Consider the following 72,089-nt stretch of genomic DNA (forward strand, 5'->3'; position numbering starts at 1 on the left):
GGGCTGGGGATTCGGAGGCTGATCCATCCATCACCCAAGCCGAAGTCACTGAGGTAGTTCGGCAGCTCCTCGGTGGCAAAGCACCGGGGGTGGATGAGATCCGTCCCGAGTACCTCAAGTCTCTGGATGTTGTTGGGCTGTCATGGCTGACACGCCTGTGCAACATCGCGTGGCGTTGAAGGACAGTACCCCTGGATTGGCAGACCGGGGTGGTGGTTCCTCTTTTTAAGAAGGGGGACCGGAGGGTGTGTTCCAACTACAGAGGGATCACACTCCTCAGCCTCCCGGGGAAGGTCTATGCCAGGGTGCTGGAGAGGAGGATCCGGCCGGTGGTCGAACCTCGGATCCAGGAGGAACAATGCGGTTTTTGTCCTGGGCATGGGACACTGGACCAGCTCTACACACTCTCGAGGGTGCTCGAGGGTTCATGGGAGTTTGCCCAACCAGTCCACATGTGTTTTGTGGACTTGGAGAAGGTATTCGACCGGGTCCCTCGTGACATCCTGTGGGAGGTGCTCCAGGAGTATGGGGTCCGGGAACCTTTGTTGGGGGCTATCCGGTCTCTGTACAAACGGAGCAGGAGCTTGGTTCGCATTGCTGGTAGTAAGTCAGACCTGTTCCCAGTACATGTTGGACTCCGGCAGGGCTGCCCTTTGTAACCGGTTCTGTTCATTACTTTTATGGACAGAATTTCTAGGCGCAGCCAGGGGCCGGAGGGAGTCCAGTTCGGGGACCACAGGATTTCATCTCTGCTTTTTGCAGATGATGTTGTCCTGTTGGCTCCATCGAGCCAGGATCTACAGCGTGCGCTGGGGCGGTTTGCAACTGAGTGTGAAGCGGCTGAGATGAGAATCAGCACCTCCAAGTCCGAGGCCATGGTACTCAACTGCAAAAAGGTGGTTTGCCATCTCCAGGCCAGGGGAGAGATCCTGCCTCAAGTGGAGGAGTTTAAGTATCTCGGGGTCTTGTTCACGAGTGAGGGAAGGATGGAACGTGAGATTGACAGACGGATCAGGGCATCGGCAGCAGTAATGCGGTCGGTGTACCGGTCCGTTGTGGTGAAGAAGGAGCTGAGCCGGAAGGCGAAGCTCTCGATTTACCGGTCAATCTACGTTCCTACTCTCACCTATGGTCATGAGCTCTGGGTCATGACCGAGAGAACGAGATCGCGGATACAAGCGGCTGAAATGAGCTTCCTCCGCAGGGTGGCCAGGCGCTCCCTTAGAGATAGGGTGAGGAGCTCGGTCACCCGGGAGGAGCTCGGAGTAGAGCCGCTGCTCCTCCACATCGAGAGGAGTCAGTTGAGGTGGCTAGATGCCCGAGTCAGTTGAGGTGGCTCGGGCATCTGTTTCAGATGCCTCCTGGGCGCCTTCCTCGGGAGGTGTTCCGGGCATGTCCCACCAGGAGGAGGCCCCGGGGAAGACCCAGGACATGCTAAAGGGACTATGTCTGCCGGCTGGCCTGGGAACACCTCGGTGTCCCCCCGGTAGAGCTGGAGGAAGTGTCCAGGGAAAAGGAAGTCTGGGTATCCCTGATTCGGCTACTGCCCCCGCGACACGGCCCCGGATAAGCGGTAGAAGATGGATGGATGAATTGAACTGGTTGAGGCAGATGGCCGCCCAAACTGAGCCTGGTTCTGTTTTTTTTCTTCCGCTAAAGGGAGTTTTTTCTCTCCACTGTCACCAAGTGCTTGCTCATAAGGGATTTGTTGGGTTTTTTTGGTTTTGTTTTGTTTTTTTGTAAAGTACTTTGAGATATTGTGATTTGGCATAATACAAATAAATCAAATTGAAATTAATTGAACTGTTTCTCCACTTGTGTTAGAGTGTATACTGCTGTGAAACATTAGGCAACAGATAAAACAACTTTTTTTCAGCTTTATTAAATGAGTTATACTTTAAGATGTAAAGAGAAAAAAAAATATTAGGATAAAAGCACAAGTGAAAGAAACCACATTATATTTATGTGCCAATGCTAACAACTATCAAATAAGTTATCTAGATATTTTAAATTTAAATTTTACACTTAAAGTCAAATTCAAATCAGAATCAACAAAAACAGGAATGACTTTGTTGTGTATGTGCAAGCTGCAGAGTGAACACAAAGCTAGAAGAGCACACACAAAATACTACTATAATACCTACACAGTACTGCTCATGCCTGGGAATGGAACCTGCTAAACTACGAGTTGCTCTCTTCATGTCACAGTCCTGCTCATACACAACAGCACAATCAGCACTTTCTCATTTTCAATGTAGCAAAGTTTACATATGTAATACTACAGACCATAAGGGTTATCCTGGTAAATATTTCACATACAGCTACATCACATGTTCATGCAGCTCTGTCTTTACAGAAATAAAACCAAAACATCCACAAGGAACACACATGATATAGTTACAATGGCAACAACAAGGAGAATACTACAACAGGCTGCTGAGGATTCACAATGACAACACACACCAGATAAGACTGGGTTGCAGTCAGAGCTGGGACAGGACACACAAACATTCTCACTGGGTTTCTAGTCATCACCCTTGCTGAGAGGAAGTTGCAATGGCCTGTACAGACTAGCCACCAATTTAAACAGTCCTGAAACATTCCAGCCAGTCTGAGTGCAGCCCCAGCTCTAACTGATGCAGGGTAAGTCAGCTACAGTTTTACTGACTTTGCTGAAATAAAACACAGGTGAGATGGAGGATAAATGTGTGTATGAGCAGTGGAACAGCACAGGTTTCAGTCAAAGTCTCTGTTAACCAGAACAAGTGGTGCCACTAGTGTCCACACGTAGAGGGTAATGCAGATCCAGCTGGAGGAGATCTTCACCCACACTGAAGGCCACTTGCTGGTCATGACCTCGTAACTGGAGTCAGGGCTGTACAGAAAACAAGTAACATGGAAACACATCAGCTGATTTATACTAAAATATAAAATGCAGCTCCTCTGCAGTGTGAAGCCTACCTGTACCAGTTGGTGAGAGTCATCATGATGTAGAGTGATGCCAGGAACAGCATGAAGTGGAAGAAAGAGTATGAGTAGGTGACGCCATCCTTCTCATTGTCCACAGCTCTGTTGAGACCGCTGCCCTCGTCAAAACTGTCAGTCTGAGGCCCATCCTCAATTAGAGCTGACTCGTCGGAGGTAAGAGTCAGCTTGTTCACTTGGGCGTTAGATGAATTACGAATACTAAGGAAAAGAGAGAGAGCATAATTTTCACACACTAAATATTTGCCAGCAGGTAATTCAACTGTTTACTAAACTCTGAGTTTCTTCACAAAACAGATAGATAAATGCATTCATATATACAGTGGTGTTAAAAAGTGTCGGCCCCCTTCCTGATTTCTTATTTTTTTGCATGTTTGTCACACTTTAATGTTTCAGATCATCAAACAAATTGAAATATTAGTCAAAGATCACACAAGTAAACACATCATGCAGTTTTTGAATGGTTTTTATTATTAAGGGAAAACAAAATCCAAAACTACATGGCCCTGTGTGAAAAAGTGTTTGCCCTCCCTGTTAAAACATAACTGTGGTTTATCACACCTGAGTTCAATTCCTCTAGCCACACCCAGGCCTGATTACTGCCACACCTGATCACAATCAAGAAATCACTTAAATAGTACCTGCCTGACAAAGTGAAATAGACCAAGAGATCCTCAAAAGCTAGACATCATGCTGAGATCCAAAGAAATTCAAAAACAAATGAGAAAGAAAGTAATTGAGATCTATCAGTCTGGAAAAGGTTATAAAGCCATTTCTAAAGCTTTGGGACTGCAGCGAACCACAGTGAGAGCCATTACCTAACAAATGGCGAAAACATGGAAGACTGGAGAACCTTCCCAGGAGTGGTTGGCCGACCAAAATTACCCCAAGAGCGCAGCGACGACTCATCCAAGAGGTCACAAAAGACCCCACAACTACATCCAAAGAACTGCAGGCCTCACTTGCCTCAGTTAAGGGCACTGTTCATAACTCCACCATAATAAAGAGACTGGGAAAAAATGGTGTGCATGGCAGAGTTCTAAAACGAAAACTGCTGCTGAGCAAAAACAAAGGCTTGTCTCAGTTTTGCCAGAAAACATCTTGATGATCCCCAAGACTTTTTGGAAAATACTCTGTGGACTGACGGGACAAAAGTTGAACTTTTTGGAAGGTGTGTGTCCCATTACGTCCAGCATAAAAGTAACACCGCATTTCAGAAAAAAAAATCGTACCAACAGTAAAATATGGTGGGGGTAGTGTGACGGTCTGGGGCTGTTTTGCTGCTTCATGACCTGAAAGACTTGCTGTGATAAATGGAACCATGAATTCTGCTGTCTACCAAAAAATTCTGAAGGAGAATGTCCTGCCATCTGTTCGTGACCTCAAGCTGAAGCAAACTTGGGTTCTGCAGCAGGACAATCCAAAACACAGCAAGTCCACCTCTGAATGGCTGAAGAAAAACAAAATGAAGACTTGGGAGTGGTCTAGTCAAAGTCCTGACCTGAATCCAATTAAGATGCTGTGGCATGACCTTGAAAAAGCCGGTTCATGCTCAAAAACCCTCCAATGTGGCTGAATTACAACTCTGCAAAGACAAGTGGGCCAAAATTCCTCCACAGCACTGTAACAGACTCATTACAAGTAATCGCAAACGCTTGATTGCACTTGTTGCTGCTAAGGGTGGCCTAACCAGTTATTAGGTTTAGGGGGCAAACACTTTTTCACACAGGGCCATGTAGTTTTGGATTTTGTTTTCCCTTAATAATAAAAGCCTTCATTTAAAAACTGCATGATGTGTTATCTTTGACTAATATTTAAATTTGTTTGATGATCTGAAACAAAGTGTGACAAACATGCAAAAAAATAAGAAATCAGGAAGGGGGCCAAGACTATTTCACACCACTGTACATACATACACACCCCACCCTCCAAGTTTGTTTGAATATGCCTCAAAATGTAGCTTTGATTTCATTCAAATTTTTATTGAGCTATAATACTATTTGAAATGCCTCAACTTAGGCTAACAATACTGCCAATCACTTCACTTCCTGTTTTGTTTGTAATGAAGTTATTCCTATTTTCCATTATTTTGGAAAAATGTCAAAAACGAATACAATGTTTTAACATTTTATGACAGGCTTAGATTTGTTAACCCCCTGGGGTCTGAGGGTGTTTTGGGGCACTGCACAAGTTTTGACATGCCCTGACGTTTGTGCTTTTTTCAGTTGCTTTTAAACATATTAATGGCTTAAGTCTGATAACACTAATCAGCACAAACTGGGCTACAATAATATGTGAGCAGCATGTTTATACATGATTATGTTTTTGAGAAAACAGTGTTTATTGTTAGTGAAAAACAAAAAATTTTAAGTCACTGAAATAAGACCATAAACAGGGTATCTGCAGGTTTCTAAGAGCTAGATTTAAGACTTTTTAAGACATTTTTAATACCACGCTGAATGAAATTTAAGACCAATTTTGTAGAAATAAAATAAAACCAATTACCAATTACCATAACACACTGTTTATTGATATAAACTGTTTGATACACACTGTTTGATTTAATGAGTAAAACAGAAATAAAATGCCAGGTGTTTTCCGACAGGTTTCCGCAGCCGCTTTGTCTTATTCACACCGCATGTGGGTCTCCAAAGCTTTCATACCCATTGTTCCGAGTTTTAAATTTTTTTGCACAGCCTGCACCGGACCTCAAACACGTTGCCACTAACTGCACTTAACCACGGCGCAAAATTAGGGTTTTGTAACCAATTGTCATTAAATTTACATTTACCCATGGCAAAAGACTAATGCTGAAACTTTCCCGCAGTTCACACAGCTGCTGGAAAGCATGTGTTAAATAAACTCCCCTCAAACGTGTATTTTAGTCGGTTCCGCCTATTTCGTTCTGCGTAACAAATACGCGAAAGGCTTTCAAATTGATTTCAAGATGAAACTAAAATCTTCTTTATGGGGTCGGTTAGATTTCATTTTAAGACTTTTGAAACGCTAATTTAAGACATTTTAATGCTAATTAAGGCCTTAGTTTTATAATATGGAATTTAAGACTTTTTAAGGATCCGCGGACACCCTGATAAAACACATACAGAACATTGGTTCACAAGACTTTTAAGAAATGCATCTTGTAGCCTGGTGTTTTCTTCAAAATGATGTGAAAGTCATCTTGTTCAGTCATTCACAGAAAACAATACACTGATTTAAATTTTCTAAGATACTTTTTGTTTAGAAAAGACATATGCAGGAAAGTGTCTGATGATGAACTTACCTTGACTTACCTGAAAAGACAAAGACCCGTACAAAGACCCGCAGAGGGAATTAGTGCAATACAATGCGGATCAAAAGGTTTGTCATTTGAGTCATGTTTTTACTCTGAAGACAAAGTTAACCCTTCATCGCTGACAGAAACATATGAAGCGCTACTTGCCCCATGTAGCGTGTCGTCATCCACAGAAAAAGTGAGTAGATTCTATAATGAAGTTTGACTTTTATGTCATTTCTCAGGGGCGTGCACATAATTGCCTGGCTCACCTCAGATTATTTCCATATGAACAGTGTGCTCAGTACGAGGCGGGATCACATTAGTTATAATGAGGTGAGACAGGAGAAAACGTACCGCTCCTTACTTTCATATACATCAAATAAAAAGTGATGATTTGTTTTTGCTTTGAATTGTTTCATTTAAAAGAAAACATTTCAAGCTTTCTAGCCATATATTTCTTATTTTTATGCGGCAAGTATTCGCTGGTTGTTTTATTTATGTGTCTGTGAAGAGAGATGACCGAGACAGAGAATACAGAGAGCGCACCCTGTCTACTTTCATTACTTTACAAAAAGCACATTGTTTTGTTGTTATTATGAGTATACAACTAAAACTAGACCCTGTACAGATTCGAATGATATATTGCTTTGATCTGTATGATCAAAACTGACAGAGTAATTTAAGTTTGTTTCGGCGTTATCAGGAAAAGATGCCACAAAACGCGCAGGTGCATTTATCAACCCGAGGGTTAAGTCACTTTTTGGATGAGAACAGAAATGTTAAACTTTAAAACAGCTCCATTTTGAAGGGGAATTCAAACAGTCCTGTACCAAAAGTAATAAGTACTATGTGACAGGTGACAGCTGCTCAGATTATTAAACAACTTCCTCACCTGGAATAAAGGACACACATGAGGAAAAGGATCAATCCCACAATTCCCTGGGCATCCCACCACTGAATCAAGTGATCCTGACTGGCAGAACTGGTGCTGTTCAGCCCGATAATACCCAGAAGGCTTGGGTTACATTTCCTGTCTGAGAAACACAAGAACAGAGTTGAACTTTCTGTGGATCATTTCATGATCATTAGTGATTACTCACCAGCTAGAAATGGCTTTGTAACCCTTTGCAGACTAATAACTAATAGTAGAAGCAATTACTTTTTAACACAGGGACAGCCAGAATTGGACAGCTTTTTTCCTTTAATAAATGAAATCAACATCTAAAAACTGCATTTTGTATTTTCCCAGGTTATCTTAGTGTAATATTAAAATCTGTGGGGGCAAATACTTTGCTTTAAGCATGAGTTTCCTGTCAGCTTTCTGCAGTAATATGACTTCTTAAACATTACATAAGAGTAATCAATCTAGGGGAGAAACCATCTTTCCCCAGATAGGTTCTCCTGAAGATGAAACCACTTCTTAGCCATGTATGCAGGATTTCTCATCAGCTTTTAAATACACATTTTCATCTTTGATGAGGCACACAGTTGACACAAAATAAAATAAACAAAAGGAGGCGTGAGCTGTGGCTCAGTACAGCAGGTCGATTGTGACCCAGACAGTTGGTGGTTCAATCTTTGGCTTCATTAGTCCACATGACAGTGTCCTTGGGCAAGACACTGAACCCCAAGTGGATGTTCCACCAGTGTATGAGTAGGTGAGTGATTGTGTGTGTGTGTGTGTGAATAGGTGAATGGATAAATAGTGTAAAAGTGCTTTGAGTGTAGAAAAGCACTATACAAGTATAAGACCATTTATCACTTTACCATAAAAGCAATGATGACATCTCTTAATCGCAATCTTTCTACTCAAAGTCTAAGTAAAACTTGAAGTAATACAGAAAAGTAAAAAAACAAAACAAAACAAAAAAAAACACCAGCATGTTTTTCACTGTTCAATATTTGATAATGGGTATATATAAAGGCTTGATCTATATATGATAAATGTTGTCTTACCAGGCTCATTGGTCATGGCTGACCATGTCAGGTACATAGTGTACAGGGTAACCAGGGAGGACTGTAGCAAGCCAGACCTGGGCTGGGACTCCTTGCCAAAGAAAAGTAGCCATTAGTCGTAAAATAAACCTAAGACCAACTTGAACAACCAACATCATTTCTTTCTCTACAGCTTCTTTATTATGCAGCACTTCTCCAGAATCAGTGATGAGCCCGTATCTCTCTATCTCTCTGTAATCAATTGCTTTCTACAGCAGTGTTGCACATCATTTCTCAATTGCTTTGTTGGGCCATGAAAAATAGTCTCACAGTGCCTGTCCTAAGCCTATTTACAGATGCCCTTGCTAAAACATGAAATCGAAGTAGAACTGGTGTGAACCTGGATCTGAGGCAGAACAGACATGACAGAGGCAGCGATGCAGAGGAGCATGTTGATGCTGATGAAGACCTTGTTTTCAGTGCAGCCATCAAAGTGGGTGTAGTAGACGTAAAACATGACCAGAGCCACCAGAGACAACAAGTAGTTCACTGTGGTGATCGACAGCAGAGCTGTGAACACACAACACAAGTTCATTACATACAGTATCTCACAGAAGTGAGTACACCCCTCACATTTTTGTAAATAATTTATTATATCTTTTCATGTGACAACACTGAAGAAATGACACTTTGCTGCTACAATGTAAAGTAGTGAGTGTACAGCTTGTATAACAGTATAAATTTGCTGTCCCCTCAAAATAACTCAACACACAGCCATTAATGTCTAAACCGCTAGCAACAAAAGTGAGTACACCCCTAAGTGAAAATGTCCAAACTGGGCCCAAAGTGTCAATATTTTGTGTGACCACCATTATTTTCCAGCACTGCCATAACCCTCTTGGGCATGGAGTTCACCAGAGCTTTACAGGTTGCCACTGGAATCCTATTCCCCTCCTCCATGATGACATCACAGAGCTGGTGGATGTTACAGACCTTGCACTCCTGCACCTTCAGTTTCAGGATGCCCCACAGATGCTCAATAGGGTTTAGGTCTGGAGACATGCTTGGCCAGCCCATCACCTTTACCCTCAGCTTCTTTAGCAAAGCAGTGGTCATCTTGAAGGTGTGTTTGGGGTGTCGTGATCATGCTGGAAGCCCTGTGGCCCAGTCTCCGAAGGGTGGGGATCATGCTCTGCTTCAGTATGTCACAGTACATGTTGGCATTCATGGTTCCCTCAATGAACTGTAGCTCCCCAGTGCCGGCAGCACTCATGCAGCCCCAGACCATGACACTCCCACCACCATGCTTGACTGTAGGCAAGACACACTTTTCTTTGTACTCCTCACCTGGTTTCCGCCAGACACGCTTGACACCATCTGAACCAAATAAGTTTATCTTGGTCTCATCAGACCACAGGACACGGTTCCAGTAATCCATGTCCTTAGTCTGCATGTCTTCAGCAAACTGTTTGCGGGCTTTCTTGTGCATCACTTTTAGAAGAGGCTTTCTTCTGGGATGACAGTCATGCAGACCAATTTGATGCAGTGTGCGGCGTATGGTCTGAGCACTGACAGGCTGACCCCCCACCCCTTGAGCCTCTGCAGCAATGCTGGCACCACTCATACGTCTATTTCCCAAAGACAACCTCTGGATATGACGCTGAGCACGTGCACTCAACTTCTTTGGTCGACCATGGCGAGGCCTGTTCTGAGTGGAACCTGTCCTGTTAAACCACTGTATGGTCTTGGCCACCGTGCTGCAGCTCAGTTTCTGGGTCTTGGCAATCTTCTTATAGCCTAGGCCATCTTTGTGTAAGGCAACAATTCTTTTTTTCACATCCTCAGGGTTCTCTGCCATGAGGTGCCATGTTGAACTTCTAGTGAGCAGTAGGAGAGACAGAGCAATAACACCAAATTTAACACACCTGCTCCCCATTCACACCTGAGACCTTGTAACATTAATGTGTCACATGACACCGGGCAGGGAAAATGGCTTATTGGGCCCAATTTGGACATTTTCACTCAGGGGTGTACTCACTTTTGTTGCCAGCGGTTTAGACATTAATGGCTGTGTGTTGAGTTATTTTGAGGGGACAGCAAATTTACACTGTTATACAAGCTGTACACTCACTACATCACATTGTAGCAAAGTGTCATTTCTTCAGTGTTGTCACATGAAAAGATATAAATTATTTACAAAAATTTGAGGGGTGTACTCACTTCTGTGAGATAATGTATATGCTGAGAAATACACCAGGGTAGGCTTACTGATAATATAACATAATTTTTACTGATCAGGCTGTTTTCTACCATTTATCTATTTTCGATACTCTTACTCTGGAACATCCAGGGTTACACTGGGCTGGAGCCAGTGACTAGTTAACCTAACGCCAAACTGCTTGTGTTTGAACAGTGGGAAGAAGCCAGAGTATCCAGAGAAAACCTACACTGGCATGTAGAGAACATGTAAACAGAAGGAACCCAGGTCAAATCGGATTCAAACCCAGAATTTACTTGCTGAGAGGTGACAGTGCTGACTACTGCACTGCCAAGCTGCTTTCCTAATCATGCCAATTGTTGTCTCCATGAGGGGTGTTGTTTCCATCCATTATACTACACAACTGATAAACTGTAAATAATTCAGAGCTCTTTTACATTTATTAAGTTTTATCTGAATGTTCAGCTTCATAATACCACTGTCACCATACCTGCATACCAGCAGCGAGAGTTACCCTCCTCCATCTTCTCCACCCAAGACTCATTCCAGGAATGGGCAAAATCGATAAGTAAAACCAGCTGGATGAGGATGAAGCAGAATGCTCCAGTCATGCCAACATAGAACCACACTGGGGAACACAGAAGCACAAAAACAAAGCTTTACTACTAAGTTTGTGCAAATATAAATAAATAAAAGTAAATGTAATATTTAGCGATATATTGCTATTTTTTTTTTAGAACAATACAATATCGATTTGTCAGCCCCTAATATTGATACTCCTTCTGGCCATATGAGGTTGCTGTAGTTTCCCTGGCCAATGCAGTAGACGGGGTCAGTCCTTGTACAACACACATCTTAGTCTTTTCAGACGAGAAATTAAGCGAGTGAATAAGTGAAATGTTGGAAGATTTTAGCAGCACCTTCATCCTTAAAAGATGACCTTTTGCTGTATTTGGACTTCAAAGTTGAAGACATGTACAAAACAAAAGTTGTTTGCATGCACTGCCATGTTCCAATACAGCATTCAGGCACCATGACCAACTTGCGGGTTCACCTACAAAGACACCAAGCTAAAAAGTTAGCAACGATGCCTCCACAGAATCTGTGGAGCCGAGGCGAACACCACTTAGTAGCTAACATCTGCCTCAGCTCATGCACAGGAGATTACAGATTCCAGGGTACTTCTTTTTTAAATTTCAAGATCTGTTTATAGTGTTGTTGAATACTTGTTATGCTTGTTACGCTGAGATCTGCCTGCCTGCGACAATCTGCATGCACCATGCAGGAGTGCGCATGGCTAAAGCGAAACCCCCAAATTAACGATTTCTAAGGCAATTGGGTGTTTACTTTAGCTGTGCGCACTCTCACGTGGTGCATGCAGATCGAGGTATAACAACACGATCATGGGAGATAAAAAAAAAAAAAATTAAAAAAAAATGCACCACCATATCTGTCATCTTCTGTGCACGAGCTGAGGCTTATGGCACTTTTTTCATGTTTATAGTGATTATGAATGCAAGAATAATCCATACAGGCACGTCATTATTATGTTATTCAGTGTTCAATGTAGTGAGAAATTTTGTTTTTCTCCTGAGATGCTATGGTTTAATTTGCTGAACTTTCCAAATTGTAAGCTGCGAGTCAGCGACTGCTTAGTCGAGCAGTAAGGCACCCTGGACACCCCCTTCAGCTGTTTCCAGTAAGCACCAAACTATACATTTTAGTTCAGTAAGAAAAGACACAAATGACTGCAATTTCCTGTGCATGAGTGGGCCTTAAGGCAGTTTTATGTTAGACTGAATTTGAATGTAAGAAAAGTTACATGAAACTTATTGTCATGTTTACAGAACATTTTCAAGCACTTCAGTTCTTTATTGAGCATATGTGAATGTAAGAACACAGATAAAAGCACATGATTTTCATGCTCATACTGTATAAGAATTATGCCATTTTTATTGCCACTTCAAACAGAATAAATCTATTCTGTGTCTGGGACATTCTAAATAAATGGTTACGTCATGGGGCAGCTGTAGCTCAGGAGGTAGAGCAGGTTGACCATGAATGTCGTTGGTGGTTCGATCCTTGGCTTTGCTGGTCCACAGGTCAAAGTGTTCTTGGGCAAGACACTGAACCCCAAGTTGCCCCTGATGTGAGTGTGTGAGCTTATGGGTGAATGGACAAATAGTGTAAAAAGTGCTTTGAGTACACTTGACTGTAAACAAGCACTACACAAGTATAAGACCATTTACTAATCTCTGGCAGTCCACAGTTGTAAATTACATCATATTGGTAGACACTTGCCAGTTAAGGTGGATTTCATTTCAGAAGCAAAATACATCAATGGTCAAGAATAGTTACCAGTAGTGAAGGGACCTTCTGAGATGAAAAATGACCCAATTGTGATGGCAGCAGCAGCAGCAAACTTAAAGAACCAAAAACTGAAAGAGAAAAAAAGATATTCACCATCACTCTAACAGGAAAAAAAAAATCAGGATTAAACTTCTGCAGGTGCAGAAAGGTTTAGTTAATTATCAGAATATAGTAAGTGGCAGGTCCGGAAAAGTGTCACCAAATCTTGAATGCATTTCAAAGCAAATGGGAGGATCTAGGATTTACCCATTGTGCAGTGCAGCTCGGGGGTCCTGGCTACTCTTAACTTTGATCATGAGCAGAGAAAGGAGCAGGAAGAACATCGCCATCCCAAAGCAAACACGGTACACAGCCTTGTAGCCAACCAGCACATCACAGTTCACATGACCCTCTATTCCAGGAATAGATGAACCAATCCCTCCTTCACAGAAACCTGGAATCTACAGCAGCACACAGAACAGAGGCTACAATGTTGCACCAGAGGGACTGCTGCATGCAAAATCACAGACTTTAGAAAGGGGGCATGCACCATAAGACAACAATGTTGAAAGCCTACTAATAGAGCTACTATACAACACTTTACCACACAAAGTGAGACAATGCCAATGGGGTATATATATATATATATATATATATGAAAGCATGGGTATGTGTATGTGTGTGTGTGTGTGTGTGTATATTATATATATATACACACACACACATACAGTGGGGCAAAAAAAGTATTTAGTCAGCTAACAATTGTGCAAGTTCTCCCACTTAAAAAGATGAGAGAGGCCTGTAATTTTCATCATAGGTATACCTCAACTATAAGAGACAAAATGAGAAAAAAATCCAGAAAAATCACATTGTCTGATTTTTAAAGAATTGATTTGCAAATTATGGTGGGATACCAAATTATGGTGGACCAAATACTTACCTCAATAACGTGAGGAACTACAGCGGAAATAAAGACTGCACCGTTCATAAATTGGTACTTTCTGTGTTGTCACATTTTAACTACGCTTAGCATAGCGCCTGTATTTGAAGTAACTAAAGAATCCTGTATACCTTCTTAAGCTGCCCCTCCATGCCAGGCATCAGCATGACACAGGCAACAGCCACTCCAAGCAGGAGGAAGAAGGCATAGATGAGGCGAGTCACCGTCGAGTTATTTCCACTGGGGCAACATCGGCACAGGAGGCAGGGGGCGCTGCCGCACAGGCAGGGAATCTGCACACACAGAAACTCCTGTTAACGACTTGGTATTCTTACAACTGGACAGCAAACTAGTCTATCAGTCACTCCATGAAAGTTATTTATGAAGCTGGTTGGATACCAGGGCCAACCTGAGTCTAAACGTAACAACCTGCGGACTGCATCTCGTCCTCTGCTTACATCATGGCTGCAGTGTTGCAACACACATCCCACCTGCTCTGCTGACAGCCACGACAGCTGCTGCTACAGTGTTCAAAACATGAAACCACAAACACAGCCAGACCTCGGCTTTAGTTACCATACGGGAGAAACAGGGCAGTTCCAGGCTTGACGTGTTTTTGTATAAAAAAAACACAGGAAGACGTCACGACACTGCCCTGCCCAGTAATTAGCTATAGCACACTATTAAATTAACTGTGCTGACATATCAGCAAGAAGACAGTGCTAACTAGCTAACGTTATATCGTGTTTATTGTGTGCTTGGCCACGGCCTGCCGCTTTGTTATTGCGCAGTCATGCCTGCGTCTGTCGGTCAGCTAATAACTGACCAAATCCACGAGCTAACTGTGCGTAAAGCTCAAAGACGTGGGTTACCTACCCAGCTCGCCATGGAGCACAACCCCAGAACGGCTCCCATGTTGTCTGCTCCTTTCTTGTCTAAGGTGAGATGAGACCAGAACAACGACCGTAACACTTTCCCACAAGATGGATGACAACTCCGCCCTTGCGTCCTAACGTTACGTCTTTCAACACAGGGTTCGGGTTTGGAGGCGGGAAGGAGTTTGCTGCCCTCCACTGGCAGCCCGGGGTCATTACCGACATGTACTATTTCTGCTCCTCACATCTTTTCACTTAAATTCATGTTTTTAAACCCGTCCTGTCCAGCTCCCTGACACACAGAACTGAGGATCTAGATGCCTTGTTGATCCAACAGTTGTTTTTCCAAGAGGTGTTGAACCAGCTCCTCTTGTTGAATAGATCTTGTTTCTTTTTTATGATGCCAGCTACAGGACAAGTCAGGAGGTGGGGGAGGGAAGGGACAATGATAGAGACAGAGAGTAGACAGAAAGTATAGAAAACAACACATATTTAGGATCATAAATAGAAACAGTTTATTATTAATACATGTATGTTTATGTGAATGCTCTTTTAGTTTCTGTATTTAGGTGACATCACATGCAGCTGTGACCCCTGTTTAATGACAGCTAAGAGAAGCGAGAGCATATAGTTTTTCTACCTTATTGGATGTATTTGGATTTTTTTTTCCTCAAGTAAACTTTTGAAACTGATTTACAATTCGCTTTTTTCTTACACGTACAGAAATCTTCAGATCCTGAATCTACCTTTTGGCTTTCAGGCCAGTGGCGGAAGCCAGACTTTTTTACATGGGGTGGCCAAAGGGTGGCCAGGGATATTGAAGAGGTGGCCATGCTGTGACCAACTAAGGCGGGGGGTCTAGGGAAAATTTGATTTGATTTCCTGTATTTTGGTGTATTTGGTGGCATATTTGGTACCATGTAGTAGTCATTCAATTAGGCCTAACTCATGAACAAAATCCATGTGAGTCAAGAGGCTAGAACTTAATGTATTCATTTATTTATGTAACATAAAGCATCTGCAAACACATTCACCTGGTAATGAGTCATCAAAGTGACTATGAAACTGGTAAATTAACCTAAAAACACAGCACACCCTCACCACTGTCCCTTCTGTCTTCACTGCATGTCTGTTTACTAGTACTACACTGGCTGAAGTAGTGTGTAATTTTTCTTTTCATTTTGTCTGACAGGTAAAGAGAACACCAAAACACATCAACCGCATTACTGCATGAGCGTTTAGCAAAAGGGGAATATACTGCTGCTCATGAGAAATCAATTTAAATCAATAATCATATTTGTATTATTAGGTTACTACGTATGCTATATACAATACATCGGACACAGTATTATAAGGGTCTCTACACATGAACTAGAACATTATTGGTGTACATTGGAGTTCAGTAAATCATATGTTTCTGAAGATAGCACATGCACATAGCTGTGATCTTGCATGAAGTCAGTTAAAATGTTTTGAATGCGTAGGCCCGAGTACCCGGGACTCACTCACTGAAAGCCTTTGGGCTGAAATTGAAACACGAAGAACGATCAAACTCTAGTAGGCAGTTACCAACATAACTTTCTTTTTGCATGAATGTTTAACCCTCTGGAGTCTAAGGGGGTTTTGGGGCCCTGGACAAATTTTGACATGCCCCTACATTTGTGCTTTTTTCAGTTGCTTTTAATTAAACATATTAATGGCTAAAGTCTGATAATACTGTAATCAGCACAAACTGGGCTACAATAATATGTGAGCAGCATGTTCATACATGATTGTGTTTTTGAGAAAACAGCGTTTATGCATGGTTAGTGAAAAACTACAATTTTTAAGTCACTGAAATAAGACCATAAAACACAAACAGAACATTGGTTCACAAGACTTTGGAGACCTGCATGTTGTAGCCTAAAGTGTGTACTTCACAATGATGTGAAAGTCATCTTTTTTCACTCATTCACAGTAAACAAACTGATTTAAATTTTCTAAGACACTTTTTGTTCAGAAAAGACATATGCAAGAAGGTGGGTCTCAGGATGAATAGTCATGTGATTTACCTGAGAAGACAAAAGACGCACTGAACGACCAAACAAAGACGCGCATAATGAGCCTTTCAGTCAATGCGGCTGAGAGGGGATTAATTCAATTAAATTCAATTCAATTTTATTTGTATAGCGCCAAATCACAATACAAATCATCTCAAGGCACTTTACAAAAACTAAAACTAAAAACCCAACAATTCCCTTATGAGCAAGCACTTGGTGACAGTGGAGAGGAAAAACTCCCTTTAACGGAAGAAAAAACCTCCAGCAGAACCGGGCTCAGTTTGGGCGGCCATCTGCCTCGACCGGTTGGGGTGAGTGGATAGAGCAGAGAGAAAAGAACAGCAACAATGAACAACAGATAGACACTGCAGGTTGGTGGGACCAGTAACTGCACATCAGCGATATACAGCTCCAGGACCAGGGACACCTGCAGAAGGTACAGAGAGAACAGAGAGAGAGGGAGAGAGCACAAACTAGGGGAGAGAGAGAGCACAAGGTTAGTGACATTCAATGGTGGAATATATATGAGGTGGGAGGAGAGGAAGAGAGGGGAGGGGAAGGGAAAGGGGGGGGGGGGGGGGGTATATTTTTTACAGTAGTGCTGGAGGCCAGGGCTATGCCATCTAGAGTAGCTATAATTTGAGAAAAGTTATTTCTGAGATTTTTTGGCCCAAATATAATGACTTCTGTTTTCTCTGAGTTTAAAAGTAAAAAGTTACTGGTCATCCAGGCCTTTATGTCAGTTAGACAGGCTTGAAGTCTGGTTAACTGGTTTGTGTTAACAGGTTTAATAGATAGATACAACTGAGTGTCATCTGCATAGCAGTGGTAATTAATAGAGTGCTTCCTAATGACATATCCTAAAGGAAGCATGTACAGGGTGAACAGAATCGGTCCTAGCACGGAGCCTTGTGGAACTCCATAACTAACTTTTGTTCGTGTGGAAGGTTCATCATGGACATGAACAAACTGGAATCTGTCTGATAAATAGTATTGGAACCACTTTAACGCTGTTCCTCTGATACCAATCATATGCTCCAGTCTCTGTAATAAGATGTTGTGGTCAATGGTGTCGAATGTTGCACTAAGGTCTAGGAGGACAAGTATTGAAACAAGTCCATTATCTGAGGCTAAGAGAAGATCGTTGGTAACATTCAACAGTGCTGTTTCTGTACTATGATGTGCTCTAAATCCTTCTTCTTCAAATAGTTCATTCCTATGTAAGTGGTCTGATAGCTGCTTAGCAACAGCTTTTTCTAGGATTTTAGAAATAAATGGCAGGTTGGATATTGGTCTATAATTAGCCAAGACTGTCACGGGGAGTGGGTGGTGTGGTGTGAAGGAGGAGAGGTGAGGACCCAAATGCAGGACAACAGAGGCGTTTATTCTCTCCTGGGACATCCAGGACTCAAGACAATGCAAAAACTAGAGAACTGGATCAAACGGTAAAAAACTAAGAGAGACCGGCTGAGACGGTCATCACAAAACGCACTTCTACTAGCGAACACCAACTGAAGGCAACTAATGCTTCTGCCACTAAACAAAGGAACAAGGGAGGTATAAATAGGGAGAACACAAAAGGTGATAGAACACAGGTGAACATAACGGGGACAGGTGAAGCTCATAAACACAAATTACCAACATAAAGCTGCCAGAGACCAGAACAGGGGAAACAGGAAAGCCACACAAAATAAGAGTCCTCTGGCAGGAAGTCCCCAGAGGGACTCATGACAAGTCTAGTCGGGATGGGGTCTAAGAGACACGTTGATGATTTCGATGAAGCAACTACTGATGTAAATTCAAAGAGATCTATGGGAGAGAAGCAGTCTAAACATAACTGAGGTCCTACAGATGATTCAAGAGCTACTGTAGTAGAAGATTCATTTATTGCAGGTATAGGAAGCATCTGCTGAATTTTATCTCTAATAGTTGTGTTTTTATTTGTAAAGAAACTCATAAATTCATCACTGCTGAGAGCTAAGGGAACACTGGGCTCAACAGAGCTGTGACTTTTTGTCAGTCTGGCTACAGTGCTGAAAAGAAACCTGGGATTGTTCTTATTTTCCTCTATTAGTGATGAATAGTATGCAGTTCTGGCTTTACGGAGAGCTTTTTTATATGTTAGTAGACTGTTTTTCCAGGCTAGAAAAATTTCCTATTCCTAAAAACTATTAGATGTTCAATTTCAATACCATAAGTCAGAACAAGATCAAGGGTGTGATTGAAACAGTGGGTGGGTTTATTAACATTTTGAATGAAACCAATTGAATCTAATATAGAATTAAATGCAATGCTGAGGCTGTTATTTTCAACATATACATGAATGTTAAAATCTCCCACTATAATGACTCTATCTGATCTAAGCACTAAATCAGACAGGAAGTCAGAGAATTCAGTTAAAAACTCTAAGTAAGGGACAGGTGGACGGTACACAATGACAAGTAGAACTGGTCTTTGTGTTTTCCAGTTTGGATGCGAGAGACTAAGAGTGAGGCTCTCAAATGAGTTATAACTGTTCTGAGGATGAAAGTTTAATAATAAGTTTGAGTGGAAGATTGCAGCTACTCCTCCACCTCGACCTGTGCTTCGAGGAACATGATAATTTTTATGACTGAGGGGGGTTGATTCATTCAGACTGACATATTCATCCTGCTGTAACCAGGTTTCAGTAAGATAAAGTAGGTCAATTTGGTGATCAGTTATCAAATCATTTACTAACAGAGATTTAGATGAAAGAGACCTGATATTTCATAATCCACATTTGACAGTTCTGTTTTTCTGTTCAATAGAGGAGGAGTGGTCTTAATTTCTATTAAGTTTTTATGAATAACTCCTCTTCTGTTAACTTCTGATTTATTTGATTTATATGTTCAAGGGGCAGACACAGTCTCTATGTGGTTTGAGGGGGGCGGGGGCTCAAAGGAAACTGCAGAGAGGCGTTTTAGACTGAGTCTCTGCATCCCGGTCCCCACCCTGGATTGTCAGGCTTTAGGTCGGCTAATAAACTCGGCCAAATTTCTAGAGATGAGAGCTGCACCATTCAAAGTGGGATGGATGCCGTCTCTCGCTACCAGACCGGGTTTTCCGCAGAAAGTGGCCCAATTGTCTATGAAGCCCACATCGTTTGCTGGACACCACCTAGACAGCCAGCGACGGAACGATGACATGCGGCTAAACATGTCATCGCTGGTCAGATTTGGGAGGGGTCCAGAGAAAACTACGGAGTCCGACATTAATTTAGCAAAGTTACACACCGACTCAACATTAATTTTAGTGACCTCCGATTGGCGCAATCGGGTGTCATTGCTGCCGACGTGAATAACAATTTTCCCATATTTACGATTAGCCTTAGCCAGCAGCTTCAGATTTGACTCGATGTCGCCCGCTCTGGCCCCAGCCAAGAATACATTTGACTATGGTCTCTGGTGTCTTTATTTTCACGTTCCTGACTATGGAATCGCCAATTATCAGAGTCGGTTTGTCGGTGGGTGTGTCGCTGAGCGGGGAAAATCTATTAGAAACGTGAACAGACAGGTGATGAGCCGTGGGCTTCTGCTTAGGAGTATGTTTCCGTCGGACCGTCGCCCAGGCTAATTCTCCGGGCTGCTCCGGAGCTGCCCTTGGACCGCTAACAGACCCTGAGTTCGTTGGCTCCACACCAGCTAACGGGGCTAGGCTAGCTGGGTTTTGTTCGAAGGTGCGGAGCCGCGCTTCCAAATCAGTGATCCTGATCACTGTGATATCCATCAGTGATATGAGGCAGGTATTCGCTGAGATTCTGGTTGTTTTATTTACGTGTCTGTGAAGAGAAATGACAGGGACAGAAAAGACAGAGCGCACCCTGTCGGCTTTCTTTATTTAACAAAAGCAAAGCGTTTTGTTGTTATTATGATGGTTGTTGTGGAATCCAGATGCACCCATGGGGACTTCATATAAGATAATGAAAGTAACTGGCCTTAGCTTGCTCAGTGACCACCGCCCAGAACACATAAAAGACAAAAGGGAATAACAACTCCATATATGGTAATAAACTAAATTCCTTTTGGTGGAAAAGTACTGGTATGGTTGTCACCAGCTTTATACAGGTTATAGGTTACACCTATAGGTCAGATCTGTCTGCCTACTTGTGTGAGCTGATCTCCTCTTTTATCCCTCCATTAATGAACTCAGGTGAAGGTCTCAAGGTCTGACTTTTCAACATGATATACAACTAAAGGTAGCCCCTTTACAGATTTGAATGATATATTTCTTTTATCTGTACAATCAAAATTGACGGAGTAATTTAGGTTTGTTTCGGCATTATCAGGAGAAGATGCGTCAAAACGCGACGGCGCGTTTATCGACCCCAGAGGGTCCAAGTCATGCCCATGCAGAAATACAGCCTACTATCGAAAACCGCCGCCGTTTTGCTTTAATTTCCTAAGGAATAATCTATATGTGCACAGCACAAATCCCGCGAATTTGTGAGTAGCTACTTACCTAGACTAACGTTACTAGCCATATGTCTTCATCTGACTTTCCGCTGGTTTTTTATTGTATGGTGTCGACATGAATTACTACAAAGAGGGACAATAAGAGCATCAAGCTGAAGCTCCATTATTGAGGAAACTTTAATATATTTTTGGTACTTTTGTTTGTTTACTTTAAATAGTTTTTCAATATAATGCCTGACCTGAAGGAATCTGTAAAAGTTATTATTTAAGTCATGCTCCTTTTTCAGAATCTAAAACTTCTTTATAGTTCCTTGATGTAGAAATGTGCAGTATGCTGTTAGTCCCTGAGAAGTCCACTCTTTAAACCTCTTGTCTAGTTTATTAGGTATAAATCCTGGTCATGAGCACACCATCTCAAAATGCCAACAGCTTCTTTTAAATTGTTCTGTACTTGTCAAAACCACGAGGTTTTAATTTTAAAAGGACCAATGATGCTCCACAGAACTGGTACTCAGTGCAGACAGGGTTTATTAAAGGAATCAAACAATACAGGAACAAAGGCTTGGGTGAAAGAAGAACAACAGGGCTAACAACAGACGAGACAAAGCAAGGAACTGGGGACTCTGACACTAGACTAGGACACCAGACTAGAACAAACACAAACTCAGGGGAACACAGAATACAGCCTAGTCACACACTCATGGGGACACAGACTCACACGGGAAATCAGGAATGGTCTGGTCACGCACGCTCACAAGGGACACAGACTCACACGGGAAATCAGGAACGGTCTGGTCGCACACACTCACGGGGACACAGACTCAAACAGGGAACACTTAACAACACGCAAACTCGGAACTGCCTGGGTAACGCACACACTGGGGACACCACAGGCAGACAGACAAACACAGGACTCGACATACAGCCAGTTTGTGTCACGCACACAAACGGGGACACATCAGGCTAACACCGACACAGACAGCGGACTTGGAGAGACAACACAACACACAGAAAGATAAACTCAAAAGACACATGAAAAGGGCTACTTAACAACAGAGGGTCCAAAAGAACTAAATCCAAACAGGCAGGGCTGGAACAAGACTGTAGGGTAAACCACACAGACAATGACTAGGACAAAACAACCTGACGAGGAGTGAGGGAAACAGAGGGGCATTTAAGTAAGGGAGAAAATAAGACACAGGTGAAAATAATAAAAATCAAGACAAGGTAAAACGAATAGAGACAAACTAAATCCTGCACAGTCCCACACAGGAAGTCCACGGCAGGATCCTGACAGTACTATTACCTTACACCACATCTTAAGAGACAGACAGATCAGTGGGTTTCCTGTCATTCAGTTTTCCCTGTTGAATCTTTTCCCATATCAGCTCTTAAAGTGGATATTCCTTATTTGATTTGATTAATAATTATAATAATAATTGATCCCTTATTATTAGTAATTGATATGTTATTGATATGTCATTTATGCTATTTATGTTATATGTTATTGATTATTTTTCATATTTTATATTTTATAGTGTTAAAAGTTACGTTACAGAGCTACAGGACAATCTGAATTTCTCCTATCTATCTATCTATCTATCTATCTATCTATCTATCTATCTATCTATCTATCTATCTATCTATCTATCTATCTATCTATCTGTTCCTGTTGTCACCTCCTCAATTTCCTTCCACCTAGCAAAGTATTCTGAATCGCACATTCTACAGCATTTTCAGAAACAATGTTGAAACAAGTTAGTGTAAATGTATGTTAAAAACTGTGAGAGATGTGCCTGTTTTAGTTGTACTGAGAAAAAGGGATGACTTCATCATAATCATCGGTACCAATGTGATTAAGTTCCTCATGCACTGAATGAAGATCAGTGATGATTACTGGAGGATTCTGTCTAACAATGCTTCAGTGCCATCCTCATCATGTGAACAATTCTTGGATGTCATAGCGAATACTTGCCGCTGGAGAGGTGGGGATCCTCCAGACGATGTTGAGGTTGTTAGACTCCAGCAGTCAGTTAGTCAAATGGCCAGACAAGAACACCTTTTCTGGGGAAGGTTACCAAGTTCTACTCCCATGTCACCAGGGAGCACTATAATTGTGGAGGCCACTTCTTCCAGAACCATGCCACAAGACATTACCATAGGCCGTGTTGTTACACCTCTGTGGGGAGATTGTTGGGTACCTCTAAAAGTTACCAATCTTTCAGACAAGCCGGTCACCCTCAAAAGGAACCGTAAGTTAGCTGATATGTTCCCGTGCCTTGCTGTGAAAGATTTTAATTTGTAGCAAGGCTTCAGTTCCACTCAGGGGCCCACATCCAAAAACGTTCCCCGACCTGACATTGAAGGAGGTCTTAAACAAAGACATAAGGCTGTGAACCTCAGTGACATTGACATCAACTCCAGCTCTGTTAGTGCTATAGCAAAGGAGGGCTTGTCCAGTTGCTTGAGAGCTATAATGATGTATTTTCCAAACATGCCTTGGATTGCGGTGAGGTCAGAGGGTTTGTTCATCGCATTCGACTAACTAATGAGCATCCCTTCTGACTTCCGTACCATTGGGTACCACCCACTCACTATCAGAAGTTACGCCAAGTTCTCTCAGAAATCGAAGAGCAAGGAATAGTCCATAAGTCAGTGAGTGAGTATGCTTCACCTTTAGTCTTAGTATGGAAGAAAGATGGCAGGCTTAAGGATTTTTTTAAATTTATTTGTATAGCGCCAAATCACAATACAAATCATCTCAAGGCACTTTACAAAAACTAAAACTAAAAACCCAACAATTCCCTTATGAGCAAGCACTTGGTGACAGTGGAGAGGAAAAACTCACTTTAACGGAAGAAAAAACCTCCAGCAGAACCGGGCTCAGTTTGGCCCATCTGCCTCGACCGGTTGGGGTGAGTGGATAGAGCAGAGAGAAAAGAACAGCAACAATAAACAATAATTCTCTTCATTGGCTCCCTGTAAAATATAGAATAGAATTTAAAATCCTTCTTCTCACATACAAATCCCTTCATAATCAAGCTCCTTCATACCTTAAAGACCTCATAGTACCATATTATCCCAATAGACCACTTCACTCTCAGAGTGCAGGTCTACTTGTGGTTCCCAGAGTTTCCAGAAGCAGACTGGGAGGCAGAGCCTTTAACTATCAAGCTCCTCTCCTGTGGAACCAGTCTGGGTTCAGGAGGCAGACACACTCTGTACTTTTAAGGCTAGACTTAAAACTCTTTAAGAAAGCATATAGTTGGGGCTGGCTTCAGGTAACCCTGAACCTGATTAACTGAACTTATAGAAGAAATTACTAGTTTAATGGAGCCCAAGAAATCTCAAAAATGTCACATGTAAATTTGTTAAATAAAAGAGCTGAACTTAAAGTCCATAGAAATAGGAAAAGAAAATATAGCCAAAAGCAATGATGAAGAGCCCTCGCCATGAGCAAACCGCATCCCTGAGCGGTCAAACTGCATTGCCAGTCACTTCCCTGGGAGCCCTTTAAATGAGGATTTGGAGCTGGAAAGCTGAGGCGGGGGATTCCTTAAATGCCTGTAGAGGGCACATATGTGAGGCCACGGTGATACTGACACATAGAGACGCACACACAGACACATAAAAATGCAACACAGCAGCAGCAGGCATGTCTTGTAGTAGTATAAAGTTCCCATTGAAATACAATGGTAGGTTTCAGTCATCGCCATATGAACAGCATGGAAAATAGGGCATGGTTCCAATTGGCTTTTTGGATTTTTGCGCCAAATTTGGTACACTTCTGACAAAGTAAATGTTTGGTTCTCCATGGAAATTTTCAAATCGTTATACAGTTGTGCCTATTGTTATATTGTGCCTATTCTGACAGCACGGCATGGACCTCAAATCATTGAAAGAGACCAGACAGACCACAGCCACAGACCAAAGAGGCCACATTGCTGCCACACAGGCCAGTGGTCCGTGCCACTCAGACCACAGAACAGTGCTCCTAGAGTCGGTCCCTGTAATGGTCCGTGCCACCGACAGGATAGACCACACTTTTGGCTACAACCCCTGCTGAATTGACGGGCACTTCAATGTGAGAGATCAGGGGTGTGGTGTGAGAGCGGGTGAAGGTAATCAAATGGTGAATGCGTGAGAGTTGGCAGCCTTATTTTGTACAGGCACAGACAATGAAGAGAAAGGGAGATTTTTAAAAAAAAAAAAAAAAAAAAAAAAAAAAAGCATACATCAGGTGCAAATCAGCCTCGGACAGACCCTAGCCCTTATATCAGGAGAACTTGGCAGCTCCCAACATGGAGCCAGCCAGGCAAGTGTGGTCAGACATAAGGACCCAATCTGATACCAACAGCTCAGAGGCAGTAAATTGCTTGCCCAGTTCAGACACTGAAAAGTGTAGCCTTACACTGAACCAAAAGGTGATTTTGACAGAATGAGACTAATTTTGAATGTTGATTCAGCTTGTAACAACATATGATTTTGTGTGTGATGTTTTTTTTGTTGTTTTATTTATTTTGACTATCTGTTTTTTACAATTCAGTTTCATCATGGGATGAAAGTGACACTGCCCAGACAGCCTCTGCCTCTGAGGAGGAAGGCAGTGAGCCAGAGCTGCTAGGAAGAGATGACACCGAACTCTCCATTAAGCACCGCATATTGTGGACCAAAAGGACCAAGTAGTAGGCCTATCTACCTATCTATGTATGAACTGTTTTAATAGCAGCTATTCTGACATTAATGGCATAAATTAGCTTAAGATCCAGATTCTGCCTCATTTTAAATGAACAGAAGCTTTTCATGTCATCTGTATGATTGAGTTTTGCTTGCTGAAAATATTTCCACTTTTTGATCCATATTGTTAATATAAAAAGGGGGACCCATGTCTTGTTGATGACTATAAGGATCACAATAGTGTGTGTGCATGTGCGAGAGATGCATGTGGGGTATGAAAATTGTCAAGAGGGCATGTTTTTTAGATACCAGGTTAGAGAAACAGAACATTTTCCTTTATTATTATATGGACCCCTTGATAAAGCCTAGCCTCACCCTGGCCACCCCTTGTATTAAAGTCTAGTTCTGCCAATGACAGAGACAGACTTGCTGGGAACTGCAGCTGAATTTATACTGGCATGCTAGGCAGTGAGAGTCATCCAGTGTAACCACACTGCTGTCTGCAGTTACATTTTCCATATCCGTAATGACATCACTCTTAATCAAATGTGTATTCATTTGTATAATTTGTATAATCACGTCACATGTTCCTGCCTATCTGAGCCCTCCCCTCCACACCAAATCAGTGAGTGAAGTGAAACTGAAAAAAACATCTTTGGCATTAAAAACAGACAACTGAAAATCAGGATTAGTGCTGAAAAAAATGGCATTGAAAAAAACATACATTAACAAAAATTGTGAAGTTCAGTTTTAACTTTTTCAGTGCCAAAGTTTTCTCTTTCATTACAAATGTTTTAATGCCAGTGTTTCATTTTTCAGTTCTGATTTTTTCAGTGTTACTTTTCACTTCCAAAGTTCCACTGTTACGTTTCTAGCGCCATATAAAAACAGGTAAAAAGACAAGAGCAAAGTTTCTTAACTAATTATCAAGCTAAAAATGCAGGGAGTGTATGTGCATGTGTATGCATTGTTTGTGTGCATTATGTGTGTGCATTGTCTGCAGTCAGTGCTGCTGTTGTGCCGTCACAGTCTGCAAAACAAATTTGGTTTTAGGATATGCTGCTCTGGCAGTTAGCCAATCACAGGCAGGATAGCGGTGGGTTGTAGCAGATTCAGGTATGAACCCACCATGAGGAGTGATTGAGTTTGCATTTCAGATCAAATTATGACACATAAGAGCATGGTGACAATGAAATGAAAATGCAGTCAATAAGGGGTGCTGTTTCACTGGCACATTTGAATAAAGAGACCAAAATGCCATGACAATATGACATGCAATTGATTTAGTTTTCATTAAAAATTTTAACCAAAGCAATTTAAAGCAAATTGCGTATTAAATTGCCACAAATTGAACAGTAAAACTACCACACACCAAGAGCAAAACTTGTAGAAACAAACAAAATCGACAAACTGCAACAAAGAAAAGTTTTTTGTGTGTGTTAAAATTGTTCATATTTTACATTCAGAACTTTTTTGATTATCAATAAATTCATTTTGATTCTGGTATCAAAGTGTTACTCTCACTGCAAATAATACAGAATGACTATAAACAACTTTGGCCCACGGTGGTAGCGGAGGCACGCTCACAGCTGTTGTGTACATGTGGTCTGGTGACATTTGAACAATCAGTACATTTTCTTTAAGCATTTGGAGGCATTTAATGACTGGTCATTACAAATATTACGTCGCATGTAAAGGCTCCACAGAAACAAAAGCTCACTAGTTCCATCAGGAATTCCACCACAGTTTAGTTCAGTGTTCACTTACTGAATAGAAGATGTACAGATTTAAGAAACAACAAAACTTGAACTGCTGCTTGGTTTTCTTTTTCATTGCTTTATATTCTTTTTACTGTAGTAGGTTGATAAAAGTAATTCAGCCTTTGCAGCTTTTCAAATAAACATGAACAAGATGTCTCAAAATCTCAATACCACCTCCACAGTTTGACAGAAGCATCCACTGCTAATACAGCAGTCAAGTAAGTGATATTTTTTAAATATGAATTGTTGAGAGTTGTTGTTTGTGGTGTTCCGTATAAGGTCACACATAATCCACCTACTGTTTTCAAAGTGAAGGACAATGGATCACATTGGACCATTGACCTATATTATACTGTTACATCACTAATTAAGCTGAGCAGATTCAGATCAGACCTAATGTGGTTTTGTGTTCTCAGATACATTCAACGACAGATCCTCACCAGAGTAACATCTGTATTTAAACTTACAGCACATACATTGATAGATTCAGATGACTCAGCCATAAGAATACTCATCTCTCTCTTCTCCGGGACAAGATACTAGTGGAAAATGAATTGACATTATTATTTTTTCCTTGTTTAACAGGTTAACATACAGAAATTTAAGGTAAGGTCACTTTTTGTCACAGTAACCATATTCACAAGTGTGAAACTTAAACAGAAGTAATCCTTACCAAACATAACACTGTCTGAAAGAATGTAGCTTTATGAATGGTCTCAGCTCTGTGAACAATCATGTAGCAAAAGATAAAAACTCAGAATAAATACATTTTCAGAAGTATATACAAAGGTTCATATGATGCACTGCTTTACTGACAGAAGATAATGAAGAGCAAGTGAAAATAAAGGCTGAAGTCGTTTTCATAGACGATGTTCACAAGTGAGGGAAGGACAGAACGCAAGATTGACAGACGGATCAGGGCATCAGCAGCAGTAATGCAGTCGGTGTACCGGTCCGTCGTGGTGTAGAAGGAGCTGAGCCGAAACGTGAAGCTCTCGATTTACCGGTCAATCTACGTTCCTACTCTCACCTATGGTCATGAGCTTCCTTCGCAGGGTGGCCGGGCGCTCCCTTAGAGATAGGGTGAAGAGCTCGGTCACCCGGGAGGAGTTCGGAGTAGAGCCGCTACTCCTCTGCCATCAGCTGGGCGCCTCCCTGGGCATGGGTGTTCTGGGCATGTCCCACCGGGAGGCCCCGGGGAAGACCCAGGACATGCTGGAGGGACTATGTCTCTCGGCTGGCCTGGGAACGCCTCGGCGTCCCCCCGGAAGAGCTGGAGGAAGTCTGGGTATCCCTGCTTAGGGGCCCCGGATAAGCGGAAGAAGATGGATGGATGAGGATGGGAACCCAGCTGCTGGTGTGCTTACACAGCCACCGTTTGTCTCCCTATCATGTTTTTATTACATCTGAGACCTTTGCATTGCATTGAAATAGAAAGTCTTATCAAAAAGAAGTGTCACTTTAAACTGAACCCTAACTTGTTTCTGCATTTTTACTCTATTTAAAGGCTTATTTCAGTCACTGTCTTAGCTGGCCATGTCTTATTTTTACTCTCCGAATAAGATGGTCTACTCAAAAATGTGAATTAAATTTATATAAATATATACAATAATGTCAGTGCTTCTATAAATGATGCAGGACAGTTTTAAAAAAGCATTTAAGCAAATGACATTTTGTCTGCGGGTCCATCGGTTTTCCAGGTATACAAGAACCACACTGAGGAGTCATTCTAAGCCTTAGCAGTTTTAAATGTTTTCATGGGTTTCACAACTCTGTGGTTCTCATTTTTTTAATTTCCATTTAGGGTTAGAAAGGTTTAAATATGTTTGGGCATTACAGGATCCATTATGCCTTAGATGATATAAACATGGATGTAGAAGGAAAGTTTCTAAAAGGTGGACCCTTGCATAAAGACACTGTGCATACATGTGCATGTGTATTATGTGTGTGTAATTTAAATCCATTTATGGAGTTATGGCTGAGAAATAGTTTTCAAATACTTTTGCATCTATCAGGTTCCAAGTGTCAATAACATGCCAGAGACTATTAAGAGATTATACTAAGAGATTATTTTATTACACTGAAATGTGGCTTAATTCTTCTCAATGCAAAAGTCTTAAATGTAAAAATGTGTACATGGTATAATTTACAGCCATTTTATCTTCAGTTCTGTTCCTAATTCTCAACTAACAAAGACACCAGGGCAGACAAGGGAGGAAGATTAACAATGTTAATGTCAGTAGTAACTGGAGAATGGAGGGATGTGGTTGCTAATGAAGCAACAGTGGCATTGCTGTGACACAAGTTGCTTTCTTGCTCACACTCTGTCCTGCTGGATGGACTCAGACTCTGGTCCAGCGGGACTCAGTTCACACAGATGGAAGAGTGTCTCCTCACTGGCCTCTGCCTCAGTCAGAGGTTCTAGGCGGATCAGGTAACTCCGGGCCAGCTGGTTTGACTCTAGGCTGGTGTCCAGAAACTCTGAGGGTGGCTCAGCCTCCAGAGACACAGTGGAGCTGGAGGAAGGTTGGAGGGAGGTGTGTGAGGAGCTGGTACTGCTACTGCTGTTGGTGCCCAGGTCCAGTTCTTGAGGAGTACAGCCATCAAGGAAGGCCAGCAGAGGGCAGGATGTGTACTGGATCAACTGCTTATCTGGATGTAAGAATCAAGAGAGAAAAAAAATCACCCATGTACAATCTAAGGCAGAAAACCACAATAATCTTTGTAAATATGACTTATTGTATGCTGTAAACAACTGCAAAGTCTCTCACTAGTAATAACACGAAACAGTGTCAAACACATAATGTGAATCATATGTGACATTAATCGTCTCATTTTGTGGGCCTCAACTGTCACCAAATATCAACCCAAACAAACACCTATGAGAGCGCTTTGCAGTGTTACACCACCATCACTGAAACATCCTATGAAGAAATGTTTCTCCAGGAGAGTTCTACATATCTTAACATTATTTAACAACACATAATGCATGTGGCAAAAAAGGCTTTTGTAGAGTTCAGTTAAGTCAAGAAAGGAGTGTGAGTATCCTCCATTCACCTGTGTTATCTTCCTGTGTCCTTTCTCTGTTGAGCTGTGCAGTGTTGTGTCTGGAGGACACACTCTCCTGAAAACACAGAAACACATAAAGGTCCCAAGATAGTCCCAAAATCATGATTGTTTTTAAGTTTAAAACCTTTCAGTTGCACTCTGGAAGATTTTGAAAAAGAGTTGGAACTTCATAAAAGTATAGAATATTCCAGAATAGGGCCAACCTAACAATTTCGCTGAATTCAGCCCTTGAGAAAACCTACACAATGGATATTAGTCAAGCAGAAAAAAAAAAACAATAGGGATTATACATGTGTCTGCAACCACCCACTCTCCTCATAAGGACAATACGAAAACTGTTGAGAAACACTGAAATGTTCTTTAGGTAGATCCTAAGTGGAAAATCACTGCACTACAGTGAGGAAAACGAGTAAGGACAGGTTTAATAAATGTCAAAGCCATAATCTGCATATGAAGATGCATGACATGAAAACATCAGGATTTAGAGCACCTCATAGTACAGAAACAGCACTGTTAAAAGTCACCATTGTGGTACCTCACCGAACTCCTCCTATACCAGAGTTTTTGTCGCCATCACCGCCTGGGCTGCAGCACGCTTGGCCCAGCGGTACCCGTCAGCTGCCTCGGGAGTCCCAGAAGCCAACCAAGCTCGGTAGGACTTATTCTTCAGCTTGACGGCATCCCTAACCTCCGGTGTCCACCACCGGGTTCAGGGATTGCCGCCACAACAGGCACCCAAGACCTTACGGCCACAGCTCCTAGCCACTGCATTGACAATGGAGGTGGAAAACATGGTCCATTCGGACTCAATGTCCCCAGCCTCCCTCGAGATCTGGTTGAAGCTCTCTCGGAGGTGGGAGACCCCTCTGACAGGGGATTTGGCCAAACATTCCCAACAGACACTCATCGTACGTTTGGGCCTGCCAAGTTTGTCACGGTCCTTGCTGTTTTCTTCATAGGGGGGCCTGTGACCATCTTCCCTGGTCCTCTTCCCTGGCCCCAAAACACCCTTAGACCCTAGAGGGCTAATCTCAGTTGGTCTTAAAAAGACATCTGTGACTGCCATCATTAATGTTATTTCACACAGTAAATGTGTCACTGAATCGGGGAACTCTTGCTCATATTGTAAACTGATATGTAGACCGTATTACTCATTAATTGACTGGTTGATCTGCTGTTTAAAGAACCTGGTGCCCCAAATTATTACGATGGTTTATGATATTCATAATTCACAAAAAAGGCATAGATCTTTCATGTTCAATACATATATATATTTAAAATTGCTACACCATCATCTCATCTCAGGATTTAGAGCACATCATAGTACAGAAACAGCACTGTTGAAAGTTACCAACGATCTTCTCTTAGCCTCAGATAATGGACTTGTTTCAATACTTGTCCTCCTAGACCTTAGTGCAACATTCGACACCATTGACCACAACATCTTATTACAGAGACTGGAGCATGTGATTGGTATCAGAGGAACAGCAAAGTGGTTCCAATCCTATTTATCGGACAGATTCCAGTTTGTTCATGTCCATGATGAACCTTCCACACGAACAAAAGTTAGTTATGGAGTTCCACAAGGCTCCGTGCTAGGACCAATTCTGTTCACCCTGTACATGCTTCCTTTAGGATATGGCATTAGGAAGCACTCTATTAATTACCACTGCTATGCAGATGACACTCAGTTATATCTATCTATTAAACCTGTTAACACAAACCAGTTAACCAGACTTCAAGTCTGTCTAACTGACATAAAGGCCTGGATGACCAGTAACTTTTCACTTTTAAACTCGGAGAAAACAGAAGTCATTATATTTGGGCCAAAAAATCTCAGAAATAACTTTTCTCAAATTATAGCTACTCTAGATTGCATAACCCTGGCCTCTAGCACTACTGTAAAAAACCTTGGAGTTATTTTTGACCAGGACATGTCCTTTAACTCACACATAAAACAAATCTCTAGAACTGCATTCTTTCACCTGCGCAACATTTCCAAAATTAGGAACATCCTGTCTCAAAATGATGCAGAAAAACTAGTCCATGCATTTGTTACCTCAAGGCTAGATTACTGTAACTCATTACTATCTGGATGTCCCAATATCTCCATAAAAAGCCTCCAATTAATCCAGAATGCCGCAGCCAGAGTCCTGACAGGAAGGACAGGAATTTAAAATCCTTCTTCTCACATACAAATCCCTTCATAATCAAGCTCCTTCATACCTTAAAGACCTCATAGTACCATATTATCCCAATAGACCACTTCGCTCTCAGAGTGCAGGTCTACTTGTGGTTCCCAGAGTTTCCAAAAGCAGAATGGGAGGCAGAGCCTTTAGTTATCAAGCTCCTCTCCTATGGAACCAGCTCCCAGCCTGGGTTCAGGAGGCAGACACTCTCTATACTTTTAAGGCTAGACTTAAAACCTTCCTCTTTGACAAAGCATATAGTTAGGGCTGGCCTCAAGCAACCCTGAACCATCCCTTAGTTATGCTGCTATAGGCCTAGACTGCCCGAGGACAATCGGTGCACTGAGCTCCCCTACCCTAACCCCCCCCTTCTCTCCTCCCACCTCATGTATATTCCACCGTTGAATGTTACTAACCTTGTGCTCTCTCTCTCCCCTAGTTTGTGCTCTCTCCCTCTCTCTCTGTACCTTCTGCAGGTGTCCCTGGTCCTGGAGCTGTATATCGCTGATGTGCAGTTACTGGTCCCACCAACCTGCAGCGTCTATTTGTTGTTTATTGTTGCTGTTCTTTTCTCTCTGCTCTATCCACTCACCCCAACCGGTCGAGGCAGATGGCCGCCCAAACTGAGCCCGGTTCTGCTGGAGGTTTTTTCTTCCGTTAAAGGGAGTTTTTCCTCTCCACTGTCGCCAAGTGCTTGCTCATAAGGGAATTGTTGGGTTTTTAGTTTTAGTTTTTGTAAAGTGCCTTGAGATGATTTGTATTGTGATTTGGCGCTATACAAATAAAATTGAATTGAATTGAATTGAATTCATATGATTCTCAAAATCAAAATAAGGTTTTAAAAGTTCATTATAATTCCACTTAAAATCTGAGCACTGAACACTGTCATAAGGTACACTACCTGCAGTATATTCTTGACTGCTAGTCTTCTGGACAGGCTCAAACATTTCAAAAGACTTAGGAGCTACTTTTAGCACTGAAATGCTTTGTGAATCACTTACACCAATAACTTAGGACCCCTAAATTTAGGACTGACACACTCTTTGATTTAAGGAGGTTCTCCTATCATGGTCACTTAAAATGTACTTTTAGTCTTAGGATGATTAGCAAATATAGGCCTAGTTGAATGTTTATGGTTTAGTGTGAGTAACTCATGTAATTTTACCTCTACTGCCTCAAAATCAACTCCAAATTGTTTTTCATAAAGCATGGCCTGGAAATCTTCCAGACTGCAGTCAATGCTGTCCAGGTAATCCATCAACTCCACCCTGACAAGACACAAAAGACATTAATAACCAACAGTTCTTCTTGTTAATATACACTTGTTTTTAGCATCAAAAAGTATCATTAAATGGAGGTCCTGACTGGAGGTACCTGCAGATGAAAGTTATATTAAAACAAGTACTATAAACAAATATAAAAGCTAATAAAACCAAAAACTATAGGCAACATTTTTGGGATATTCTTTGTGACCCTAAAACTTTGCATTAAGCTAGTCATTACTTAATGTCCATTGGTTTATCTATCATATTTTTTACTGTGATAAAAAAACGTGGTAATAGTTTTTGTGTGTTTTGTTTTAAAGGTTACAGGTTACTTTAGTTTTAATGTAATTTTCTTCAAGAAAAATAGGTCATATTCTTATAGTTGTTGCTGAAATGAACACTGTCGGGCAGAAGGTCTTCAGGTAAGGGGCAGTAAAGTATGTTGACTTACATAATTTAAAATTTACTAAAAAGTAAGCTTAAGGCATAGAAAGGACAGTGCTATGTATAATTCAGCAGTTTCAATAAAACAGTAAAGAAAATCTTGAACATGTCCACAGTGCATTTTAGTATATTCAGACTGTTTGTTTGTCAGTCCAATAAAATGTTATAGCTAGCAAATATGGCATTGCAAGTAGGGCTGCAACGAATCCTCGAGGAAATTGAGGAATTTGAAAAAAAATCCTTGAAGATTTGTTTAATTACTATCACCTGTGTTATTGGACCTGCTCCACCTAGGGATCATTGTTCCACACGGTTGCACAACGCATTTCAGTCTCAAAAGTTGGCGCTATGGCAAAGAGCGAAACCCCGTCCGTCAAAGGCAGTAAATGTCCAAAGTTAGGGGTGCAATGTGTGTATTGCAAAGTGGAACCACAACAGCACTTTGTCGATGCTTCAACATCTGAACAGAAAGCATCCAGTTGTGAACAAAGTAGTAAACTAAATTAATAACTCATGTTAAACTGCAAGTAAGCAATGCACCAAATAAGCGAACGCCCAAAGCATCCAGTTGTGAACCAGACCAGCTCACCCAGCGGAGCTGCCACAAGGTGACGTCATTGCAAGGTAACCTGTCCTTTCTGTCAGGTATTACACAATACACAATATTATTGTTTAAAAATGCAAAAGTCTATTTTATCGGATTACTTGAGTAATCGCTGAAGTATTTGGTAGAATATTCGACTCCAAAAATAATTGATAGCTGCAGCCCTAATAGCAAGTTTTTATAAAGTGTCAGAATGAGAACACTTACTAAAAAAATACTGCACAGACGAAGCCAATGAGCATTATTACAATGTTTAATTGAAATAAAAATCATTATAAACAAAACATGGCACTTACTTGCCGAGCAGGTTGATGTTTTGAGATATTGCTCCGTTTTCAGTCAGTATAGAGTCCATCATTTTAACAGGGTCCTCCAGACTCAGACCAGAGGGTTTATTGAGCCGCAGGGCGCTGCTGGTTAGTGCACTGGTGTCTGAAATGCTGCTCCTCTGGCTGGCGTCTACTGCTGCAGTCACACCAGATTCTGACTGTCTGATGTCATCTGTGCAGTTGTTCACCTCTGTCTCAACTGGCAGCACTGCAGAGCTGTCCAGATCTACTTCCACAATTTCTATGTCCCTGAGGTACATTTGACATTGTCATTTGGTAAAATGATGCTCACAGCTCATTACCACTGGCTGTTCCTTTATTGGCAACTTTTTCAAAGATTTGTGGTATTCGCTTCTACTGATCTTGCAGTATTTTAAATACCTACTGAATCAGAAGCTCAAACAAACTCGGTTCTATGGCACATGGTTCATTTTAGTCTTCTATGTGGCAATAAATTCCAAAAAGCATGTTATTATTATATTACTATGTTAGCTCATACAAATGGTCTTATACTTGTATAGTGCTTTTCTACACAATCACTCATACATTCACACACCGGTGGAACAGCCACCAGAGGCAACTTGGAGTTCAGTGTAGACCTGCTCTACTTTCTGAGCCACAGCTCCTACACAACATGCTTAAACAAGTGCCCTTCACAGAAATGAAACAAGCTTTAGAGCTTCAGTATTGTTCACCTATCTTCATATTTATCCAAATATTCATATTTTGTGAGGAATAAAATGTTAATTTGATGTACTGATTTAATAAATGTCTCAATGCATGTCACATTGGGAATATATTAAGATCTGCTCCAGTGCACCCACATAAGAAATACTGGATGTGCAAATCCTAACCTATTTAAAAATCAGTGATATTTAGAATCTGCAGGCAAAAGGCATTTACTGTGGTTTGTGAGCAGCTCATCTCCAACACATTACTCATCTACTTGCAATTTCACACACTTTCCATGTGTCTTGCACTTTTACGAATTTACCCCCATGCTTTACATAAAACAGTGTGAAAGCAGCAGAAGAGTGTGAATATCCATCGATATTCACACCCTAGTCTTACCCTTGTTCATGGGTTCTGGGTGACTCCTCTGTGATCTCAGCCGTCACCTCAATATCATTATCAGTTAAGTCACAGATGATAATTTCATCTGATATCTCAGAGCTCTTTACACCATTCAGGCTGTTGAGAGATGTCTAAAAAAGGGGCACACAGTTAGAATCCAGACCACATACCATATATACTTATACCCCATCACATATTTAACATTTCAAGATATATGGGAATATACACTGATACACTCGTGTTTGTATTGATTATAGATAATACCTCCCGTGTTTCCCATGTTGCTGTGTGCTGAAAATTACTGACCTGTTCCACACAGACTTTGTCATCATAAATTTGATGGATGTATTTGGGTTTCTTTCCTTTACTGGTCATAAGAATTGGCCTTCAAAAAAACAAGCAAACAAAAAACAAAAAACAAAAAAACAGTTAAACATGAGCATTTAATGTTCATATAAACTGCAATTTACATTATAGGAATGGTAAAATATTAAGTTAATGTACTGTGCAGGATAAAAGTATAACAATTCCAAAGGTTTGCTAGTTTTAACAATAAAAATATTTTTTTCTACATTTAATCATTAATGGTCTTTCACATAGTATCATATAAGAAAATAATACCATAATAATGAGAGACTCAAAAGCTAAAGAACATTTTTTAGCTGGGACAAAACTACATTTTGTGGTGAGACCCCTACAACAGTTAAACTACTTACTAGAAACAATTAGTAAAACCGATGATAGCCAAGAACAAAATTCAAAGTGCATTTTAAACAACACCCTGTCTCACAGCTACCTCAGAGTCAATCAGCTTTCATTCCAAATGTATTGTAGCTGTTACATGTCTGCAACAGTCTGTGCTAAAATACAAGTCAAAGACAGTTCTAATGTCTAAAGACAATTAAAAGACAGTTCTTTTAATTTCATAAGGCAACTAAATTTGGTGATGGCCTACTGAGAACATTCACTCATTAAACTTAGTCAACACTTCATTAGTGCCTCTGCCAGAACTACTAATCTCATTATAATCTCATTTGAAGGATTAAACAGTGTACGCTCACCTTTTGCGTTTTAAATTCAGGATGTGGTTGTTCTGTACCAGTGTGACAATAAAATGTATAAGCTGAAAAAAGAACAATCTGAGATTCAGCAATGAAAGCAACTGGACTTGCAGCTTCAAATCAATAACTAACACAAAACTTGCTGGCTGTGGTTACATTAGACATTTTCTCCCTTCCAATTCCACAAGAACACTTACATGTGTAGTAAATATAATGGCTGTTTCTAAACTGTACAGTCCACCACAAGCAATGACAAGATGAAGAAACAATTGGCATTGGCTTTATTCAGCCAAACCGAAGACCAAGCATTTGATTTATGTCAGCCACTAAATGGTGTGGAAATATTTTAAATCAGAAAACAAAAACTGGCCAGTAGCCAGTTCTAAGGCCTGCAGTGCAAGCATTTCATTAAGCAGTAGTAAGAGAACTAGAGTGCCTAAAGTATTCACTCCCTTGGATGTTTTACCATTTTATTGATTTTACAAATCAATCAGATCAATAAAAAAAAACTCTTTAATGTGAAAATGAAACAGGTTTCTACAAAATAATGTCAATTAAATAAAAATATGCAATGTTAAATAAATGACTGCATAAATAGTGCAGTGTCTCAAGTGATTATAGTATAAAGACCCCTGTGTCTGGAAGGGCCAGTCACTGGTTATCAGTATTGCTGGCTACCATTAGAAGACAAAAGAACACTCCAGGCAACTCAGAGAAAGGTTTATTGAAACATATGTCGGGATGAATATAAAAATTGCAAGGCACTGAACACCCTCCCCCTCATCTCTATTGGGTGGATTTGAAAAAGGGCTGTTCACATCTCCCTGCACAACCTGACAGTTTGAGCAGTTAAGTAAAATTGCAGTGTCCAGATGTGCAAGCCTTGACATTATTTTGTAGAATCTTGCTTTCACTTTCACTAGAGGGTTTTTTTTGTACAAAAAACCCCTAAATTATATTGACCATGATTGATTTATAAAATCAATAAAAGGGTCAAACATCCAAGGGGATAAATACTTTTTATATGCATACATGTAATACTACGAATTTAAAATGGCACCTAAAATAAAATAAGAATAAGACTCAACAGAATAGAGTGAGTTTTCTCATCACATTTTACTATAAATGTGGCACTAAGCTGGATTTTATTTGTTGCTTGTTGCTATTACATCACTCTGAAGTGGGACTGTAATTAGATTCTAGTTATACTATTACAATTCTGCACTAAGCATAAGACATATATTGGTTTGCTTAGATGGTTATTTTGTTAAAAAGCAAAAGAAAATCAAGGCTGTGCTAAGTGAAATTGAGCCATATACAATGGGTATAGAAAAGCATCATCCACCCTCAAAACATTTACATTTTGTTGTTTCACATGAAAACAGAAAAAAAAAAAACAGAAAAAAAAAAACTCACCTCCCTCCTGTGTTAATACTTGGTAGAATCCCCTTTAATTACATTCTTTTTCCTTATAGAACTGTTCAAGCTCAGTCAGACTGGATTGTGGTCACTTGTGGACTGCAATCTTCACTAAATTTCTATAGGATTCAAGTTTGAGCTCTAACTTGGCCACACAAGCACACCCTTTTCACCTCCTTCAGACACCGTATGGTCAATTTGGCTGTGTGTTTTGGGTCATTGTCATGTTGAAAGGTGAACCATCTCCCCATCTTCTATTTCTGGCTGGGAAGCCGTTTTTTTTTTTCTTAAGACTTTTACTGTACTTCATCCTATCCATATTGCCTTAAATCCTGATGAGTGCCACAGTCTCTGCTGAAGAGAAACAATCTCATAATAGGGTACCACCACCTCCATGTTGTACTGTAGACACAGTGGCAAGAGTGTCACACTAAAACATTAGTCGCTTTTAGCAAAAACAACCTTGTTAAACAAGAAAAAAAAACAAACAAACATAAAAAGCTTTGGGGTATAAGCTGCATTTCTAATTATAGTCTACATTAGCCTATGAAGCACATAGGCTAGGCATAACAACAAGCATAAGTGCATTACCAAGTCCCTTGGATTTGAATTGCTTTCTGTGGTAATTTGACATAAAATGTGATGTAAGCCATAAAAACACACTAAAATGCATTACCAAATTCCCTAATCAGAAGCCCTGGATGAATAAGAAAGTCCCGTCACTCGTCAGAGCTCATAATATAGCCTTCAGAACACAAGATATGGTGCAGTACAGTGCTGCTAAGGCTGACCACAAGAGAGGGATGAGGAGTGCTAAACAAGCCTACAAGATTAAAATCGAGGATCACTTTGCAAACAACGATCCAAGACAGGTATGGTTAGGGCATTCAACACATCACTAACTAACAAGGGCAGCAGCACCTTACGCATCTCCACAGATGCCTCACTAACAGAGGAACTGAATTGCTTCTTTGCTAGGTTTGAGGTAATAACACTTGACTCAGATTCACTGCTGTCACAAATAGGTGGCTCCTGTTTATTCACTATCCTGTTTATTCACTATATTCACTTATTCACTAATATGAGGTGAGACAATCTGTCCGTTCAGTGAATCCAAAAAAGTCTGCTAGCCCTGATGGGGTACCCGGGAAAGTGCTGAAAACGTGCCGACCAGCTCTGTGCTTTTTTTTTTTTTTTTTACTAACATCTTTAATCAATCATTAGCACAAGCTAAAGTCCCAACCTAAATGAAACCCTCAGGCATCATCCCTGTTCTCAAGAAAACCACCATGTCAGTCTCAGTCGCACTTACCCTGCATAATCATGAGGTGTTTTGAGAGGCTGGTATTAAAATGTCTCCAAACCACATACCCCAGACTTTGACCAACATCAGTCTGCCTACAGACGGGGCAGCTCTACAGAAGATGCCATTGCCATAGCTCTCCACTTAGCACTAAACCACCAGGAACACAGTGGTAACTATGTAAGAATGCTTTTTAATCGACCATAGTTCTGCATTTAGCACAATCATCACAAACATACTGATCAGCAAACTGTCTGGTCTCAGCCTCTCCATCCATCTGTGCAACTGGATAAAGGACTTTCTAACTAATCACCCACAGACTGTAAAATTTGGTCCTCATCTCTCCTTTACCATAACTCTCAGCCCTGGCTCCCCACAAGGCTGTGCGCCAGGCCCGATATTGTACAACTATGACTGTACAACTCGATCATAAAATTTACAGATGACACTACAGTAGTTGGAGATTAAAGAACTGATGAAGTGGTGCTCAACTAACAATCTCACCCTAAACACAAAAAAAACAAAACAAAAAAAACAAAAAAACAAATTGATTGATCATCGATTTGAGTAAGCACAAAACAGACGACCTGCCACTCTTTTTAACAGGTGAATGCGTGGACAGGGTTCAAACTTTCACATTTCTGGGCACCCATTTCTCTGACAACCTCACCTGGACTGCTAACATCCCTTTAATTGAAAAAAGACTCAACGCCTCCACTTCTTGAGACTGCTTAAAAGGAATGGACTAATGGACTAAAGGAACAGATACTGGTGACCTTCTACCGCTGTTCAATTGAAAGTGTCCTGGTGTCTGGGATAAATGTCTGGACAAGGCTCTGCAGAGCGTAATAAACATGGCACCAAAAAAAAAAAAAAGAAAAAAAGAAAAAAAAAAAACAAAAAACTGCTGTTCCTTACTTACCTTTGGAGCAGATTTCCAACATAATGCCTCAGCCGTCATGTAACCATCCAGTTTAACCTCCTGCCCTCTGGGAGGGACTATAGATCATTGAAAAGTCAAACTAACAGACTTAAGCATAGTTTTTTTCCCCAGAGCAATACCATTCCTTGAATGGATTTTATATTGGAATGTGCAATCTTTTATCTGAACTGTGTAATTTTACCTGAAGTAAGTTTACAGTGTTTTATCTGATCCATGCAATTAATTTTACCATTTTACAATATTTAATCTGATCTGAGCAATTTATTTTTTTTTTTCTGATTGTAACCTGCTAATCAATCATTATTTACTGATATGTGTAAATACAGACACCTCACACTCATAACTTTTTCTTTTTTTAACTTTACAATGGCAATAAAAGCAATCTACTCATCTTCTAATTCACAAGAACAGACAAACACAATATGATTAAGTTGATAACACACAATTTTTATTTGTCTATTTATTTTTCTAATGGTTTTATTGAACACAACCATTCGACATTCACATTGCTGGAGGAAAAAGTAAATAAATCGTCAATAGCTCTGGATCAGACCTGCACAACCTTCAAAAGGTATTTTTGTCCACTCCTTCTGCTCAGGCACATCTGCTAGGATGTCTGGTGTGATCCGTGCTGCTTTTCCAAAGCATCTCTATTGGATGAAGGTCTAGGTTGTGAAAGGGGCACTCCAAGAACAGATTTTCTTTTGTTCAGCACTTTGGTCAACCCTGCATTGTTGATAAATGTGCTCTATAAATAAAAGAATGAATGAATGAACGAAAGAAGCTATTCTGTGATTTACTTCAATGGTTAAGGTCAATGTCCTGCTCAACTTCTACTAAGCTTCAGCTGGTGGACAGCGGCAGCTTCCTCTGTGGAGTTCTGATATTGATAGTATAGTTGTAGACTCATGAACAGAGATGTTTGTCAGTTTAGCTGTTACTTGTAGGTTTTTCTTTACCTCATTAACGATTCTGTATCGTGCCTTTGGAGGGATCTTGGCAGGCAACCACTTCTAGGAAGAGTAGCCACAGCACAGAATTGTTTCCATGTATATATAGTTTGTGTAACAGATCAACAACTCCTGTTTATCTTTAACCCTCTGGGGTCGACGCACGCGTCGGCGCTTTTTGACGCATCTTTTCCTGATAAGGCCGAAACAAACTTAAATTACTCCGTCAATTCTGATCATACAGATAAAAGAAGTATATCATTCAAATCTGTAAAGGGTCTAGTTTTAGTGGTATACCATCATAATAACAACAAAACGTTGTGTTTTTTTTAAATAAAGAAAGCCGACAGGGTGCGCTCTCGGCCTTTTCTGTCTCTGCCATTTCTCTTCACAGACGCGTAAATAAAACAACCAGAATACTCAGCGAATACTTGCCTCATAAAAATAAGAATTATATGGCTAGAAAGCTTGAAAGGTTTTCTTTTGAGTGAAACAATTCAAGTCAAAAACAAATCATCACTTTTGATTTAATCCGTATGAACGTAAGGAGAAGTCCGTTTTTTCCTGTCTCACCTCATTACAGGTAATGCGGTCCCGCCTTGTACACTGTCCACATGTAAATAATCTCAGGTGAACCAGGTAAATATGTGCACACCCCCGAGAAATGACAAAACATCAAACTTCATCATAGAATTTACTCACTTTTTCGGCGCGTTTGGATGATGGCACGTCACGGACGTGAAGAAGCGCTCCTTATATTCCACACAGAGACAAATGGTTTAGCTTGTCCTCAGAGTAAAAACACTGATTTTTCGTTTGGCTCCTCATTGTTTTGTATTGTGCTGCACTAATCCGTCCCATCTACATTGACTGAAAGGCTCATTATGCGCGTCTTTGTCTGGTCGTTCAGTGCGTCTTTTGTGTTCTCAGGTAAATCACATGACTATTCATCCTCAGACACACCCTCTTGCATATGGCCTTTCTGGACAAAAAGTGTCTTAGAAAATTTAAATCAGTGTATTGTTTACTGTGAATGTGTGAACAAGATGACATTGACAGCACTCTGAAGTAAACACTTTAGCCTACAACATGCAGGTCTCCAAGGTCTTGTGAACCAATGTTCTGTTTGTGTTTTATGGTCTTATTTCAGTGAGTAAAAAATTGTAGTTTTTCACTAACCATGCATAAACACTTTTTTCTCAAAAACACAATCATGTATAAACCTGCTGCTCACATATTATTGTAGCCAATTTTGTGCTGATTACAGTGTTATTAGACTTTAGACATTAATATGTTTAAAAGACACTGAAAAAAGCACAAATGTCAGGACATGTCAAAATTTGTCCAGGCCCCCAAAAACCCCTCAGACCCCAGAGGGTTAAAAGCAACTGAAAAAAAGCACAAATGTCAGGGCATGTCAAAATTTGCCCAGGGGTGCATTCTGGGAGTGAGGACATTGGGGGTGAATTTTTCCCTAAATCATTTTTTTCCCTTTCACTTCTATGTTGTGTAAATAGGGCTGGAAAAATTATTTTTAGGTTTTCAATTCAGGCTGTGAAACAACAAAATGTGAATGTTTTGAAGGGGGTGATGCTTTTCTATACCCACTTTAAAAATATTTTTAATTTTTTAAAAAAAAGTAACATTAAGAAACAGCTTGGATCCATGTTTTCTTAATACACTGGAGAGCTATTCATATCCACTGAACTAGTTTAACTTTAACCTGGAGTGTGCACTGTGAAAATGTATTAACCAGGAAAATACAAGTATTGGATTAGCCAGATTTGCTACTGGTTTACTCTAGCTTACAGTCTAAGCAGTACTAGACCATATTAATAATGGGGATATAGAACAGAAAACTTTCATTCTGTTTATCCCCCTAAAAAAAAAAAAGATAACCTTATATATTTAGAAATGATCCTCCTGAAAAGGATACACTGCGCTCACAATGACTTCCATTACTGCTCCTCAAATAAATTTAAAAACTAATCAAATCAATCAAAATTCTTTCAGAAAATTACAGAAATGCAGCTTATATTTTTGATGAAGGTGTTTACAGGAGGCATGTATTTAAAAAAAATAAAAAAATAAAAGTGTAAACTGACGGGTCCCGTGTAGTGCTCACCTTTTTGATGAGCTGTTGCTGGTGGGCATGCTTCTGTCTCAGATCAGAGATCTCCCTCCACAAAGATTCATTCTCCCTAAACAACAAAATTTATTTAATTCATAGTCAAAAGAATGGACAGCAGCAGAACATAAGACATCATGCTTAACTCTCATGTTCTGTTGGTGATGTTTTAATCCACCAAGGGTCATTTTTCACTCTTAATTTGGCCATAACTTTCACTGTATTTCAGCAAATGGAATGATTTTTGGTGACAAACCTTAATTTGACATAAATTTTGGAAATATGACTTTTCCATAGGTCAATAACTGTTGGCAAATTCACGTAAAAAAGCCTTTAAATGGCAATTTTCATAAGCACAAAATGACTTATTTTCAATATAAAAAGTGATTGTAGACTGGATATTTTTTACCTTTTATCACAGTCTTGGATATGTCAAAGATTAGTAACAACACCGATTTTGATGCATTGTTAGTTTTTATGCCGCATCAGATTTTAATATTTTCGGACTAATTTACTGTTCATGGATGTTTTGCCAAATTGACTGCTACTATAACGACATTTTTTTGACTGCATAGCCATGACACTATATAATGATGCATTCTTGGTGGTTGGTGGTTTCCCCCTTTTGGGAAGAGGTAAAATTTGTGATTTTTGCTGTTGACAACTGAGTTAACCCTCTGGGGTCGACGCACGCGCCGGCGTTTTTTGACGCATCTTTTTCTGATAAGGCCGAAACAAACTTAAATTACTCCGTCAATTCTGATCGTACAGATAAAAGAAGCATATCATTCAAATCTGTAAAGGGTCTAGTTTTAGTGGTATACCATCATAATAACAACAAAACCTTGTGCTTTTTTTAAATAAAGAAAGCCGACAGGGTGCGCTCTCTGACTTTTCTGTCTCTGCCATTTCTCTTCACAGACGCGTAAATAAAACAACCAGAATCTCAGCGAATACTTGCCTCATAAAAATAAGAATTATATGGCTAGAAAGCTTGAAAGGTTTTCTTTTGAGTGAAACAATTCAAGTCAAAAACAAATCATCACTTTTGATTTAATCCGTATGAACGTAAGGAGAAGTCCGTTTTTTCCTGTCTCACCTCATTACAGGTAATGCGGTCCCGCCTTGTACACTGTCCACTGTTCACATGTAAATAATCTCAGGTGAACCAGGTAAATATGTGCACGCCCCCGAGAAATGACACAAAATATCAAACTTCATCATATAATTTACCCCCTTTTTCGGCGCGTTTGGATGATGGCGCGTTACGCACGTGAAGCGGCGCTCCTTACATTCCACACAGAGACAAATAGTTTAGTTTGTCCTCAGAGTAAAAACACTGATTTTAACTCAAATGAGGATCGTTTGGCTCCTCATTGTGTTGTATTGTACTGCACTAATCCGTCCCATCTACATTGACTGAAAGGCTCATTATGCGCGTCTTTGTCTGGTCGTTCAGTGCGTCTTTTGTGTTCTCAGGTAAATCACATGACTATTCATCCTCAGACACACCCTCTTGCATATGGCCTTTCTGGACAAAAAGTGTCTTAGAAAATTTAAATCGGTGTATTGTTTACTGTGAATGTGTGAACAAGATGACATTCACAGCACTCTGAAGTAAACACTTTAGCCTACAACATGCTGGTCTCCAAAGTCTTGTGAACCAATGTTCTGTTTGTGTTTTATGGTCTTATTTCAGTGAGTAAAAAATTGTAGTTTTTCACTAGCCATGCATAAACACTTTTTTCTCAAAAACACAATAATGTATAAACTTGAAGCTCACATATTATTGTAGCCAATTTTGTGCTGATTACAGTGTTATTAGACTTTAGACATTATGTTTAAAAAACACTGAAAAAAGCACAAATGTCAGGACATGTAAAAATTTGTCCAGGCCCCAAAAACCCCCTCAGACCCCAGAGGGTTAACCCTTTACACCGGCCTGTGAATAGAAAGCTTAGTTTCTGGCTTTTATATGGAGTTTTATATGGACTGTATCAGCATATTATAGTGAGTGTGTGAGTGTGTGTGTGTGCGTGTGTGTGTGAGTGTGTGTGAGAGAGAGAGAGAGATGTTTGCGTGTTGACCCTGAGCTGTCTTAGAAATCAGAATATGTACCTCAGCTCTCAGAGAACAAAGACTCTACATTGAGCAAACGAAAAAAAAAAAGTGTTTATGCACCTGCTGCCTTTTGAAGGGGAGAAGTACAAACTAAAATAAAACAAGGTAAGTGGATTTAACCCTCAGTGGTCGACGAATATGTCGGCGCGTTTTGTGGCATCTTCTCCTGACAACGCAGAAACAAACTTAAATTACTCCGTCAATTTTGATTGTACAGATAAAAGCAATATATCATTCAAATCTGTAAACGGTCTAGTTTTAGTTGCATACACTCATAACTCAATAACTCATAATCAGATAATTAAGTCTGTACTTCCCTATTGTTCTGCAAAGTCATTCCCTAATAAGGCTATATTCTAAAACTCTATATTCTCATGTGATAGTTAACCCTCCATCCTGGGCATGCTCTGTTATACTTGTCCTTTCCTCACACCTACTGTCCTAAGGAACCTTTCTCCCAGATGCTCCTCACCAACATCCTTGAGATGGTGTGTTCCTTAGTGTCAGACTATACTAGGTCAAGAAGAACATAAACATCAGATACAAGCTACGATTAGCCATACGATTATGGAAACACATGAGCTCCTTGGTGAACTCTGTGAATCAACCTGTAAATGAAAACCTTTGAAACCTGAAAAACCAAGAATACAGTAAGAAACAATAAAAATCATGTCAAACTCTGTCAGTACAGAGCCTGGTTTCATACAGATAAGAGCAATATATAATTCGAAAGGGTCTAGTTTTAGTTGTATACATTCATAATAACAACAGAACACTGTGCTTTTGTAAAATAAAGAAAGCAGACTGGGTGTGCTCTCTGTCTTCTCTGTCTCTGTCATCTCTCTTCACAGGCACGTAAAACAACCAGAATCTCAGTGAAAACTTACCTCATAAAAATAAGAAATATATGGCTAGAAAGCTTGAAATGTTTTCTTTTAAATGAAACAATTCAAGTCGAAAACAATTCAACACTTTTTGTTTAATTTGTATGAGCGTACGTTTTCTCCTGTCTCACCTCATTACAGCTAATTTGATCCCGCCTCGCACTGAGCGCACTATTCACATGTACATAATCTGAGGTGATCCAGGTAATTATGTGCACGCCCCCGAGAAATGACATAAAACGTCAAACTTCATCATAGAATTTACTCACTTTTCTGTGCGTTTGGATGGTGGCACGTTATGCGGGTGAAGAAGTGCTTTGTATGTTCCAGACAGAGACGAAGAGTTTAGCTTGTCCTCAGAGGAAAAACATGACTCAAATGACGAATGTTTGGATCTGCATTGTATTGTATTGTGTTGCAGTAATCCCCTCTCAGCCACATTGACTGAAAGGCTCATTATGCGTAGCTTTGTGCGGGTCGTTGAGTTTTGTCGTTTGAGTTGTCTTTTGTGTTCTCAGGTAAATCACATGACCATTCATTGAGACACACCTTCCTGCATATGCCCTTTCTAAACAAAAGTGTCTTAGAAAATTTAAATCATTGTATTGTTTACTGTAAATGAGTGAATAAGATGACTTTCGCATCATTTTGAAGTAAACATTTTAGCCTACAAATTGCATTTCTCAAAAGTCTCGTGAACCAATGTTCTGTTTGTGTTTTATGGACTTATTTCAGTGACTTAAAAATTTTAGTTTTTCACTAACCATGCATAAACACTTTTTTCTCAAAAACACAATCATGTATAAACTTGCTGCTCACATATTATTGTAGCCAATTTTGTGCTGATTACAGTGTTATTAGACTTTAGACATTAATATGTTTAAAAGACACTGAAAAAAGCACAAATGTCAGGGCATGTCAAAACTTGTCCAGGGCCCCAAAACCCCCTTAGACCCCAGAGGATTAATTATAGATTTAAATGTGCTGTTAGGGACAGATAAAACCTTTGAAATCTTATTATATCCATCTCCTGACTTGTGCCTATCCACAACATTATCTCTGAGATCTTTTGAAAGTGCCTTGACCACGACAGGGGACAGTTTGCTTTCAGCCATTAATATGTTTAAAAGCAACTGAAAAAAGCACAAATGTCAGGGCATGTCAAAACTTGTCCAGGGCCCTAAAACAGCCTCAGACCCCAGAGGGTTAAACATTGCATGCCATCCTGCTGGTCATTTCACGGTGAGAAGAGCAGCAAGCACCATGAGTAGTAGCTTCACTCATACCAAAGCTTTTGAAATGATTATGCAGCCTGACCCCTCCAGCAAGCTGCAGAATATATTGTCTTCTCCCTCTGACACTACTGATTCAGGAGAGTCCTGATTTTGTTGTGGTCCTCTCCACCTTTTACCACTGAAAGCAAGGAGGATTCAGAGGATACTTAATCTGGATGGACTGGGAGAAATGGTAAAGTGTGGTTTCCCACCAACACAGAGACAACTTCTTTTTTGTAGCCTGACAGAGGCCATGACTTTATGGCTGATGTGTTACACCATTGTGAGGGGTCCAGAACGTGGATTCTTCATTCAGTCTGTTAACGAAGATGATTGACTACATTGTCATGTTGACAAAGGGTGACCATATGAGAAAGAAACTGGACCAGGGTAGACTCCATAGATCTCCATGCCCTCATTGGGCTACTGATTTTGGCCAGAGACTACAGGTCCAGAGAGGAGTCCACATGCTGCCTGTGGAATGATCGCAGTGGTCGTACGGTTTTCAGAACCACCATGTCCTTCTCAAGATTTCATGAAATCAGCAGAGCTCTGTGCTTTCACAACAAGCTGCAGAGACCAGCTGCAGAGAGGACAAGCTTGCCCCCATCAAATCCCTGTGGGAAATGTGGACACATCACCTTCCCCTCCTATTCAACCCCAGCAAAGATGTAACAGTGGATGAACGGTCAAATATGGACTAAAAATTTGAGTGACTGCTGTTGTCGTCACATCCTATGCCTGGAGATGTGACATCCATCCATCCATTTTCCTATACCCCCTTATTCCTAACCAGGGTCACAGGGATCAGCTGGAGCCTATCCCAGCTCTTTTTGGGTGAAAGGCAGGGGTACACCCTGGACAGGTCACCAGTGGAGGTGTGAAATCTGCAGTACAGCTCTTTCTTTTGGGTACTTTCAATTTATGTTACACTAGGAGTTGTAATTCAGCATGAACATAAATGTTTTTAATTCTTTGGTGGTACAATGTTATCTTCAAATGAGTCAATACTGCCATCTAAACAAAATTACTGTAAATATACACTAGAAAATATACGAGACGCATAAGTCGCAGGACAAGACACAGGAGTAAAAAAAGTGTGACTTACAGTCCAGACAACACTGCATATGTATTCACAGATGTTAAAAACAGATATTATGGAAGAATTTGAGTATAATGAGTTGAAAAATATGTATGATCATGAGTATAGTATAAGATAAATATATATGGAAATATTTACAGATTAAACAGTACATATATTCTGAGCAAAGCTAAAAGTAGTGCAAATATGGTTAATAAAATTTACAGGCACAGACAGGGCCAAAAGTGGGGAAACACAGGGTCAACTGTCCTGGGCCTTGGGTCAAGGGAGTCCCCAAAGATGTGCTGGATTAATTTGACAAAAATATGTATTTACTTTTTGGAGATCAACATTAAAACATGCTACACAAACAGTAGCTTAACGCACTACAACTAATGGAATTATTGGGACATGTCTTTCTGGTGTAGTAAAAGACCTCATCCTTTCTCAGGGATAAGCAAGACACATAGGGGCCCTGGTCACAGATGGAGCACAATGTAATGTCACCGCAGTCACTGTAGTTGTCACTATGAGTAAAGCTTTTTCTGAACCTAGTGCTCCTCGAGTGGGGGCTCTTGTAATGCTTGTTGGATAAGAGTCCATGAGGCATCTTTAATGATATCCTTTGCTCTGTGCAGAAAGTCACTGTGTAAGTGACTGTCTATAGGCGATTTTCACAGCCCACTTTAGGGCTTTGCTGTCTGGTATGGAACAGCTGCCATATCACACTGAGATGCAGTTGGTGATGGTGCAGTGGTAAAAGTCCACCAATATCATCTGTGGTGACAATCACCACAGACACTCCTCATGTATGTCATGGCTAGGACGTTTTCCCCTATATCAAGGGTCGACATCCTTAAACACTCAAAGAGCTATTTGGACCCATTTTCCACAGAAAAGAAAAGACCGGGAGCCGCAAAGCCCTTTTGAAATATAAAATAAAATAACACAGGATAAAACGTTTCTATGTCTTTGAAATATTCTCCATCTGTGAACGGCTTCCTGTGCCTGGCCATTTCATGAGTGGCCACAAAACTAGCATATGTGGTTGAATTTGCAGACTTCATCCACTTCATAAAATTTTTTTTTGCTCATATCAACCTTCCGCATCAGTTCTGAAACGACTTTTTTTTCTCTCATCTCCATCCAGATATTTTTGAGCAAAGGCTGTGTGTTTATTCTGGAAATGTCTTGCAACATTTGACTTTCTGTTGTTTGCTAGTTTCTCATCACATATTAAGCACACTGGTAAACCAGTCTTGTCAGCAGTGAAAGCAAATGAATCTGCCCACGTAGCATTAAACGTTCTGTTTTCTTCAGATACTTTTCTTTGCTTAGAATTCTCCATAGTTGGCTTACCTGGGGTCGAAAAATTACAGAAATCGCACGCAGGCAGCTGTCGCACATTGGCGGTTGTGACGAATATTAAGAGCGACAACAATTTTTTATTTAGATTTTACAAGATCACCTTAATTTTCAAATTTGGAATTACATTTTAAAAACTAACTAAACTAAAATAAATTTTAATTAAATACTCATTGTTTATTTTCCAAGGCTGTAGGGAGCCGCAGCAGAGGGATAAAAGAGCCGAGGGTTGCAGACCCCTGCCCTATACCCTATGCCCATGGTATTCCACAAAGAGCTCCAGGAAAATAAAGGGGAACTCCACAAGGCTTGGCACTCCACCTGTAGCCAGGGACCAAAATCTACACTATTTTGACCACCTTCTCTGGAAAATAAAATTGTCTCCAAAAGACTGAAGATGCCCTTGAAGTCCAGTTTACACTGAAGTGATGGAGGACTATGTATTTTTGCTCAGGTTCAACTATCTTCTGTGTAAGGTTGAAGCAACACAACAAATCATTTAGTGGAGCGGGAGTGACTCAGGACTGCACTGTACTATAGTTGAGGATGTGGACACAGACAGCTATGGACTTGCATGTAGATAGACGTACGTCTATACATACCACATCCAAAGTTACTCACATGCACACTAAAAACAGGATGGTTCCCTCGTTTTGTCTATCTAGCCTCTATTTGGCTGAATAAAACAACACTTTTAATGTTTTGGGCTTCAAAGGGGTTCATCAAGACCACTGCAGTCATAGGCAGATGACAAATTTATAATGTGGACCCCAGTGGCCTTGCGGTGAGAGAAACCATAAATTAACATGAAGTATACCATGTTTTCCATATATTTCCTTGGGGAAACCTGTGCAGAGTTTTATGCTCACCTCTTGAGTGTTGCCAGCCTGGTATCAATGTTCTCCTGTTTGCTGTGAACACTCTGAACACTGGCCAAAATCTTGGACAGATCTTCCTGTCGAATCTTAGCATCCTCTGGCCGAGCATTAGAAACCTGAAAAACAGAAATTACAATCAAATCTTAAGTATGCAGAATCTCAACACTAGAAGTATAATGACAACTGTTTTCTAAAATATATTTTAGAGGAGTTTTATGTAAGACTTGACATTAGCCAGCATATGAAAAAAATGAACCAAATGCAGAGATTAAGGACAAGCTTTAGGCAAATTCTTTGCCTCAAGTATTCGTTTAATTACTATCACTTGCGTTATTGGACCTGCTCATTGTTCCACATGGACCGTAATCACTGTCGCAGTATAAAAGTTGGCGCTATGGCAGAGAGCGAAACCATCGGTGAAAGGCAGAAAATGTCCAAAGTTTGGGATCATTTCAAACTTTAAAAAGATGACAACATGGTGCAATGCATGTATTGTAAAGCAGAACTGGTGAACCACAACAGCACTTCATCTATGCTTCAACATCTGAACAGAAGGCATCTGGTTGGAAACAAAGTAGTGAACTAAATTAATAATTCATGTTAAACTGCAAGCAATGCACCAAATAAGCTAACGCTTAAAGCATCCAGGTGTGAGCCAGAATGGCTCACCCAGCGGAGCCGAGATAAGGTGACGTCATTTCAAGGTAACCAGTCGTTACTATTACACAATAGTACTATTGTTTAAAAATGCAAAAGTCTATTTTATCCAATTACTCGAGTAATTGGAAATTGAAATTGTTAAAACTTCCATGTTGCTGATGAGTCTAACCTATGGCAAATTGTTGAGCCAATAAAATGAACTTTCTTATTTAAAAATGAATTCAGACTCTTGATGCAGTACTACACTTGGGACTTTAAGTCTTCTTGAGTAAGTTTTCACAAGCTCTGCAAATCTTGATTTGGGCAGTTTTTCCCTATTCTTGAGTGCAGATCCGGTTAAGTTAATTCAAATGGTCAGTGAAATGCCCTCTCAAGGTCACAGATTTTCTATGGTGTTTAAGCCTTGTCTTTGGCTTGGCCACCATGTTTCACATAAAGAAGGCAGTAGCCATGTAATGAACAGTACCTGGTGTTCCCAGGCCACAGTAGGGTTGCACTATAAATTGAATCAGTATCATCCTCATCACAATATCAGCGATATCAGCTAGTTGAAGCATAAACACGTCCAGGGTTGTTTTGAGTGGAAGTTAACCCAAATAGAAGACATCAGTTTCTCTACCACACCTCTAGCTACAGCTCTTGCTACCACATGTTGGTAGCAACAACACAGGAAATCAGTCTCACATAGCTCAAAGCATCTGGATTTGTGTACTTGCATGAAGGATGTTTTGGGTCTAACACACCATACTGCATATTTGCCTTGCTTGATACAGAGGACTGTGTGTGATAGAGTGACTGTAGAATTGAAAGTTCCTTGGACATCATGTTTTTTTATGATAAAAATCATGTATTTTGGTAAATTACAGTGATCAAAAACAAAATTAACTTTGCTGCCTAATACTGTGTCCCCTTTTTGCCACAAAAACAGTTTTGACCCTCCACAGCACTTGTAAAGGTGTCTTCTGGTATCTGACACCACAATGTTAGCAGCTGATCTTTAAGTCCTGTAAGAAGAGAAAGGGACCCTCTGTTTATCAGACTTGTTTTCCAGCATATCCCATCTCTTTCCGAAGGAAATGATACACACACACCCACACCCATGTCATGTTAGAAGAAAAACAAAACCTTTTCATCAACAGACCAAGCCCCCTTTTTCAAGCTGAACTGCCCATTGTAGAGGTAGACAGGAGTTCACATTGGCACTCTGACCCATCTGCATCCAGGCAGCCCCATACGTCACACACTTTACACACTGTGTGTTTTGATACTTACTGCTGCAGTCAGCATCACACTTTTTTAGCAATTTGTGCATCAGTTGCACAAATGGGATCAAACCCCTTTGCTGTCCCTCGTGCTTCATGGAGGCAGATGATTCCCTGTGGCAACCCCTGAAGGGAGCAGCCAAAAGGAAAAGAACAAGTGCTTCAGTGGACCTTGGGTGTCCACGATGCTGTCATCGGTTCACTGGTCGCCTTTCTTTGCACCACTTAATGACTACAACATACTGCGAACACCCACCAAGAACTGCTATTTTGGGGGTCCTTTGACTCACAATTCAGTCTTTTTTAAGGCACACTCATTTTGGCCACCACCCATGTCAATAACAGTGTTTTCCCCTAGCATTCCTTCCAGGTGATCTGTCTTTCCAACAAAACCTCCTACCCCCTAGAAAGAAAGGTTTATCCACGCTTCAAACACAGAGGAAGAAACAGACAGGTGGAGTGAGAGAAAACCGGAATCGGATGACAACGTCGTTATGTGCAAAAACTAAATAAAGAAAAGATGGACAAACACACACACACAAAATATATTTTGGTCATCTGTGAGTAATTAATGGCACATAACATTTCATACCAATCACAGGCCACTGAATGGAATTAAAACTTGTGATTTACACCACTATTCTAAATAAATTTATAAGGCAAGTGAGCATTTGTTGGGTGACGACAACTACCTGTGATTATCTAGCACTGAACTGATGAAATCTCTTGGAGTCAGGGTCCTTGAGAATGTTTTAAAACTAAAACTACTGAGAGATAACGTAAGATTGTAGAGAGATGACCCCACCTTCCTCTTGATGTTTTCCAGCAGGTCGTCCTGTCCATGTTTGAAATAGGGATGTTGAAACTCCACCGGACCGTCTCTCTCCTGTTTTATGATGCCTGTGTCAATGTGCATCACTTTCCGGAATCCATCTGAATGAACACGAACGAACACACACACGCATTAAAAACAGCAACATACACTCTCTATCCACCCACCCTGTGCACATTTAAATGCAAACACAGATACAGGTTTTCACATAAGACAAGACATAATGTTTAACTACGCGTAAATTAGTATATGGATAAAGTGTGTTTACAAGTTACTCATGGCTTATATTGGTTAGGATCTCAGACAGTGATGATTTAGGATGTTAAATGATATTCAACTTTAAAATTGGTCTCCCAGGAAGGTTTAAAAAATAATACATTTTAAAAATACCGTCTCCAAAATGACCCTACACCAGTAACTGCACGTGTTATTTTCATGGTACTATTTTTTATGCATTTTCAGTGTATCAACTGAAATTTTATAATGAAATGTTGCAACATAATAATCGTATCTTCCAAGGTGGAGGATTTTATCTGTATTTCCTACTCTGTAGTTGAATCACATGTGAGTTTGTGTACTGTATAAACAGTTAAACACAATTATCCAATTTGAACAATGGTTTAATAATATATAATTTTGCATACTGATGACATATTGTGATACAGATAAATGATATTTATCAATTCATAAAAAAAAAGGGGCAAGCCAGAATACTGGCAAGGAGCGCAATTGACAGTATGCAGTGTGGACTTTATTTCTAATACAAGCTGACGTTACTCTGGGTGTATTCACACCTGCTTTGTTTGGTCCGGTTAAAGTGGATCACAGTTCGTCTCCCCCCATGGTCCGGAACTTTTGTGTAGGTGTGAATACAAACATGAAGACCAAACAAGTAGACCGAGACAGAGAAGAGGTTGTCTCGGACTGTTTCGAAACAGACTCTGGTCCGGTTCGTTTATGGTGTGAATATGAACTGGCCTCGGTCCAGCCCTGCTCCAAAAAGCATATGCCTTCAGGCTACCGTAGCCACCGGGCATTATGGAAAATAATCAGCTGCAGAATCCTTCATATGCTGCGCTCACTGTTACCAGTTACTAGCGCTACAAATGAGCCATGGACAAACCAGCAGTTTAACACTGTCGCTAAGTGCTTGCTCATAAGGGATTTGTTGGGTTTTTTATTTTTTGTAAAGGGCCTTGAGATGATTGTATTGTGATTTGGCGCTATACAAATAAATGGAACTGAATTGAAGATATGCTGACAAGAACTGCAACATGCAAAACCTCCATGTTTTTTGTTTTTTCATCTGCGTCTTTGCTTTGCCCCCGCCCATATCTCTTCTGTCCTGGTTTTGTTTACAAAGTATGGTTCACTGTCAAAAAGTGCAATCTGAAAGCGAACCCAACCAAAACAAAAAAATAAAGCCCACATTATGTCCGGACCAAAGCAAACAAACCAAAGGACTTTTCTGGTGTGAATACACCCTCTGTCAGTGCCCCTTTTTCGGAACAATATATTAACACTATATATCAATGAATTAAATATTGTACATGTACTATCATACATATTGCTTATCATTCTTCAGTCTTTCCAATTCGCATGTCTTTAGCTACTTTGCCCTACAGCTAATGAAATCTTTACACTGTCCATTTTGGTTACCATGGGTACTATAGCATTTTTCCATGTATCTGTCCTGTTAAAATGAATAAACTCTGGTTCTGCAAAGCTTAAAAAAATGTCAGGATTGCATGCTTTTCTTTGGTCTGTCTGATAATAAACTGGACAATGTTTTATTTGGGTTTTGGACTGCTGGCTGAATACAAGAACAATTGTGACTGTGGCAAACAATAAATTCCCTTTCGCTCTATTTTCTTAGATTTGATGGACTGGTTCTCTTTGTCTTTTCATTATGTGGTGAGTTAGATTAATACTGGGATAATCACCTAGTTACTAGTTTGTCATCCTCTCACCAAAACCAATTCTGACAGTATAGATTTACTAGCTCTCTGTCATTACCCAATAAGCATCTAGATTATGAGTTTGGCTGCAGCCTAATTCAATTTCAGCCACTCAGAATCAGTCTAAAAGCACTGACATGTCTATGTGGCCTGAGAGACACAAATTAGGACCAGGTAAATAATGCAGTCTTACACATATTGAGCTGCCTGATGAAACTAGCCATGTTGTTGTGCTTGAAGAACTTGGGGAGGATCTCCTTGGCAAAGCGCTGCTCGTCCAACACTAGGAAGCTGTTGCCTTCCTGGAAACAATGACATCGTGACAGTTAGACAGCCCGCCCTGGGCTACTGGATCTTAGGGTACCATTTGACTCACACGGCTCACAGTGACTCAGGGCACAAAGGTGAAAGGATGATTGCTAATGTTAGAGAACCTGCATATACACAATAACGGAAAATTACTGGGTCGCTAATATGTTATACTTAGCGTCTGCTAATGCTTGCTAAGCTTTAGCAATATGTGTATGCATGACTGGTAGATCTATAAACGTAGTTTGTGTGGTTCTCTACGGTCAGCTAAACTAGCTAGAGGGTTGGGTTAGGGTTAGTTAGCATTCATAACTGCCACGCTAACAGTGCACAGTTTCAACGTTACCTGACTCCAACAGATGAACTCATTGGTGTCTGCATCCTCCACCAGCGTCCACAGTTTGGTGAGGAAAGCCGGGACGTTTGAATTGTGTTTCATCTCACAACTTCAACGATAAATACACTTTCACTGAAAATGCGCAACGTTTGTGCTTCTTCTTTCTTTAGCATTTGCGGTTAGCTGACCAATTTATCGGTGCATTATCGCCACCTATTGGACTGAAATGTGGAACATGCGATTGAAATCCCTAAATTCTCTTTAACTGAGTCAGTAAATATTTAATGTCCCCATATTCTGCCTGATGTAAAGAACTAGTAATGAAAAGTCGCAGTGTTTAACCATCCTTAGTAGTTGAAGGAGATGCTTCTTCCTAATACTGCTAATACTGTATTCTACACACAACTGCGCCTGCTCCGTTGTTGAGACTGTATGAAAAGCTGGGCAACACAAAACATTGCTTACAACTCCGCCTCTGGAAAGTGGCAGCGGATTGGTCGATACGGTTTTATATAAGACGTCACAGACTCCTCACGTGGCGTCCAATGCAAACAAAAGAGACGTGGTCACGCATTCCTTCCAAAGTGACCAATGTTAGAACCGAGGCAGGTTGTACACAGAAGTAATAGGATAGGAGAATGTATTCCCAATAAATGGAACTTAATGCACAGTAGAGCTCTATAGTTAGAAATCACCGATTCACTAGATGTAGCAGCTGTTGGAAAGTGAAGTGTGTGAATGAAACAAGACCTTACATGGACACAAGCATGCTGAATTAGGAACCATCTGTGAATTAGGCTACTGTCCAAAAAAATGCCTGTTGGACATATAGCCTATGTCTATTAAAGAGAGAATGTCATAAAAATATTACAGATTCATATTTTTTCCACTTTTTGGGTTCAATCTTTCAATCAACTTCAGTCCTAATAAAAACTACCACTGAATAATTTTCATTATTTGAACCCTTTACATGCCAGTTTGATGACACGACGTCAATGTTTTTATTAAAAATAAACACAAAAAATTAATTATTTTCAAAAATATAAATGCTGGGGGGCTGGGTTTAAAAAAAAAAAATCCCACTCTTGGATATGTCAATAATTAACAACATTGACTTCAATGTATTATTTTTTGCACAATGTCAAAATTTGGAATAGAATATAAACTCCTTCTTCTCACATACAAATCTCTTCATGATCAAGCTCCTTCATACCTTAAAGACCTCATAGTACCATATTATCCCAATAGAGCACTTCGTTGGCAGAACCTTTAGCTATCAAGATCCTCTCCTGTGGAACCAGTTCAGGAGGCAGACACACTCTGTACTTTTAAGGCTAGACTTAAAACCTTCCTTTTTGACAAAGCTTATAGTTAGGGCTGGCTTCAGGTAACATTGAACCATCCCTTAGTTATGCTGCTATAGGCCTAGACTGTCCGAGGATCATCGGTGCACTGAGCTCCCCTACTCTAACCTTCCCTTCCCTTCCCTTCCCTTCCCCTCTCTTCCTCTCCTCACCCCTCTCATGTATATTCCACCATTGAATGTTACTAACTTTGTGTTCTCTCCCTCTCTCTCTGTTCTCTCTCTCCCTGTACCTTCTGTGAGATAGTCTGGGTCGCACCAGGAAAAATAACACAAGAGAACGGCTACTAGAGAAATGCGTCTAGTACTGGGTACTAAAAGAGAAGCTAATGCCTGGCCAGGGTTTGGTCTACCAACTGAATTGTCACGGTTATGTGAAGAAATTAGGAAAAAGTACAACGGAAGTTGCAACCAACTAACTGTATGGTGGGAGCTGGGGTTTCCTGTAGAGTTTAGTCTGAGTAGTAGACAGTTAACGTTGTTAATTGAATGTTTGACATTCCTATGAAAACCAATTACAATTAACTCTCCTAACTCTTACCATTAAAATCTCACAAGATCCCAGGACGTGCGAAGAGGCTCAGCCTTACCATAAAGGTTGTCACGGGACTTCTACTTTATTACCACAAAATTTCATCAAAGCATCATCAGGCTATCTTTAATCAATCAAGATATAATATTCATCTCCAAACTGTGGATTTTTAACATCTTTAATCCGATACTGATCTGTTAAATGTGCAAAGACCGTAAGTGCCTGAACACAGGACCACTCATGCAGGCATCTGTGATCTTTTGCTTTAGACCAGTGATGTCCCGTATCTTTGTTCGATACACGATATCATTAACATAACCCCATAGAAAGCACTTTGATAAACACTGAGTACATAGAACAAATCTGATTAAGATATTTCATCCTTTGTAATATATTTTTCAAATTGTAAAGAGACTTCATGGACACCCTGTATATCTGCTGCTATTAACTATTTCAGAAGCGTTGCAGACAGAGAAGCCAAAAAAAGACAGCATAGTGTTGAATGGCAGAACAATGAGCCTTGTTGATGTTAAACTTGAGCATGTTTAATGTCATGTAGAGGAGGGAGGAGTACATTTTTAAGATAACTTTAATGCTGTCAGAATTCACCCTATTAGCCAGATGACTGGATCAGAGTTTCAATTTACTGAACCTGTTGTCACTATTACTGCCAGAACTACAGACAGACATATCTGTTGTTAGTACTGCTGAGCATGGTGGTTGATGTGTTCTATACACATTTCACCTTATCTCAATATGACAGTTTCAAGGGGGTTTTAGCTCTCTGATTATCCCTAATGATAGTCATGCCCTTTGGCAGCTCCTCATTTCTGAAATTGTATGTTATCACTTGACCACTAGATGGAATGCTTGATTCACTGCAAAAACCATATGCCAGCAACTGCACTAATAAATTGCCAGTACTGTTGTGTGCAATCAACATTCTTAGTATTTTAAACAGTATGATCTATTTAACCATGAAAGGGTTTTCACATAACTTGTGTATGTACATGATAACCACATCAGATACTCAGTAAGATGTCAGCTTTTTCTGTGGTAAAAGACATTTGCTTAAATCTCTGAGTCCTTCTTTGACAAACAAACAAATGTAGTAAATGCTATATTTATCTCAGCTATGTTGTAGATGTAATCAAGTCATTATTTCTGATTGATCAAAAGTGATACTCATAAACATATGATGAAATGTGATGATTAAGAAATAAATTTTTATCTCATTTAGTCTTGTTGGTATGCAGTGTTTACTGACAAAATGCTGGGCAGAAAACTGGTACTAGCCTTGCCAGAGGTCCTCACTCACACCAAAATAAAAATCTATTGAAACATTGTTAGACTGCTATAGTACACAGCCACAGTGAATCTGAAAGAACAAGTATGTGACAGGGCCTAACAATTTAAGCTAGTCACTGCTGAATGAAGTTGACAAGTGTTGGGCTAATTGGATTGGAGGGTAATATTACATCAAAAGATGTCACCTGCTCCTTTAAAATGGCTATAATTAGGACATTCTTTAACTCAGACACAGGGGAGATTATGGAGGAGCAGGAATCTGAGCACAGTACAAACACCCAGGTAATACAAACAAGGAGGTATTGTTTTATACTGGACTAGATAAATAGTCTTAATCATAGACAGGATTGCATCACCTTTCTATCTACAAAATAGGATTCTTTTTGTTTATTTTTAATGTATTAAATGTATGTAAAGACACTTCAATCTGTGGGCAAGTGAAGCCAAGGATCAAACCACCAACCTGGTTCTGGTTCAGGGTCAACATGCTCTACTGAGCTACAGCTTCAGCTCAGACACAGAAACAGCGAAAAAGAAAATGTCCTAAAGTAGCATCTTCTGTTTTATTTTGACTATTTTCATTCATCTGTAAAGCACTTTGAAATGTACAAATGTGTATTAAAGATGAAAGTTTATTTGATTGATTGAAAGTTTGAAGTCAACCTCGATATGCATCTAAGAAAAACTGACCTACAATCACCTACGAAACTGCTACAAGCCCAATTTTGGCAACCATTGCCAAAAAACATGAAAATGCTGACAGCACATTCATTGGTCAGATATAACCATTGGATGAATTCCAGGATGTCAGGCATGGACCTAACCTGGACTTCCACAGTGACTGCACAGGGGAAATCATGCAACGTGGAGATTAGAGTCATGGCAGAAGAGATTTTGCATGTGCCTTGAAAACAAACGGAAAATGCAACATTATAAAAAAAGAAATGGAAAAAAAAAAACAATGTGGCAGTGGAGTACCTGGTGACTTGGACTTTGAATTTTTAGTTTGGCTAATGTCCTATATATTGCAACCAGCCACTGAATTACAGTGGCTTCACTTCTGGGAAGCCACCATGCCATCCATTTCTATATACAACCCAGGACTGAAAAGAATCATCAGTGAAGAACGGCAGAACATCTCTTCAAAGATCTGTGACACAGGTGTCATAATAGCTCAGGAGGATAGAATAAAGGTTGACTTTCAAATAAAAATAAACAAAAAAAAAAAAAAAACAAAACTAACTAATAAAGGCTGCATGAAGGTGACCGTCACGTTTGCATAAATTTTATTTGTACCCAAGGCTGCAGATACAAAAAAACGAACAGAAAACAAAAACTCAACTCACATATGCAGGAGCTGGACTAGGGAACATGGGAATCTGGAAATCATGGAGCTGGGAAAACTGGAGTAGGGAAACAGGAGCCAGGGACAACATGAACAGGGGAAGCTGGAGTCCAGAACCCGGGAAATTCGAGAGTGTGGCAGGGAAACTGAGGTCCAATGAAAAGGAACACAGGGATCAAGTAAGGCCACCAGGAGTGAGGTTATACAGTGGGTACGGAAAGTATTCAGACCCCTTTAAATTTTTCACTCTGTGTCATTGCAGCCATTTGCCAAAATCAAAAAAGTTCATTTTATTTCTCATTAATGTACACTCAGCACCCCATCTTGACAGAAAAAAAACAAATGTAGAAATTTTTGCAAATTTATTAAAAAAGAAAAACTGAAATATCACATGGTCATAAGTATTCAGGCCCTGTGCTCAGTAGCCATTTTCAGGTCTCTCCAGAGATGCTCAATTGGGTTTAGGTCAGGGCTCTGGCTGGGCCAGTCAAGAACGGTCACAGAGTTGTTCCGAAGCCACTCCTTTGTTTTTTTAGCTGTGTGCTTAGGGTCATTGTCCTGTTGAAAGATGAACCTTCGGCCCAGTCTGAGGTCCTGAGCACTCTGGAAGAGGTTTTCTTCCAGGATATCTCTGTACTTGGCCGCATTCATCTTTCCTTCCATTGCAACCAGTTGTCCTGTCCCTGCAGCTGAAAAACACCCCCACAACATGATGCTCCCACCACCATGTTTCACTGTAGGGATTGTATTGGGCAGGTGATGAGCAGTGCCTGGTTTTCTCCATACATACCGCTTAGAATTAACACCAAAAAGTTCAATCTTGGTCTCATCAGACCAGAGAATCTTATTTCTCATAGTCTGGGAGTCCTTCATGCATTTTTTGGCAAACTCTATGCAGGCTTTCATGTGTCTTGCACTGAGGAGAGGCTTCCGTCGCGCCACTCTGCCATAAAGCCCCGACTGGTAGAGGGCTGCAGTGATAGTTGACTTTGTGGAACTTTCTCCCATCTCCTTACTGCATCTCTGGAGCTCAGCCACAGTGATCTTTGGGTTCTTCTTTACCTCTCTTCTCCAATTGCTCAGTTTGGCTGGACGACCAGGTCTCGGAAGAGTTCTGGTCGTCCCAAACTTTTTCCATTTGAGGATTATGGAGGCCACTGTGCTCTTAGGAACCTTGAGTGCTGCAGAAATTCTTTTGCAACCTTGGCCAGGTCTGAGTCTTGCCACAATTCTGTCTCTGAGCTCCTTGGGCAGTTCCTTCGATCTCATGATTCTCATTTGCTCTGACATGCACTGTGAGCTGTAAGGTCTTATATAGACAGTGTGTGTGCCTTTCCTAATCAAGTCGAATCAGTTTAATTAAACACAGCTGGACTCCAATGAAGGAGCAGAACCATCTCAAGGAGCATCAGAAGAAAGGGACAGCATGTGAGTTAAATATGAGTGTCACTGCAAAGGGTCTGAATACTTATGACCATATGATATTTCAGTTTTTCTTTTTTAATGAATTTGCCAAAATTTCTACATTTCTGTTTTTTTCTGTCAAGATGGGGTGCTGAGTGTACATTAATGATAAATAAAATGAACTTTTTTGATTTTGGAAAATGGCTGCAATGACACAAAGAGTGAAAAATGGGTGAGGCTGGGCCGCATCAGGTTTTCCACAAGAAAAGCTTTGTTAAAAAATTCCAATCTTCTTAAATCTCTTTATTTTTATTTTTTTAACACAAAATAAGATAAAAAACAAACAAATTAAGAATGAATAAGAAAATAAATAAAATAAATATAAAATAAATCAATCAATCAGTAATAAATATGATCTGTTAAGTCTGTTATTGTTTTTGTTTTTATTTTTATTAAACAGATGTACTATTCTATTTTAGTTTCGGTTTCAGTTTATAATATCTATTTTTTATATTTAACATTTTTATGGTAATGAAGAATATGCACAATGCATAATGCACAATATGCAAAATAATGACCTGATGAAAATAAAGAAAATAATCCTGAATTTTAGATAATAAGATTAAAAGGACTACGTTTATTATACATTTTATTATGTGTTTACATTTCTGAAAACCAATGCAAGTAGTATTTTGCAGCAGTGGTGTCTTTGTATAATGTATTAACGACGATTTGAGAGAAATATTATGTTATTTAATATAAAACCATGCAGAAGGCGCTCTGTGGCGCGGCAGGAATTTGAACAGCGTCCTGAGACGTGGCTGGGCGCCACGGACAGACGCCAAACGGCACCGCCGGTGTGCGTACACTAATAATTTTAAAGACGTGGCGCGACGCGACGCTACGCGACGCTGCGTTTCTCGTTCGGTGTGCGACCCCCTTAAAGTGCCATACATATCAAACTTGCAGGCCGCACTAACATTAAAATTCCATATTAAGGCGGGGGCCACAAACTATCGTCCTGCGGGACGCAAATGGCCCGCGGGCCGCGAGTTTGAGACCCCTGTTTTATGCCATTTCTCGGGGGCGTGTACATAATTACCTGGTTCATCTCAGATTATTTCCATGTGAATAGTGCGCTCAGTGTGAGGCGGGATCATATTAGTTATAATGAGGTGAGACAGGAGAAAACATACTGCTCCTTACGTTCATACAGATGAAATAAAAAGTGTTGATTTGTGTTGTCTTGCTTTCTTTATTTTACAAAAGCACAGTGTTTTGTTGTTATTATGAATGTATACAACTAAAACTAGACCCTTATATATTGCTCTTATCTGTATGAAACCAGGCTCTGTACTGACAGAGTTTGACATGATTTTTATTGTTTCTTACTGTATTCTTGGTTTTTCAGGTTTCAAAGGTTTTCATTTACAGGTTGATTCACAGAGTTCACCAAGGAGCTCATGTGTTTCCATAATCGTATGGATAATTGTAGCTTGTATGTGATGTTTATGTTCTTCTTGACCTAGTATAGTCTGACACTAAGGAACACATCATCTCAAGGATGTTGGTGAGGAGCATCTGGGAGAAAGGTTCCTTAGGACAGTAGATGTGAGGAAAGGACAAGTATAACAGAGCATGCCCAGGATGGAGGGTTAACTATCACATGAGAATATAGTTTTAGAATATAGCCTTATTAGGGAATCACTTTGTAGAACAATAGGGAAGTACAGACTTAATTATCTGATTATGTGAATGATTATTTGCATTTACCTTGCTTGTGTGTATAAGTAGCGGCCTCAGCCCAGTAGGAGCAGCTGAGGAAGACTGATTGTGTTCTATTCTGTTTTGCTCCTTTCTTTCAAGAAATACATTCTGAAAATGACATTCCATCTGCAGTCTCTTTATTGCTCATCCAGCGATTTTTGCCACAACAATTCTGGAGGTTCCACCGAGATCTGTCAAGTGGTCGTCGGGGAAGACAGGTACAGGTGATTGTCAACAGCCTGAAGCATCGATCTTCAGCTTCAACCTCTGCTGACAAATAGCGTAGAGACGGAGGACTGTGTGCGTTTGCCCTGATTGCCACTGCCAGATCTTCGAGCTCATAAATTTATCTTACTGGGTGAGTCGTAAAGAGATATAAAATTGATAAGATTGGAATTGTTAGAATTAACTAATGGGATTATTCAATGGAAAAAAATTAATCATAAAATTTACATCCCCATAAAAAGTACACTGTTTTGTCACTACTTTTGTCCTGTTGGGGGAGACAATCGAACTCACTATAAGTTGATTGGGTCAGGGACTCAGGGGTTAGGAACCTAGGCACTTTAGTGTCTAAGCAGTTGTAGAGTTAAATAAGGGGTTCAGAACCTCCGACTGTAGTCAACTCGATCCTAGATGTAAGGGTCCGGGACTCAGGATCATCTCCGGGGATAGGCTGTGTTTAGATACTTTTAGTCCATCAGAGACTGGGCAAGCTGAAAGTAGGAGACCCATGAATGTGGGTCAGCGACAGTCAATATCATAAGGGGCAAATATGGTGACAAAGTGGTGGCATGCCTACAAACATAGATAAATGATTATGGGTTCCTCAAGGGAGGTTGTTTGAGTAAAAAACAATTAGATAAATTGGAAGAAAGGTTAAAGGAAGCAGAAGCAACACTGATGAAGAAAAAGACATCACCAAATAAGATTTTCCAAAAACATAAATTGCATGAAGAGTGTTTGAGACTGTGGTAGAGTACAGGGAAAGAAAACAACTGCAAAAAGCAATAACTAAATCTAATGCTTTAGAGGATGTAGTTGATAAAGTTGCCTCCTCCTCCTGTGCCCTCACCACAGCAGCCTGTGCTTTGCCCACAACAGCCGGTGTTCTCACCACAACAGCAATATATGCTCTCACCACAACTGCAGCCTGTGTTTTGGCCCCCAATATCACCATCACCAACTTCTGTGCCTCAGCCCTCATTTGTGTCAACGCCAAAGTCAACATCATCAAATGCTGATCCATCACCCAATCATCTGATGCCGACATTCACCATGCCTATAGTTGAGGTTGGGGGTCCACAGGATCCATAACTGGTTTTCAGACGATTGAGGACTGAGGATGATGTTCAGGCATCAGCAAGTCATCTTCCTTCTCCAACAGATTCAGGTGAAAAGTTTGCATATCTGAGATGTGTTTTGGCGGCAAGGTTGTCAGCGGCAGACATACAGAAACTCTCACCTGACTTGCCACCTCCTGAACTGCACTGTAAACATGTCACCTGGGAACAATGACAACAGCACATATCGGGAGACAATCACTCGACTGATGACAAAGATGAAAACTGCCTTTCCACGCCTGATAGATATGGGGAAAGTCACAGCATGCACACAAAAAGAGGGTGAAACAGTAGAAGATTCTTTGCACCACCTCATTGACATTTTTGACACATATAGAGGCATGGACCATCCGGCACAGCTTGGAGAGGTTCCAAGCTCAGGATTGAATAAGGGAACACGCCTAGGCGAGGTGCAAAGACATGCAGTTCATGCTGAAGAACATGGTCAGAAACAGAGAAAGGAGCTTCATTTGCCTTCAGTGACAATGCTGCATTCTGCTACTAACCAAAAATGGTTAGGCCGATGAAAAGGCAACTTCAATAATAACAGAAGGAGCAAAGATGCCTGTTTCCAGTGTGGAAAAGAGGGACATCGGGCTCGAGATTGCAACTCCACATTGGGAAGATGCCCACACTGCCGAGGAACTGGACACTGTTCAGCTGAATATCTGGTTGCACCTCAGGGTAAATGACAGCATGACAACAGGCTAGAGGACCAGGCACAGTGACTGGGAACAGAGGAGGGAGGTAACAGCACTGACACACACTGCAATGAAGACACACGTACACTCACATACACTGATATGCCACAAAAAGCTAACTGGAATGAAGAATTCTTGCCTGCAATTGATTCAGAAATGTTGTCACAGTGTATACTGGCACTAGAAAAAAAGATTGCGTCTGAGCAAGGAACCTATGTGCATTATGGCAATGACAGTCTTCACAGACTTCCAGACCTTGTATTAAAGATTAATGGTCAAGATTTGAATTTTGTTGTTGATAGTGGAGCTACAAGATCAATCATAAGGGCTTTCTGCATTGTCAGTTCCCAACAATGATGGAAAATTAATTCAATTCAATTTTCAATTCAATTTTATTTGTATAGCACCAAATCACAATACAAATCATCTCAAGGCACTTTACAAAAACTAAAACTAAAAACCCAACAATTCCCTTATGAGCAAGCACTTGGCGACAGTGGAGAGGAAAAAAACTCCCTTTAACGGAAGAAAAAACCTCCAGCAGAACCGGGCTCAGTTTGGGCAGCCATCTGCCTCGACCGGTTAGGGTGAGTGGATAGAGCAGAGAGAAAAGAACAGCAACAATAAACAACAAATAGACACTGCAGGTTGGTGGCACCAGTAACTGCACATCAGCGATATACAGCTCCAGGACCAGGGACACCTGCAGAAGGTACAGAGAGAATAGAGAGAGAGGGAGAGAGCACAAACAAGGGGAGAGAGAGAACACAAGGTTAGTAAGATTCAGTGGTGGAATATACATGAGGTGGGAGGAGAGAAGAGAGGGGAGGGGAAGGGAAAGGGGGGGGTTAGGGTAGGGGAGCTCAGTGCACCAATGGTCCTCGGGCAGTCTAGGCCTATAGCAGCATAACTAAGGGATGGTTCAGGGTTGCCTGAAGCCAGCCCTAACTATACGCTTTGTCAAAGAGGAAGGTTTTAAGTCTAGCCTTAAAAGTATAGAGAGTGTCTGCCCCCTGAACTGGTTCCACAGGAGAGGATCTTGATAGCTAAAGGCTCTGCCTCCCATTCTGCTTTTGGAAACTCTGGGAACCACAAGTAGACCTGCACTCTGAGAGCGAAGTGGTCGATTGGGATAATATGGTACTATGAGGTCTTTAAGGTATGAAGGAGCTTGATTATGAAGGGATTTGTATGTGAGAAGAAGGATTTTAAATTCTATTCTATATTTTACAGGGAGCCAATGAAGAGAAGCCAATATAGGAGAAATATGATCTCTCCTGCTAGTTCCTGTCAGGACTCTGGCTGCGGCATTCTGGATTAATTGGAGGCTTTTTATGGAGATATTGGGACATCCAGATAGTAATGAGTTACAGTAATCTAGCCTTGAGGTAACAAATGCATGGACTAGTTTTTCTGCATCATTTTGAGACAGGATGTTCCTAATTTTGGAAATGTTGGGCAGGTGAAATAATGCAGTTCTAGAGATTTGTTTTATGTGTGAGTTAAAGGACATGTCCTGGTCAAAAATAACTCCAAGGTTTTTTACAGTAGTGCTAGAGGCCAGGGTTATGCCATCTAGAGTAGCTATTATTTGAGAAAAGTTATTTCTGAGATTTTTTGGCCCAAATATAATGACTTCTGTTTTCTCTGAGTTTAAAAGTAAAAAGTCACTGGTCATCCAGGCCTTTATGTCAGTTAGACAGGCTTGAAGTCTGGTTAACTGGTTTGTGTTAACAGGTTTAACAGATAGATACAACTGAGTGTCATCTGCATAGCAGTGGTAATTAATAGAGTGCTTCCTAATGACATATCCTAAAGGAAGCATGTACAGGGTGAACAGAATCGGTCCTAGCACGGAGCCTTGTGGAACTCCATAACTAACTTTTGTTCGTGTGGAAGGTTCATCATGGACATGAACAAACTGGAATCTGTCCGATAAATAGGATTGGAACCACTTTAACGCTGTTCCTCTGATACCAATCACATGCTCCAGTCTCTGTAATAAGATGTTGTGGCCAATGGTGTCGAATGCAGCACTAAGGTCTAGGAGGACAAGTATTGAAACAAGTCCATTATCTGAGGCTAAGAGAAGATCGTTGGTAACTTTCAACAGTGCTGTTTCTGTACTATGATGTGCTCTAAATCCTGATTGAAAATCAGAAAAAGTTCATTCCTGTGTAAGTGGTCTGATAGCTGCTTAGCAACAGCTTTTTCTAGGATTTTAGAAATAAATGGCAGGTTGGATATTGGTCTATAATTAGCCAAGACTCCTGGATCAAGACTAGGCTTTTTGAGTAAAGGTTTGATTATTGCAGTCTTAAAGGCCTGTGGTACGTAGCCTGATACTAGAGATAAATTTACCATGTCCAATAAAGATGAGTTGATTAATGGCAGGGTGTCTTTAAGCAGTCTAGTCGGGATGGGGTCTAAGAGACACGTTGATGATTTCGATGAAGCAACTACTGATGTAAATTCAGAGAGATCTATGGGAGAGAAGCAGTCTAAACATAACTGAGGTCCTACAGATGATTCAAGAGCTACTGTAGTAGAAGATTCATTTATTGCAGGTATAGCAAGCATCTGCTGAATTTTATCTCTAATAGTTGTGATTTTATTTGTAAAGAAACTCAAATTCATCACTGCTGAGAGCTAAGGGAACACTGGGCTCAACAGAGCTGTGACTTTTTGTCAGCCTGGCTACAGTGCTGAAAAGAAACCTGGGATTGTTCTTATTTTCCTCTATTAGTGATGAATAGTATGCAGTTCTGGCTTTACGGAGAGCTTTTTTATATGTTAGTTGACTGTTTTTCCAGGCTAGAAAAATTTCCTCTAAGTTTGTGGAACACCACTTCCTTTCCAGCCTTCGTGATGCCTGCTTTAAGGTACGAATATGTAAATTATACCATGGGGCTAGTCTTCTCTGATTCACTAACTTCTTTTTCAGAGGGGCTACAGAATCAAGCATTTCACGCAGTGAAGTTACAGTGCTGTCAACAACATGATCAATTTGGTAGGGAGTGGGATTGAAGCAGCTGCCCTCCACTATGTTTATACTTGGCATAGATGTAAATAAAGATGGAATCATTTTCTTAAATTTATTAACAGCGTTGTCGGATAAACATCTGCTGTAGTGGAATTTTCTTCCAAACGCTACATGATCCATCATTTTAAATTCAAAAATTATTAAAGGATGATCTGACAAAACAGGATTTGGGGGAAAAACTATTAGATGTTCAATTTCGATACCATAAGTCAGAACAAGATCAAGGGTGTGATTGAAACAGTGGGTGGGTTTATTAACATTTTGAATGAAACCAATTGAATCTAATATAGAATTAAATGCAATGCTGAGGCTGTTATTTTCAACATATACATGAATGTTAAAATCTCCCACTATAATGACTCTATCTGATCTAAGCACTAAATCAGACAGGAAGTCAGAGAATTCAGTTAAAAACTCTAAGTAAGGGACAGGTGGACGGTACACAATGACAAGTAGAACTGGTCTTTGTGTTTTCCAGTTTGGATGCGAGAGACTAAGAGTGAGGCTCTCAAATGAGTTATAACTGTTCTGAGGATGAAAGTTTAATAATAAGTTTGAGTGGAAGATTGCAGCTACTCCTCCACCTCGACCTGTGCTTCGAGGAACATGATAATTTTTATGACTGAGGGGGGTTGATTCATTCAGACTGACATATTCATCCTGCTGTAACCAGGTTTCAGTAAGATAAAGTAGGTCAATTTGGTGATCAGTTATCAAATCATTTACTAACAGAGATTTAGATGAAAGAGACCTGATATTTCATAATCCACATTTGACAGTTCTGTTTTTCTGTTCAATAGAGGAGGAGTGGTCTTAATTTCTATTAAGTTTTTATAAATAACTCCTCTTCTGTTAACTTCTGATTTATTTGATTTATATGTTCAAGGGGCAGACACAGTCTCTATGTGGTTTGAGGGGGGCGGGGGCTCAAAGGAAACTGCAGAGAGGCGTTTTAGACTGAGTCTCTGCATCCCGGTCCCCACTCTGGATTTTCAGGCTTTAGGTCGGCTAATAAACTCGGCCAAATTTCTAGAGATGAGAGCTGCACCATTCAAAGTGGGATGGATGCCGTCTCTCGCTACCAGACCGGGTTTTCCCCAGAAAGTGGCCCAATTGTCTCTGAAGCCCACATCATTTGCTGGACACCACCTAGACAGCCAACGACGGAACGACGACATGCGGCTAAACATGTCATCGCTGGTCAGATTGGGGAGGGGTCCAGAGAAAACTACGGAGTCCGACATTAATTTAGCAAAGTTACACACCGACTCAACATTAATTTTAGTGACCTCCGATTGGCGTAATCGGGTGTCATTGCTGCCGACGTGAATAACAATTTTCCCATATTTACGATTAGCCTTAGCCAGCAGCTTCAGATTTGACTCGATGTCGCCCGCTCTGGCCCCAGGAATACATTTGACTATGGTCGCTGGTGTCTCTATTTTCACGTTCCTGACTATGGAATCGCCAATTATCAGAGTCGGTTTCTCAGCGGGTGTGTCGCTGAGCGGGGAAAATCTATTAGAAACGTGAACAGGCAGGTGATGAGCCGTGGGCTTCTGCTTAGGAGTACGTTTCCGTCGGACCGTCGCCCAGGCTAATTCTCCGAGCTGCTCCGGAGCTGCCCTTGGACCGCTAACAGACCCTGAGCTCGGAGGCTCCACACCAGCTAACGGGGCTAGGCTAGCTGGCTTTTGTTCGAAGGTGCGGAGCCGCGCTTCCAAATCAGTGATCCTCGCCTCCAAGGCTAACAGAACCTTACACTTATTACAGGTATCATTATCGCTAAAGGAGGCAGAGGAATAACTAAACATGTGGCACACCGAGCAAGAAAGAGAGAGAGAGGGAGAGGCCATGTTAGCTAAGCTAACTAGCTAGCTAAGCTAACCGGTAGGCTAACGAACGCTAAGTCAGGAAATAGCACTAAATACCGGTCAAAATAGAAAGGTACTTGACTAGTACCGGAATGTAGCAGTTAATGAATTGTTTAGAGTTTAGTTAGTTTTTAGGTGTGTTAAACTATAGCTAGTCTGTTGCTAATCTGTAGACGAACTAT

The 72,089-nt window shown here is 40.5% G+C and overlaps 2 protein-coding genes across 5 annotated transcripts; both read right to left on the reverse strand.

Moving 5' to 3' along the window:
- Positions 1-1,862: 1,862 nt before the first annotated feature.
- On the reverse strand, positions 1,863-14,727 carry LOC113137279 (serine incorporator 1). Of its 2 annotated transcripts, XM_026318814.1 has the most exons (10): positions 14,581-14,727; positions 13,836-13,997; positions 13,032-13,225; positions 12,774-12,853; positions 10,906-11,043; positions 8,598-8,767; positions 8,219-8,309; positions 7,155-7,296; positions 2,962-3,186; positions 1,863-2,875 (listed from the first exon to the last, which is right to left on the reverse strand). In XM_026318814.1, the coding sequence occupies exons 1-10, from the start codon at positions 14,617-14,619 to the stop codon at positions 2,737-2,739; spliced, it is 1,380 nt and encodes a 459-aa protein (XP_026174599.1). In that variant the 5' UTR covers positions 14,620-14,727; the 3' UTR covers positions 1,863-2,736. The 2 variants fall into 2 exon arrangements, with proteins under 2 accessions (XP_026174599.1, XP_026174600.1); XM_026318815.1 differs by lacking the exons at positions 8,219-8,309; positions 8,598-8,767.
- A 14,815-nt stretch (positions 14,728-29,542) lies between these two features.
- On the reverse strand, positions 29,543-57,643 carry hsf2 (heat shock transcription factor 2). Of its 3 annotated transcripts, XM_026318424.1 has the most exons (12): positions 57,237-57,643; positions 56,775-56,883; positions 54,597-54,724; positions 51,861-51,985; positions 44,264-44,339; positions 37,524-37,585; positions 36,769-36,847; positions 36,460-36,593; positions 35,356-35,637; positions 33,912-34,014; positions 30,546-30,612; positions 29,543-30,140 (listed from the first exon to the last, which is right to left on the reverse strand). In XM_026318424.1, exons 1-12 carry the CDS (start codon positions 57,327-57,329, stop codon positions 29,806-29,808), a joined length of 1,593 nt encoding a protein of 530 aa, XP_026174209.1. In that variant the 5' UTR covers positions 57,330-57,643; the 3' UTR covers positions 29,543-29,805. The 3 variants fall into 3 exon arrangements, with proteins under 3 accessions (XP_026174209.1, XP_026174210.1, XP_026174211.1); XM_026318425.1 differs by lacking the exon at positions 56,775-56,883; XM_026318426.1 differs by lacking the exons at positions 54,597-54,724; positions 56,775-56,883; positions 57,237-57,643 and adding an exon at positions 53,802-53,919.
- Positions 57,644-72,089: the final 14,446 nt, after the last annotated feature.

Source organism: Mastacembelus armatus, chromosome 24 (genome assembly GCF_900324485.2).
Source record: "Mastacembelus armatus chromosome 24, fMasArm1.2, whole genome shotgun sequence".
Lineage (NCBI taxonomy): Eukaryota > Metazoa > Chordata > Actinopteri > Synbranchiformes > Mastacembelidae > Mastacembelus > Mastacembelus armatus.

Excerpts from the sequence above, each read along its gene's own strand:
- LOC113137279 (XM_026318814.1), bottom strand. The coding sequence starts at position 14,619 with ATGGGAGCCGTTCTGGGGTTGTGCTCCATGGCGAGCTGG. Across the intron at positions 3,187-7,154 it reads ATGTGTGTCCTTTATTCCAG|TATTCGTAATTCATCTAACG; the intron begins GTGAGGAAGTTG and ends TCTTTTCCTTAG. Across the intron at positions 2,876-2,961 it reads ACTCTCACCAACTGGTACAG|CCCTGACTCCAGTTACGAGG; the intron begins GTAGGCTTCACA and ends TTTTCTGTACAG.
- hsf2 (XM_026318424.1), bottom strand. The coding sequence starts at position 57,329 with ATGAAACACAATTCAAACGTCCCGGCTTTCCTCACCAAACTGTGGACG. Across the intron at positions 44,340-51,860 it reads AGGCTGGCAACACTCAAGAG|GGAGAATGAATCTTTGTGGA; the intron begins GTGAGCATAAAA and ends TTTGTTGTTTAG. Across the intron at positions 36,848-37,523 it reads CTGAATTTAAAACGCAAAAG|GCCAATTCTTATGACCAGTA; the intron begins GTGAGCGTACAC and ends GTTTTTTTGAAG.